The sequence below is a fragment of the Mauremys mutica genome, chromosome 5 (genome assembly GCF_020497125.1).
Source record: "Mauremys mutica isolate MM-2020 ecotype Southern chromosome 5, ASM2049712v1, whole genome shotgun sequence".
NCBI classification, from domain to species: domain Eukaryota; kingdom Metazoa; phylum Chordata; order Testudines; family Geoemydidae; genus Mauremys; species Mauremys mutica.
Window position 1 is genome coordinate 46,494,546 of NC_059076.1, and position 72,089 is coordinate 46,566,634.

General features: G+C 39.9%; 1 long non-coding RNA gene across 2 annotated transcripts; it reads right to left on the reverse strand.

The window, feature by feature from the left end:
- Window positions 1-1,214: 1,214 nt before the first annotated feature.
- On the reverse strand, window positions 1,215-45,173 carry LOC123370709. Of its 2 annotated transcripts, XR_006579514.1 has the most exons (4): window positions 45,074-45,173; window positions 43,322-43,388; window positions 3,400-3,499; window positions 1,215-1,476 (listed from the first exon to the last, which is right to left on the reverse strand). It is a non-coding gene; the product is annotated as an uncharacterized LOC123370709 (long non-coding RNA). The 2 variants fall into 2 exon arrangements; XR_006579513.1 differs by lacking the exons at window positions 1,215-1,476; window positions 3,400-3,499 and adding an exon at window positions 40,272-40,508.
- Window positions 45,174-72,089: the final 26,916 nt, after the last annotated feature.

Here is a 72,089-nt window from a genome sequence, read left to right on the forward strand (position 1 = left end):
CCTTCAAATATGTTAAGGACTGTTACAAAGAGGACAAAGATCAATTATTCTCCATGTCCACTGAAGAACAAACAAAAAGTTATGGGCTTAATCTTCAGCCAGGGAGATTTAGATTAGATATTAGGAAAAGCTTTCTAACTATAAGGGTAGTTAAACTCTGGATTAGGCTTTCTAGGGAGGCCATGGGAGGTTTTTGAGACACGTTGGACAAACACCTGTCAGGGATGGTCTAGGTTTATTTGGTCCTTTTCAGCCCTACATTTCTATGATTCTGTGATAGCTGTTATGTTGTTACTAGAGACATGCCTATTAGAAGTTTTCCTATGTGAAGAAAATTTCCAACCCACAAACATTACTAATGAGTTAGTATGGAATTTATTATATATTTTAACTTCAGAATAGCCTGGTTTGAATCAACGTCAAATTAACATCTTGCACAATATTTTAAAGAGAAAAAATTGTAAGTAACAGGAATGCAAAATAGCACATGCCTCATGTTTATGTAAAAAAATAGTTCAGCAACTAAGAACTTATATGCCAAGTTTCAGCTCATAGTGAATTTCTGAGACCATACTGTAAACCCTGGAAAAAAATGGGTTTCCTAATGGAAATGCTGAGACCCCTAGCTACAGTGGCACACATGGCACCACTATAAACTGTTCCAAACAGACAAGTACAAGCCCAGAGGTAACATAAAATCTAGTCAATTTTTTAAAAGCTGTTTCTTGGCCTCCTATCGCTGGTGATGTCTCCCTACAATACATCCAGTGACTCATCCTCCAATTATTGCTGCTGTCATTCTGGTCCAAATTGCTGGGAGGAAGGGAAGTACTGATAGAAACGCTTTAGAAGATTAAAACAAACAGGTTTGTGATTCCTTATAATAGCTTTGCTATAAGCAACCTGATTTCTCTATGATTACTTTGTTTTGAATTCACTTGTGCAACACATTCTTGGAACAGTACATTTTTGTCTTGCTTTGGAAAGAGTTCAGTGACAGGCGTTTCAGCATAGAAAGGGAATGTTTTCTTTAATAGGACACAACCAGGTCAATTCAGGCTCACCTTTTGGCATTCGTAGAACAAGATGTTTACATACCTGTAGACTTGCTGTATTTTTTTTATGCCAACAGAAGCATTTTTAAAAAAAATTGTTAGAGTTTCCACAAGGGTGCAGAGAAGGCTGGGGCACAGTGACAGCTTTTCCTCCCTCTTTCTGAAATCATGTCTCATGTCCAGTCTCACAGGGTGAAGAGAGCAGGTTGAAAGGGTTGTAAGTAGCAGGCACAAAGAGTTTGCATGCTCAAGAGTTACAGAAGGCTTTCTGCCTGGCTGAGGCCTCTATGCCATCCCCGTTGTAAGGCTGTATCTAAATAGCACAGTCTAGCCTCTTGTTGGATGTATATTTACTATACTGATGGTGGGATTTGTTGCTTTTGTCTCATTGCATCATGATGAGGTTTCATCACCATTCAAACTGTGGGACATAGAATATAGGATTTAGTGGGTTATGAAAGCAAGGAGCAGATCCTCAGCTGGTGTAAATTGTCATAGTTCCCTTGACTTCAATGGAGCTATGATAAATTTACATCAGCTGAGCACCTGCCCCCAAATCACTAAGAGCCCAATGACTGTATCTTTGTTGATGCCCTAATAATTAAGATATTTATATTATAAAAAACATTAAAACATTCACCAGCCTATATACAACAACCTCTGAAGCCAGGAAGCTTGCGGTCAAACATGTGATTTATTTAGATAATTATCCGTGAGGAAAATATTTACTATTTGGCAACCGTGGTCAAGGTATTTATACAATCCAGCCACAGAAAAACCATGGGGGAATGGGAAAAAATGGCATGAAGGGGATGTAACTGAGAATATAAATCCCATTTGATGAATTGTATGTCTTAAAAGCCCGAATGATGAACCTTCCTGTCTACAGTGATGAATAGGGACAGCAGCCCACTAGGCTTAGGAACGTGTTATTTACTGAGTGTTGGGGGAAGTAGACTTCTTAAATAATTAATGTAAAGAAATATACTAAAAATTCACATCAGACTCAAGGTAAACTGAGGGTCAAATGGTCATGCAGAAGTCTTTGCAAGTCTTTCCTTAGCTAGTCTTAGATACTATTGTCTTAAAATGCAAGAATCTGTGATCCAATGTGCAGTATTATTAGGAAATCCTCACCAAAATGAAATTTGCATTGTAATAAACTCAGGTCTTTTTCAAGTGGAACCTACACATTTTTCCAAAACTCATGTGAAGCTATCCTTCTGCCTTTAAATGAACAAAAATCACGATTACACGGGCAACTCACCTTGCAAACTTCCATTCTTGCCCGAGTGTATTGTCAACAATCAAGTTGCATAAATAAAGGCCTATACCTTTGCAGCAAGACCAGTCTATTTTCTGTTGGCCTTGCTTTATCAAGGGTGGAGCAGACCTTACCATGTATTTGCTGCACAGAACTGGAAATGTCTGTCTCCTCCAAGACAAATTTGGAGAAGGGCCAGATTCCACTGGTCTTACTGCTTTAGGGAGGAAGAAGTTGTAAACCAGCAATTAGTAATCCTGCTACTAACAGGAAAGATTGCTGGGAAGTATAAATAGGGTCATTGTTTATATGCAACTTAATGTAGGAAGTGATGTTGATTATATTACTGCCAGAACTGCCTATGAAGGAAAGAACTCAATTTGTGAGACTCTCAGAGCATGGACTGGGAAGACCATTTAAAAAACTGTGCAATCATTATTCACAGAATTTTTTTTAAAGAAGTGTGCCATAGTAATGTTATATTATAGACACACAAAAAATATTAATGAGTCAGTAGAATATAGAAATACTTTATAATGAATTTATTATGCATCCTTATGTGTTCATTTTTTTTCTGGGAGTGAGGCCTAATAGAAATAAGATTAAGGTTTTTTTTTTTTAATAGTATGCTCATCCAAATGTTAGCTACTATATGAGATACAAATGAATTGCCTACAAGTCTGTTTTAAGCCTCTGGGTGGGCTATAGAGGCTCAACTCACTTGTGCAACACACTCTTGGAGCAGTACATTTTTGTCTTGCTTTGGAAAGAGTTCAGTGACAGGAGTTTCAGCATAGAAAGGGAATGTTTTCTTTAAAGGGACATACCAGGTCAATTCAGGCTCACCTTTTGGCATTTGGTATAGAGGTAAACCTACAGACTAGTGGTAGTGAATACAGCGAAGAAATTAGTAATGGATTCATTACAAAACGAATTATTTCTGTGAATGTAAACTTTACTGTGTGGGGTACTGCAATAGTTGCTTTTCCTGGGATGTTAATCTAGAAGAGCTATTTTGTTAACTGCTGTGAATAGTGCAGAGATTTGGGATGAAGGCTAGGTGGCACAGTCCTTACTTACTGTGATTTTATTTCTTCTTTTATCTGAGTGGGGCAGTGCCCCAGAGGTTCCAGTGGCAGAGATGCCAATGCAGAAGAGCTCATGTACTGTGACCCCAAAACTAGAGGGAGAGCAGAAAAAAATTAGGTTTGAGTCAATTGGACTATGTGGCTATTAGAACGCAAACCTGAACTTCTCTACAAATTCGAGATGTTAATGAGTTCAAGACTGCATTAGGGTGGGGGAGAATATTGAAATATGTCCTTTGAAACATTCTCTCTGACATTTCACAGCAAATTAAAATGAAATAAATTCCCTACATGTACCAACTGTTTCTCCACCAAAAATCACAACTAAGTGGAATTTGGCTTGCTCATCTAACCACTGAATTAAGGTTAAAAAGAGACATGGTGTATGGAGCAAGAATGATTAGCAATGACACATATCACATTTACTACGGGGTAGAATGACAACATACGAGGAGGAAATTATCTATGATATGCCTTTCACTTACCTTAATGCTTGTCGCATCTGGCCCAATTTATGTGAGAACCATGAAGTATTATTTGACAGGACAAGAAGGAGTCACCCTTAAAAACTTGCCAATTTTATTTTAGATAAACGGATATAGTTACCTTAGTCTTACCTACATTTCCCTATACTTAATTTAGGGAATACTGAGGTAACATTATTTAGTTCTCAGGCAATTGGCAAGTTTTAAAGAACCATTGTACATTTTTCTTCTAGAGTGATGTATATCTAGTTGCGCGTTCATGGCAGAATCAATCAGCTAGAAAGTGGATGTGTGTTGTGGAAAGATGGACCACAGCTGTAAAACCTGGTAGAAATATTTGGGTGAACCACTTTGGATTAAATCGTAATTAAGCCTTTATTGGGGTTTAAAATTGAGATTTACTATATTTTAACACATTTTTCACTTTCACAAACCACTGGAACATCCTGGTTCTGGCTGAGAGCAGAAGCAAAACACAAAAATACCATGAAGAAAGCTCTGGGAAATGCTTGAAATTCTAGCAGGGCATACCTGTAATCTCATAAGAAAAATCCGTTCTTTGCTTTTTCAGATTAAAGAGATTGAGGATTTGAGAAATTGAGGAAACATCCAGATTATTTTCAGAGTGGTAGCTGTGTTAGTCTGTATCAGCAAAAAGAACGAGGAGTCCTTGTGGCACCTTAAAGACTAACAAATTTATTTGAAGCTTATGCTCAAATAAATTTGTTAGTCTCTAAGGTGCCACAAGGACTCCTCATTCTTTATCCAGATTATTGGGGTTCATTCAGAATGAAAAAGATTTAAACAAATATGCTTGAGATTCAGCCACTGCTTCCTAAGAGTCTTTGTTTCAGGTAGGCCATGCTACAGATTGAGGCAGTCATCTGCAGACAGGATCAGAGAGAAAGACTGTTTGTGTACATGTGCCTGTTAAAACTACAGAGTGTGAATATCAAGCTCAACTCTACAACTATGATGAAGACATTATAAATGAGGTTTATGGTCCATGACTATACATTGTATTAGCAGGAGTAGTGGTACAAGAAGGCTTACACTAATAATTTTACTATCTAATAGTTTTGCTTAAAAAGTTGTTTTAAAAAGTATTTTAAATACTGTTTAAAATGCTTTACTTGTTGTATTAAATATAAATATTTGTATAGTAAGTACGTGTGTGATATCCCTCTGACCATTACTGTGAGCTATTAGCAAGACCTAAATTCAGGGTTTAACTCTATATAATTATTGCTGAAAAATACTGAAAAGACTGAACTGTGCACCAGCAAAGGGTTAAGATGAAGTGCAATAGGGGGCATGTAATTATGAGGGTACACAATTTGTCCCAACACTGTTTTTTTAATCATGCTGCAGTGTCATATCTATGGTGCTGGTGAGACAGTCTGAATTTTATATTTTGGTCCAAATATTGAAAAAAAGGCCTCTGTGTATGGGCACAATCCAAATCCTTTAGAAGTCAATGGAATTACTTCCATAGACTTCCATAGACAAATCTCCCAGTGCATATTTGGATGGTAGGTTTTCTCACACTCCCCCAACTTTCTCACAGGAATCATGAGGTTTGCTCTGTTAAGTTAAGTTAAGCATGAGGCAATATGAAGATGCATTTAGGCATGCACCTGTTTGAAATTTTGGCCAATGTATTCAAAATAATGAAAATATCAAGGGAAGCAAAGTATGGTACAGTGGCAACATCCATTGGCAAGGATTATCTTACATAAACATTATCTAGCATTGGCAAGGATTATCTTACATAAACATTATCTAGCATTGGCAAGGATTATTTTACATAAACATGTATGTAATACAAAAATTATATTAATCTAGATAATAAAGATTTATTTTTCTTAAAACCACATACCCAAAAAACCAGAGCTTTCATGGCTTGTTATTATATACTGTGAAGAAAGTCTTGTGCTGTAGCCAAAGATAAAAGATATGAGGTATATTAAGATATAAGAGTGAAATATAAGTAGTATTCAATGTTGTAAAAGACAACCTACTGCCCTCGGATCTATAAGAAAAAAGTTTAGGTAAACTGAGTCCTAAGACCTAGAGACTTGCCATAAGCAACTAATCAGTAAGTGACCCTATGTCTCAAGATAGACTGCTGTTACACATAAGCGTTGCTAAACTGCTGACAAGTAACCACAAGATGCCAGTTCATACCAGTTCTAAATATTTTAAATTAGGAACATTAGTAGATGTCCAACCGCAAGAATGCCAAGGTAACTAACCAAAGTATGTGCTAATACACTTGATGTAAAAGGCTTAGTAAGCTATGGGAGAAGGGTACCCTAACATTTGGAGCAGTGAGGAAATACAGATAAGGAAGAGGGCTGAAACCCCAGCTGAATATGCATTAGGCGTTAGCATAATCTATGATAAAGAGTGGCACTCAGCCCATGAATACCTGGGCTGAGTGCCTGGGAGATTTTCTGGAATCTGCCTGGCCAAGGACCACTCAAGGGTTATCTTACCCACTACAAGGGTCCCTAGAAAAAGATGGTGTGAATATGCAGGTTCTGATGCTTGTATTATCACTGTCTACTTTGCTACATTGTTTTGTTTGTAATATTGCTGATTCTGTTAACAAAGCTATTTCAAACTCAGGGGGTCTTCCCTAAGCATGAGTATCTTTTCACATACACTGGGATCCTCACTGCTAAACTAACTGTAATACTGTGGAGAGCCTAGGGAAAAATGAACCCTGCCAAACCAAGCAATACTTAATCAGAAGCTCTAATACCTGACCAATATATCAGGCAACAGTTTTACATTCTTGAATAGTGGGGATTATGTGTTTGTTTTAGCATTATAAAAGTTTAGATATATCAGTTTTAAATGCTTCCTGTTCACAATGAATATTTCAGAATTCATACACTGTGCATGTCAATTCAATATGTTATTGAGAGAAATAAAAAACAACACAGGACTATTTCATTTGGAAAGGAGAATAAAAGGAGCCATGGGACAGCTCTAGGCCCTGATTTTGCAAGGTGCTTAAGCATGTGCCTAATTTTAAGAACACGAGTAGTCCCATTCATTTCAATGAGACTATTCGGATGCTTAGAGCTAGGCTACCTTACTGAATAAGGGCTGCATTCTTTATAGTATAGATGATAGGTGTTGAGAAGATAAATCAGGTGTGTCTATTTCTTTCTACCATGCAAGAAAGGGCGGGGGGGACAAATTTAGAACAAGAGAAAAACAGTTAACCTGATGTTACTGCAGTTGAAGCAAATATTTCTGTAACATTAAGAAAGAAATAGGCAATTCAAAAAGCACTAGATACCAGCACTGGAAGTTCCACTAGCCATGATAAAGTTAGAGGGCCCTCAGTCTGTAGTCTGTGGTCAGGAAGGAATTCTCCTATAGTTCAGCAATATAATGAGGTCAGTCATGGGGGTTTACATTTACATTTTCCTTTGACGTATCTGTCATTGACTGGACTACATAATTTGTCAAATTATGATAGGTCTTTGTTCTTATAAGGAGATGATGGTGCATCAGAGGTAGAAATCTACTACATCTATTTTAGGGCTGACCAACATATCAATACAGAGGCCAAATTACTATTTTATAACAGTGTCAAGGGCCACAACCAAATAAAGTAACTTAGATGGGGTGAAGGAGGAGTTTCAGAGCTTGGGGCTATGAAATGTGTAGTGTCGGACCCCATCAGAAAGGTAAACTAGTAAAAAATCTATTAGATTCCACTGGCTGGAGTTCACAGAGATACTATATAATGGGCCTATTGAGCCCGGGCAGCCTCTCTCTCTCTGCCTTCCTCAGATTGGTCTATAAAGTACATCAGTATGGTATCTACTCAATTCTACAAGATAATTCACCATGTGCCAAACTTTTAAGCACAGCAGAAGTCCACTGATTTGAAGAGGACTTTCATATGCTTACAGTTAGGCAGATGCCTAATTACCTTGCTTAAAATGCCAATCTAAACACCAAACACATCCTGACATGAGGGAAAGGTGTAGAATTAGTCACTCAAGCTGAGTGTCTAAACTTAGGTAATATCCAAAACCTCATTCAGGATTGAATTGCTGGAATTAGTCCAGCTTGCCTGATTATCCAGATAGATAGTGTGCTGTGTGTGTTAATCAGGAACTTTTAGTCAGAACATTTACAAATGGCAAGTACACACTCATCTGGTTTCCCAACTAAATAGCAGGAATGAATTGCCTGTCATTTCACAGAGCAGTCATAAAAAGTAACACTTCCCTCTTAATCACTAGGTAAACATGGTGCAGCAGATCACAACATTTATAATTCAGTCTCCAAGCCTGATTTCACTACTTAACTTTAAATCTACAGAGAGAATCATAATACCACATTGCAAAACAGTATACTCATCATGCAGCTGTATATTTCCATGGTTATTCTCACTACTTGACATTTACAAAGTACAGTACTCATGTTGGGCTTGAAAACTAAATCCACAGGGTGATGTATTTGGATTAATATAGTACATTTCTAATACAAAACAAATTTTATCGTAAGAATCCAGGTATATGACCTAATATAGACATCACAGTATTGGCTGCTTTGTCTTTTGAAATGAACTGTTGAAGACAGTGAGAAAAACGTTTCTAAACTAGATTCTGTTTCTTAGCTGGGTACTAGATCACGTCATGATAATAGCCCTTATGAAAGGATAATTAAATACACACTGCAAACATCTGCTGAAACTATACACATTTAATTGTGCTGCCATTATCAAAATCAAGTTTATAAGAATTTTACTTAGTGTATCGGCAATCCGTGTGTGTAACATTAGCAACTGCTGTTAAAGAAACTGATCTGTACAAATCCATTTCCTTTGGAAATGGTAATAGTAAGAAGGTGATAGCTCAGACTGACATCTTTACTGGTGTATGTGGCATCCAGTGATGAAGTAGATTATGCATGTTTTCCAGTGGTGGCCCTAAAAACGATCAAGGTTGGCTCCATGATGTCTTGCCAAGAGTGCTAAATCTGTTCCTTCAAACTCCTTAGGAGGATTCATTGACACAACTGCTTTATTTAAGCTCATACTATCACATCAACAAGTGCATATGTATATGCCTTTACATGGAAGAAGTTACATGTGGCTTTCTGGCAGTGCACAGAACCTGGAAGGCATCATATGCCGGCTGCAGTATGGACTGTCCTACCCAGAGATACACTGATATTCTGCCATTTAGTGTGAGGAACTTACATGGATTCTTTCCATAAGTATTAAAAGAAGTTCCCAGTACAGCCCTGATGAAAGAAAAAGCTTCTTTCCTACAGAATTTATTCTGGGACAATAATAATTAATGGTTTAAGTCTCAACTTTGTTGAAAATTTTAGTGAACCCTCTATTTCTAAGTGTTTACTGGTAATTTTCTCCTCAGGTGAAGCTGACCTTGAAACCCTTTAAAGAGCCCACTGAAATCAGTGGCATAACTCTCACCAATTTCAATGAAAGCAAAAGTCAGGTTCAAGATCTAGAATCTAGTCTAGAAGTCAAAGGGAACATTGGCTGTGTTTCTCTCACAGGACGGCACTCCTTATACTGATGCTAGCAGCAGAGAATAATTACGCCAGCTCCTCTTCCCTTGAGTAGCAACATCTTCATTACTACCACTTCATCTTTGGACGGCTGTGAACATTAAGAAATTTAAAACAATATGCTGATGTATACATCTTGGGCCAATTCAAGTCCATAGGAACAGGAGTGGGGCCTATTTTTCTATTAACATTTAGTATTCATTGTAATAGCCTTAACAGAATAAGCTGAGCATAATAGTTGGTCATTTGTCTCCCAAACTATCAGCTCAACCACTGCAACAGAACAGCAATGATGGGGATTTTTTTTTTTAAACAGAGTCCAAACTATACATATGAGGCGTAGGTTATTTTATAAGGCAAAACCTAAGTATATCTCAGTCCAAAGCCACCAGTGAAGTACCAGTCTATAAGAATCAATCCACACATGTTTTAATCAACTTGTAACTTACACTGGGTATATGGGAACAGTTAAATTTATAGGGCCTGGAGTCTGGCCCATTAAACTCTGTCTATACTGTTTTTACACTTCTGGAAACCTACATTCAAATTTGCCTCAGGTCACAGTTGAAATGAGTATGTTAGTCCCAGTGAAGATCCGTCAATATATACATTAAAAAAAAACCATATACTATTTACCATATGAACACAGCCTCTGCTGAATAGAGAGCAAGCATTAGGTTGGGAGATGCCAGTCAGGAAAGAGATACACAGTTCTGCTACAATGTAAGGAAGCTTGTCCAATGTAAGTAGTGGCTATAGTTTATGCTATTAGTTGTTCGTTTTCATGAAGACTAAATCTCACTAAACTCATACCGGGCCACATGTTTAGTGTGAAATAGCTAAGGTGAAACACCCAACTTTTTATTGAATTGATATGTGCTAAGAACTGTTGATTGGGACATTTTCTCCTGGGCAGAAACTAATTTAAAGACTGTGGTTTATTCTTATTAACTAGTTATTTTATTATTATTATTTCTATGTGTCTCTGAGTATACATACTTGGCTGACAGCAGCAGAATGTGAGGTGTAGGACAACAACCCTGCTCCAGCATATGCAAGTACTGGCGAAACCAGAGAGAGAGTTTTAGCCAGTCATGACAGGACTGTTTATTTAAATGTAAGGAAAGAACCAGACCTGTGGTTGTTATATTGGCAATGAGTCTCAGAGGGGCACTCAAGAGAAATAATGATTAAAAAAAACCAAAAAACAGAAGTACTGTGAAAAAAAAGAGTAAATATATATTGCTCAACCTGAAAAAAAATATATTGGGTTTCCAGAAAAGGAAGGTGTACTTGCTGCAGGCTACCCAATGGTAGATAACTTATGCACTGAAAACTACTGGAGAATTTGCTAAAGTAATTACCCCTACTATTATGTTGCCTCGGCAACCACACCAGCACATGATATAAATTCAGACCTGAATGAAAGAAACAGCACCATTGAGTCAACTTTTGAAACAAACTTTCTTTGCTGTTTTAACAAAAGAATCTTTATAGAAGAGTCTGTGTCTAAATAGTCTAGAGAAGCAGGTACATAGTGACATTCTGAAATGTGCTGAAGATCAGCCCTTGAAAAGGGGGAGTGAGTGTGTAAATGTATTTTCTGCCTCTCACTACCTTTCTTTTCTTATTTTTTTCAAATGGCAGCATTGGGAAATCAGGTAATCCTCATCAGTTAAAGACATGCTGATGACATCCCTCCCCCCATGCTCCCACTACTAAAAACAACATGGAGAGTTGGCTCCAGCATTGTCAACTTGAAGTGGGTAACTGAGCACCAATATAGCGAAAAGTCTTATTCCAGATTCACATAGTCTGGCCCATTGTGGACAGATTGCGGCATTAAAGCATTGATGTAAAGTGCTGCAGCACTTAATAGTAAACAGGATACTAATTTTTATATTTGTTTTACAAAGGGATAGAAAATATGAAATTTATTAAACTATATAAATAGATTACTATAAACTCACACTTTGAATACTATGTCAGTTTTGGTTGTCTTTAATAAAACTGCAAATATAAATATCTAGAAAAGGGTACCAAAAATGGCTCAGAGCTTCTGGGGTGTCTAATATATGACATATTACACATTATTTGGTAGAAGAGTTGGGCACAGATGAATGATAGAGATATATAAAATAAGGAGCATTATAGTGAAAACTCAGAGGTTCTTATTCATCTCTTCCCATACATGAACAAGAGAGTACTTGATAAAACCGAAAGGAAAAACAAAATTATAAGGGAAAAACACAGACATACATTTTTGTGGCATAATTCCTTGCCACATAAAGTCATGGAGCAAATATTTTAAGCAGAATTCTAAGAAGCATTACATAGCTTTAGAAGTACTAATATTTACTAGACTTAGTAAATCAACAACATAATAGGAAATTGAACTTCATGTCTCATAGCAATCAATCAGTTGGGGAGTGGTCAAAAAGGAATCTCTCCCACCACTCACTATGATATAGCATTGCACTGTTACCCAGGTGTACTATGCTCTGAAACATAGGTCATTAGCCACACACTGCTGGAGCCAGGATACTGGGTTAGATGAACAAGTTATCTGACAGGTATAGCTATTCCTTTGTTACAATCTATTGTCTATACATTATAACATATAGGTTTTGAGAACTGGAACTTGTCATAGGTACACAGACTGTTTTAAATGTAAAGTGAACCAGGACTATAAAAAAACAATATACTTATAATAGTCAAGACTTTGATGCTTTTTAGGGTTTAGGATGAAAGGACACTAGGCACACATAACATGATTATCATCACAGGTGGTAGAAAAGATAAACATGCCCAAAGAACTCCAGGAGGTTTGGCTTTTCAAAATTTGTTTGGCAGTTTGTCTTCTTTATTTGTTTGCTTTTGTATTTTTCTGCTCTAAGTTACCGAGTCAGGAAAGTACTTAAGAAAACGTGTACCTTTAACCCATTTTGCTTAAGTTCATTGACTTCATTGGGACTTAAGCACCTGCTTGAAATAAGGCACCAGAGATGGTCAAGATGTTCTGAATTTTGATTTTTCAGGGAAATTTTTCATTGAAATTTCAATTTTTCATGACAACATCAAAAAATCCAAACACAATGTTTACAAAAATATGTGTGCTTCAAACTTTGAAAAAAAGGTTTGATTTTGTTTTTTAAAAATGGTTTTTTTCCCCACCAGCTCCATTAAGTATGTGTCAGTGTTCTCCTGAATCAGCATGTTTTCCTGGAACAGGACCTTAAGTTGTGGGTCTAATGGATGCCATGTCTACGGAGTCTTGGGCATTGTATCTCTTTGGTTTTAACAATGTATCCTAATCATCCCGGATGTAGTCTCTGCCTGCTCACTGAGATTGTCTCCACTGGTTCCTGCTGCTGAGAGAAAAGGGGAAACTACACAAACATCACATAGTTTCTTGTATAAAGTAAAAGAGGGTATTTCTCAGCTACAAGACACTGAAGTGTTTGTGCCTGAAGGTAGACAGTGCCAAGTTCAGCCTGATGTAAAAATGCTCTATCTAATTCATATCTGACTATAACAGAATAACTTTTTCCTCCCCACCCCTGCTTTGCATGCCTCCTCTTTTATCTTTGTTTGTCTGTCTCCTTGTTTTTGTGCTTTGGGAAACCGATTTAATAGCAAATAACATCATCACGGCTTTTTAAGTAAACTGAGAACAGTTTGTTTACAACATTATTACTATTGCTTTCATAAATAAAGCAAAGTGTAATAAACAGAGGATTTTGTTAGTGAAATCTTTCATGAAGCAAGTAGTTAACAAAATAGAGAATTTACATCATATGTACTTTCTGAGAAGTTAGAGGCTGAGACCATGGAAAGCAACTAAACTGTAGCACCAACCATGGGATACAAAAGTAATGACATCTAATTAATCATATAATCAAGGCACAGCTTGTGGCATATGGTCCTAAATGAATATAAGTCTCTTCTATAACCTGCAGGTACCATACTCTAGGATTTGGTTTGCAGTTTGGTTAAAGGAATTCATTTCAAACAGATGCAGCAACTGTTTTAATGAATTTCACATTTAGAATTGTTACTTTCTTGGAATTTATTTTCAAGGTTTTGTTTCGGGTCCTCTACAACTTTTCTTCGTGTTACTCCAGTTTACAGCTTCCTAGTAAAATAGGCAACAAATTGGTTTTTAAATTCCCAAGTTTGCTTGGAAGAAGAAGGCAATTCTTTCAGCAATCCATCCCATTATATCTCACCAGTCATGAGACTCCTTAACTCAATCCTGGCTATTAACTTGCTGCTGAATAGCATGGCTGCTTGCAAAGCTAATATCTGTGACATAACGTGACTTCTAAGGTGTTAAGGATGTGCCCAGAAAGGTATCAGATACTTGCTAGTAACTCAATACCATAGCAATAAAAGTTATTTGCTTTATTATTTTGATTCTTTCCTTTAGCATCTGACTATTTAATTCTCTCTCTTTCTGATCCAAACACAGTGTAGTTCTCCCATCCCCATTCAATTTCATCATCCACACTCAAATCAAGCTTAAGAATACATTAAAAAGTCTAAGGATCATTTTGTAGAAGTGACATGAATGCTGATGTATATGCAGTGTTGTTGTAGCTGTGTTAGTCCCAGGATGTTTGAAAGGCAGGTGAATTCTGATGCACAATCTTAAAGACTGAAGTTTTCAGATTTCTTTGTAAGGATCCAGAACCTCTGCATTGGATATAGACTGTCTCATAGGAAGATGTGAAAGCCCTTTTGTTTGAGTTGTTTAAAACCAGATGGGACAAAACACAAAGAATATACGAAAAGGGACAATCTTGCATTGGGGGATGGACTAACTAATCCAAGCATTTGTTTCATTTCTAAATTCTGTAGCCTAAAACCTGATATCCTCATTCAGGCCAAGCTCCAATTGACTTCAATGGGAATTTTGTTTGAGTTAAGAATGACAGGGTTTGGGTTTGGAATTCCATACTGTATTATGCTTTTAGTTCAATAGTGACTTTTTCAAGTGGATTTTTCATCATAGTAATATTTTTATACAAAATTTCTTGAATGTTAGGAAAACGTCTTCCCACATAGCCATTGAAAAAGTTAACCCAAATGAACCAATCTCTCCCCCACCCCTCCCCTTTGTACAGGGAACAATCAAATCTGTGCTTGCTGAATTATCCAGCAATACTTGATATCAGTGATTCATTTTGCTAGCCTAAATTTGAATTTTCAGGATGCCACAAACCCTGAAATTATACCTTTCCCAAAGGAATGTAAACCAGTGTGACTGAATGAAAGGCTCTAGAATTTGCCTTTCACAGAACTTCCTGCCCTGTGTCCAAGCAGTTTCCTGCCTGCTACGCACGCAGACATATAAATCCAATCTAGCTGAATTCGAGGTATATAAAACACAGGCAGTGCTGCTACATTCAGAATGTGATGGGTGGGATCTTGGTGGATTAAAGCTGTCACAATCAATCAAAGCTAGTGAAAAGGCTTCTTTCCAGGTGGTACAAGCAAAGCTCTGTTTGGAAATCTCTTTTCAGCACAGTATCTTGTGAATGAAGGAATATTTTTATTTGTTTTATTTACTGATCTAAAGGAGAGTATCTCCAACAGTAAGAGCAATTGCCAGTGTTTCACTGGATGTGAAAATAGCAAGTGGTACTTCATATAAGAGAGAAAAAGAGGGAAAATAATGATGGAACAGTGCTGCCAATACAGTATGAACACCAGCAATCTGATGAAAATATTGACATTTATGGCAATCCACAGACAGATTTAGACATAGCTGTGGTTTCCACTAGTGTAACTCTTTTCTTCATGTTTTATTTATGTTTATCATCCAAAGCAAACTACTGTAACTAATGTATTTATAACAACTAGGGATGGGAGAACAAGTCTGGAAAGAATGAAAAACAGGCTTGGACCTTCCCCCATTTCTCAATGGAATGGTTCATCAGTTTGCAAAGTTTTGCCCTCCCCCAGCTAGAGAGAGAGGGTGGAGATAAAGAAGAGTGGGCCCAGTCATTTCCAGTGTAACCTCATGAAGTCAATGGGCATATACCAGGGATGAATTTGGTGTAATGTCTTTTGCTAAACAAACAATCATAATACTAACTCTTTATCATAATATACATGAGACACGGGTCCTTATACTAGGCAACATTTTTCAGAGTACTTTTTTTGGATTAAAACTGCAGATTCAGATCGACCGAAACATTTTATGAATTTGTGACAAATTGTGAAAAATTCTGAGAAAAACAAATGAAACCTTTTGATTTTTTTATTTAAAACTACTTTTTGTTTTAAAAGAGAAAAAACAAAATGTTTTAATTCAACCTGAAACAATTTTTGTGTATACATTTTTTTGGTTTGGCAACCAAAGAAAAATATCTTCTGCACAGCTTTATTGGTTATTTATCTAGTGAAAGATCCTGGTCCTTATCTATGGTGCCCTGAATGGGTTGGATCAAAGGTATCTCTGAGAGCATCTCTGTCCGGAACCGCAGAACAGCAGCTGTAATCAGTCAGAACACTGCATCTGAGAGAGCACAGAACGTGCCTGGTAGGCATGGGGGGAGACAGCTCTCTCAATGAGAGGTCCCTGCCTGTGAACAGAAGTTTTTCAATTGAGTTCAGACTCCCACACGTTGTCTGTGTGTGCTTTACAGAAATTATTTGGTTAGAGAGAAACAACAAATGGGCTATGGCTCTATGGATGTTTTATCCACACGCAGACCACCCAGTGGTAAGTCAGTAGGACATGACCACAGAGCTGAAAGCTGCTGAGAGGCCTAACAGTGACGGGATGACCATTTTACTTCTCTCCATAGTCACAGATAGATCATTTCTTCATGCAACCGGTACTGTCTCCATGCCTGACTGGAAGGGATTCAGGATAATGGGAGAGATCACATATCAGAGATGACCTACCAGCAGTGTAGAATATCAGAGTAGATGGTAACATTATTGACATCTATAGACACTTTCTTGATCAAGAGGCAGGCCACTCCATGTCTAAATGGATTTGACAGCTTACCTTCTTCCAGTGGCATTAACAATCTCTGTCAGTGACGATGGCTCAGTTACTTTCACTGACTTTCTCCAGACAGAAGGGGCAGGGGGTCAATCAATTCACATGTGGTTGGTCAGATTTCTCCCTGAGGCTTTCACACCCGCCAGCTTTGAGACTAGCCCCAAACTCTGTCAGGTCATGTGGAACTTGTTCCTTATAACCTGATCTCATTTCCATTGTTCTGGTGATATTACAGATTAATATGATCTTTTCTGTGAAACAGGATGAAAAAATCCTCAAACTAAAAAGAATAAAGAAAGCTATACCCTAGAAAGCATCCTGTATGGCTGCCCTTTCCCCTATTTCCCCCATAAGCTTTATAAACAGTAGCTAATTACTTTCCACCACCACCACCACCACCACAAATGAGAATGAACATGTGCTTGTATATTAAGATTCTACCACTGAAACAAATTAACATAGTTTGCTCACTTAAGTGGCTGATTCTTATACCCTTCCTCATGCTCAGAAGTAACTTACTCCTTAAGTGTTCTCTTGATTGCTTTGGGACTAATCAAGGAGGAAGGTATTGTAATCTGGCCCTCTGTTTGTCATTATCCCCTATCACCTCATCCTGCAACAACAGAACAATCTTACTCTATTTAGGGTGCTGGAAAGTTCGGCCATAGCCACGTTTGTGAAGGTCTTGAACACTGTCATCAAATTCTATCACTTACCAGCCAAGTTCAACCAACTAAAGACTCGTCTTTTTAATAGACTTGCTAGAGAGGTAATTTCCTAAGAATTGTTCTTACATTAACCCACCAATTATGAGGTAGTGCATCCTGCTACTTCTGAAGATTATATAGTATATCTTCATATGTATACATTCTTCCATTACAGGAAAAGATTTTGTGTGTCCTCAGGATAGTGAGTAATTTACAATTTGGTACTGGAACTTTGCTAATCATCTTCTTCAGTCTGTTCTCCAATTTTCTTTTAACATAATAGTGAGTAAATTAAAAAAAAAAGACACTAAAGATTTCTTTAACTGAGGATTGGAGTGACTAAAATGAACCTGAGGCTGACGGTAACATGCACCTAAAAGAGATGAACTGACATGTAAAACTGGCATGCATCAGAAGCACATTTCTTTCTGTCAACATTTCATTCAATTTTTAAATTACTAGGCATGCACAAAAGATTTCTCTGATTTCAGTACAGGGCCCAAGCGAAAATATTGACATTGGAAATGTAACTCTCTCTTTCACCACAGTATAGACTCTTTTAATCAATCCACGCATTGTTGTCTAAAGTCATTTATTGTTTGAATACCAAATTGCAACACATTGACAAATACTACATTTCCTATTTACTTCAAAACAAACGCATCTGCTATTTGCAGATCCCAAGTACTGTGTGTAGTGGTCACCATTAACAATGTCAGTTACCACACAGATATTGGACTTAGTACTTACATACATTTAAAATAGGGAACTATGTGGTAACTATTGGTAAACGTAATTAAAATGTCAACCACTGTATAATGCTCTTAAGACTAAATCAATTAATGTATTTAATTGAAAGAAAAAGGAATTAAAATTGTGAAAAGTCTTCCTTTTGGAAAAAAGAAATATGAATTATCTATGTAGTGTAGGTGAATAGATTATTTTATAATTAGTATACTAATGAAGAATGAAATCCCTACCCAAGAGAGCTTAAAAGAGATTATATATAATTGCAAAACATACCCACTTTTAAGGTACCAACTTTTTTCATTAAGAATTTTACATTTTAAAAGTGATTTGGATGTTCAGTTTTTTAATTGATAAAAATTGCATTTGAGATAGAATGCTTGTTTTTACAAAAGCATTTTATCTGCACACCTCCCACTAACTTATCTGAGAGTTGAATGCATGGCTAATACCAGGAAAAGGTACATATTAAAGACACCAGAAGTTACTGACATGTTCTGTTCTGTTCTATTACTTTGGACTGGAAACATTTTGGTCTCATAAAAAAAAAAGGGGGTGTGTGGAGGGGACAGCAAGGAGACCAGTTCTGAAATGTGGTTTGTGCTCCCCTTTGCTTTTACTTTTCAACTGTGTACTGTATCCTGATGAGCTTTACGATAGCTTCTTCCAGAAAAGAATGGCACATGCTCTAGTTCCCAATTTGGAATGTAATGGACACAATGTGCTTCCACTGAAGAAACGCTTGTCTCAAGCCCTGCCTGAGGCTGCTTCAAACCAGAATTCCCTACATCACATATCTGGAAAATCACTAACAGAGAAACAGAGAAGCGTTTGGAGAATCTGTTTCTTAAATCGATTTTTGAAACTTCCTGTGTTACTTACTTTCTAGGGGTTTTATTCCAGGACCATTTTAGGATGTTAATGATTTGCATTTTGGAAAGTGATCTCACTGGTTATTTATGTCCTATATCTCAATTCCAGTTATGCATTCAGCACCTGGAGTCCACATGGAAATTTAAGTAATTGTAATTCAGTGTAGATCTTTTCAGATAAGGTCAGGAAATAAGCCTTCTTTATTTTTTTCTCTGGGATCCTAATCATATCTGGCATGATTTAAGGGGACATATAAGCGGAATATTACAAATGTCCTACATTACTGCCTTACTCTATCAGTTTTCAATTAACAACTTCATCCCTGGTCCTGCAAACACTTAGGCAAATGCTTACTTTTAAGCATGTGGGTAGTCTGAGGGAATTCACAGGACTAAGTATTTGCATATGTGCTTGCAGGATCAGTAACAATCTTCCTGCCTTTAGAAACTCTCTTTCCTCTCACTTTCTTGCTTTGGTCAGATACAGGTTTCAGTTCCGCGTCAGAATCTGCTTGTACAGATCCCTGCAGATCTTGATGCAGATCTGGTTTTACCGTATTTTAACTAAAATATTCAATATAACTTATTTAGACTTTATTTAAAGTTCAAGTTGAATGTATAAAAATCATTTTAAAATGACACACAAAAATCACAGCTGATGCCATGGACACATTAATGAACTTCCCCACCCTCCCAATCTACTCACGCTCCCGCAGTTTAGTCACTCCCATTCCATCCTGTCTCTCAGGCAAAAAGCCTGGTCCTAACAATATTTATTGTGACTCTTTGCTCACTAAGATCCCTAAAGTATGCTAGTCAGCAATACAGACAAAACACCACAATCTCTGCCCTAAAGAGCCTACAGTCTATGAAGAAACACAACAAGATAAGATGAAAGAAGATAAAATGAGGGAGAGCGAGAAGAGGATTTAGAAATACAGGTTCATGTAGTAGCTTAGTGGCACGAAACTTGTCTTTGTGGAGTAAGAGCAGAAATTTTCACATTTTTAGCATCAATTAAACAAGGATGAAATTTACCTGTGTAGAAGGCCAGCACAAGCTATATTAGGAGGGCTTAAGTAAGACATAAGTGATACGTAAGGCTTATGCTGGTGCTCTACACTGGGATAAGTTCACCTCACATGAGTAAAGTTAAACGTGGGCTCTATTGGAGATGAACAGGGCCTTTCTTTAAGTAGTGAAGAGGAGCACTGTGACAAGTTATACCAAACACACATAGGAAGAGCTAAATTTTTCCATTCTGGAATCATTTATTCTCATATATCATAAACACTTGTTTAACACAGAACTAGAATTTTTGATTTCAGTTCAACAGACTGACTTCTCCCCCTTACCTCCACATTTTCCCTTCCCTCCAAAGCAAAGATTAGAGAGAACTATCAGAACTATAGCATACCTTGCTTTATTGACCCGACTCACCGTTTGGTCATCTACTTAAAGTAGAAAATGAGGGATGCTAAGAAAGAATAAAACAACGGGACTCTGCTTGATTTGCTTCTTACCTCAGGAATGTAAATGAATTTCAGTTTCCAGCTAAGTATCAAACATCTGTATGTTCCACTTCCTTAAGAAGCTGACAAAATAAATTCAGCACTGAAACCAAGAAGAAAATGACTCTGACAGATTCATTCTCGTCTGGGCATCCTTTCCTGGATCTCTCTTTGCCAAGCCATGATTGCAACAGCAATTCCTTATTCCCTTGAATAAATGCCATAGAGCTGTTCCAACAAGAACTGCCATATAAACCGGCATAGGGGTTAGTCATTTTGAGAGCTATGTGCAAAGGAGCTAAGAGCAACTGCCACTAGTAGAACTCCAGGCTAGCACTGGAGCTGACTGGAAAAATAATTATAAAGACACAGTGAGACACTGGAAAGAGATTGATGGAGAACTAGAAAATTAAAATAAAACACACTATCATTTCAATTTAACAACCATTTTTCAGACTCTTAAGATCTTGCCTGGTTGAGAGTGGTTGCAGCAGGTCTCAGGGGAAAGGCAGAGAAGAAGAAGAGCATTTTGCAAAACTTCACTGGTGAAAAGCTTGTTTTATGAAGGCAGAGGGGATTGTTCACATATGAAAATAATAGTCTCATGTTACAAATCTTTTGAAGGCATGTAGGGGGTATATGCCAATATGAGGAACATAGCCAAGTTTTTGGTATTTTGATGTAAAGATATGGGGACCATATGCCATCTTTGTGGAAAAATTGTACAACTGGCACAGACTTCAGCCCTCTGGTTTACCTTAAGCTGTTGCCACAATAAAACCTCTGACCAATTTCCAGAGAAAGCCATTATATTTTCTGACCCAAGCTCAAGGTTCAGGATGCTGAATTTTACTAAAATAGTAATTAGTCATCAAAAAAAGTCTTCATCTTCCAAATACATTCTCTGGCTGTAGAAACACAACAAACTCCTGAATGCCATATTTACATTGCCCAGCAGACACAAAGTGACAGATAGTTCTGACCAAGAGCGATGCTTTTTAGTGACACTCTGAGGCCTTGTCTTCGCTGCAGACTTAACTTGGTCTCAACAACAGGTTTTCTCCCTTACCACACTTTCCATCACACAGCCACATCTGTGCCACATATAGGAAGACATCCTCATCTGTCCCTGGAAAGACTCCTCAGTCCCTGGCTCCTTACACAATCACAGTAGGGCCCACCAGTATCTTTCATCCACAACCCCCAGTCAGATCTCAGCTCCCCAGTCCTGGTGGACGTGGGCACCAATGCCCTAACTCCTCCACCATCTGCTACTCAGGATAAGAGGTCACCTAAAGGGGGAAAAGAGGATTGATGCCCTTCTACTTCTCCCTTCCTTCTTGATATTTTCAAAGAAAGGCCAGTCCGCCTGTTCTTCTCCCCCTTCCCACTCCCTCATCCTGTGCTTTGGAAGTAGTTGGACTCCCGATCTTCCCAATTCCATCCAGGCAGGAACCACCAAGATATACCCTCATCTTGTCCAATCTGCAAGGTAAGAAATTTGAGCAAATGAACCACTTGTCTGCTTTCTCATCCAGCGGCAGCAGCAGGACTTCTACTCTAACAGAACCTGCTGCTCCACTTGGGCTGCCTTTTATAAGCCTCTGTTTTAAGGAAAATGCCATCCATTGCTATCCCCATACTGTATCCATTTCACTGCAGTCCATAGGAAACTACAAAATCTGGAAGGCCGAGGTGCAGCTGCTTTTAGAATTTACACATGGGGACCAGGATTATCAGGTCCTGCACAGTGATGGGGAGGAGATTTAAGAGTGGGAAGTAATTTGCTCAGAGGGAAGGGGATTATGAATCCACTATACAGCCCATTTCTACCATGTAAGTGTGAACACAAACCAGGAGCATCCTGGTTGGGGATATGAGTGTTTTTATAGTACAGTGTAGGAGTGTTAGCCATTTATGTAGTTATCCAGCATGAACAGCAAGCCAGCTGCTCAAGAAGGCCACAATGAATCTTCCCTTCTCACTTTCTGTAGTGTTTGACATTCTTCAGCACACCTGAAGTTGCCAACAGCATTGAGTGCCTTATCCAGTACTCACTGGAGACAATGGGAGTCTTTTATCAGCTTCAATGGGCATTGAATCAGGTCCTTAGGCATTAAAGATAAAAAAATGCATTGGATGTCTTTTATAACATGAATGGTAAAATGCAGGCACAAGAAATATCCTTTACAAATAAGCATTTTTAAGACTAAGACTTTTAAAAATGGTTATACTTATTAGCTTCACTAACACAAGTTTACTGGCTAACTAAGGAAATAAATCTGGTAGATTAAAAAATCTGACCTATTGAAAGATTACAAAATGGATATTATATCATCATTATAACAACCAGGTCACATGCCAGTCCTGATAATTGATACCTCCTTAGTAATCTGTTTAATATTATAAGTTGCAAAATCATGCTGCATTGTGGCAACAAGAAGCATATTTGTTAATCACAATTGTAATTGCACTGTTAAACAATAATAGAATACAATGTAAATGTATTATAAATATTTTGGATGTTTTTCTACATTTTCTAATATATTGATTTCTATTACAACACAGAATACAAACTGTAAGTGCTCACTTTATATTTTTATTTTTTATTACAAATATTTGCACTATAAAAAAGATAAAAGAAATTAGCTATTAGTTTGCGATGTGATGTGCTATATATGTACATTTTTGTCTGTTCAAATGTCCTGTTTCAGTCTTCAGTCTAAACCCCCAACATATAAGTACCTAGAGAGAAAATGAGGTCTCAATTCTGTGAGGGTCTTAGGCACAGCTACTTTGGCCATCATTTTCTCTAGGTGAAAGTATTCCCATCAATTATCCAATCTAAACAAGTCACATGTGATTAAAAATAGCCCCCGCAATTCTTATTTTTCAAATGTTATCCAAACCTTTATAACCATGTTAAGAGATTCCAATGGTTTCGTCTATGAGTTTCATCATTTGAATACACTACATCGGCCAGGTTACAAGATCACATCATTTAAATCCTGTATTATTTATACTTAATCCATTGATCACACAATGAAATATGGCTGTAATGCTACCCACTGTCCAGAAAAGATTATTATAGTGTAAAAGCCCTTATGGGTGTTTAAAGTAAGGTATTCTTAAGATTTGTGTTTGAGTTTTACCTACCAGCTAAGATTAAAGGCGATGTGGAGAATAAAAAACAATGGATTTGTTGAGTTTTTATTTTGGATTTCTATGATGTATAAATGGTGGCAAATGGCGCCTTTTTTTTTTTAAACATAGAAATTCAGGTCTACCTTGGAAGACATCCTAAAATAATAGTAATAATAATAATAATGATGAAAAAAACAGAACAAAATTTTCCCACAAAACCTTTCAGGCCTACTGTATATTGCATAAGAAACAAGAAAATGGCAGAAACCCAATTAAAAAATCCTTCACAAATCATCTTTAAAAGAAACCTAGTATGACAAACTCAGTCCACCAACTAACTTTACAAATGGCCCTGGCTTTTGGGGTTTGAATGCTGGGTTCATATCAGTTACCTCAGAGTTTGCAAATATGCACAGATTTATTCTGTTTCAGAATACTGAGCTAAGAAAATAATTCACATCACAACAAACAATTTAATTACTTTTTCCAGTTTTTCTGTTTACAAAATATTTAGAAATTTCAGATTTCCTCATTATTTGAAATTTTTTCAGTGATCAGAATGGGAATAAAAAAGGGGAAATGTAAGATCAAATAGACATTAGTTAAAAGCTAACTTTGAATTGTCTAAGTTTAAAATCACTTTTTATGAATACTTTCACTAATAAAGATGGACTGCTGAAACATGCATGGCAAATGCAAACAGAAGGGCTGCAAAGACCATTAAATCAAAAGTCACTTTTGAGTTCAAATTACCTCAATATGGGATATTTCTCCACTATTCTTTCAGCTCTACCGAGTACATACAATGGAGATTGCCCGTGCAAAAAAAGTCTATAAGTGATGACCCCTTTGCCAGACACACCTGAGAAGACCAGCTCTAATTTCCTTCCTTTCACTCTCTTCATCCTGGACTGGCCCCTATTCCTGTCCTTAAATCAGCCCATGTCCGCTACTGCAGTCCCACCAGGACTGCTATATTGGCCAGCAATCAGCACTGTGTGATCTGTCCCAGGCACATCCCCTCCCTACTTCGCCACAACCTGGACACACCTTTATGTGGTGAAGGGGGATCAGGTGGTGTAGAATCAGCTGTGCCAGCTCTATATCACCTAATGATTTCCTTCCGTTAGGTTAATCCCCTTTAGGGCAACTTTCCCCTATTTTGCGTTGCTGACACAGCACAAAGCAGGGGAAGTTGTGGCTAAGAATCTAGCCCATAGGCTGAATTATGCTTGCTGTTTTCCAAGTCTATTTTATGGCATATAGTACAGATGTGGTCTAGTTAAATATTGGCATGATGTTTACAGCCACATGTAGTTCAGCCTCCATGTCTTTCACAAAAGCAAACACTAGGGCAAACGCAGCCACTTAATTTTTCACATAATACATACAGTATAAAGACCTTTGTATTATGGTCCAGTTTAAGTTGGAATGATGTAACCAGCTATAACCCAGCAAAGATGAACCTGAGCTTCATCTTACACTGTTTACCTTTCAGTTCTACTTTTCTTTTAGGTTTTGGTACACTGAAACCTTAATGAATCATTTACTATGAAAAGTAAAGGATTAGGACTTCTCCAAAGTCAAAGAAACTGCGGCCCCAGTACAAATTTCCATTTTAATGATGCAATCTTTTAGTACGCTTATCAACTAAAGAGCTGAAGCATTTACCCTATGCTGAGCAGTATACAGTATATCCAGACCTGGCGGCTCTTGCTGGTTTACCACGCCTTTAGTTTCTGCAGCAATGTATTTAGCTCCACCTAATGGTTTCCTTTGTGATTTCTGAGGAGACATCTAGTACAGAGGTCATGTTCCTAGTCAAGTGCTTGTTGCATGTTCTACAAGTCCCCAAACTAACCTAGTCTTTTAGAAGTACCCAGTTCACTCTGATGCTTTTAAAGCTTTCTAGCTCCAACAATTGATATACTCTTCTATCACTGAATAGGTTGAACGATTGCCAGGGGAGTGGCAGAAACCCAGTTTCCAAAGTGCTACTCTTTAACTGGTTACTAAATACAATGCAACAAATAGAGAAAGCACAGAATTGTGGCTAAGTCATGGAACAGTTCCTAGTTGTTCAACAGACTGTCTCTGCCAGTCACTAAACTGGTGTGCGCCTTGTTTTCCCCATCTGTAAAATTGGGATTAATAAAACTAACCCACTTCACATATATTAATTAAGTTGTGGGACTTAATTAATATATGGAAAGAACTTTGATGTCCTCAGATGCAAGACAATGTATAAGTACAGGAGACTAATGCATGTGGCCATTTCTACAGCAATTTTTGTTTATGTACCATGAAATAAATAGATATATGCTCAAATAAGATTAGTTAGAAAATTTACAGTCTAGCTATAGTCTAATAACTGACCTCCACTGTACAGTTGTCATAACAGTTGTGCCATACCAGGAGGATAACAGGTATTGGGCCATGAGATCAGGGACAAACATGGTAATTGCTTTAAATTCTAGACACTACAGAATCTAGTACCTAGCAAGTTCCCAATAAGCAACCAGACACACATCTAATAACAAAATGGTCTTTAGCATGGTGGCAAAAAGGGAAAGGGTACAAATATCTTAAATATAAAATCTTTGTTATAGTAAAAATTTAAACCTAATTAACCTCCTTTAATCAGTACAAAGATAATCTTGCCCTTTGTGGTTCCTCAGTTCTAGTCTTCCTTTCAGACAACAACAAAATCTTTGAACCTAGGCCTTGATGCTCATGGTTTTGAGCCCCACTTCTTGTGTCCTGGGGATTGTTTGATGGCCTTGTTTGGGTCCCTTTCTTTTAATCTCCTTTACCAGCTAGATAATGAGGTAGTCCCATGTCCTTCATTCGACTGGCTCTATCTGTGGGTGGCAGACGAGAAGCTACTCTTTATTCATTCACTCAGGGCTTCTTCATCTCTCAGGAGAATATGCAGCCCTGAGGAGTCCTCCCTGGCCTGCTCTTTGACATTATAAAGCTCCGCTCTGTCTGAGCAGCGAGTGGTCTTGCTCTTTCCCCACTCTCATGGTAACTCATGTGGTCATGCAGCAGTTTTTTTGTTCTTCAGGAGACTGATAAGGCTGCTTGTCTCCCCTGGATTCTCCTTCCACCAGTTCTCAAAAGCACTGTCCACAGCTGCTTCCACTTACTCTGCTACAGTAGACAATAAATAATAATAGCAGCAGTTGATATAGAAATGTTGCTACTTACTGGGCTTGACGCTCTCCCTAGCCCTGGCGCCCTGGGGAAAATCAGGAAAAAAGAAAGAAGGTAGACTGAGGCCTCAAGTAGGAATGTCTCAAAATAGGGCTGCAAAAGCATGCACTGGTGTGATGCAAAGAATGAGAATATGCAAAAGTAAATATTTGAGAAGGACTTGTTGTCAATAACCTCCTTAGCGTATGGTTACACAGCACTGTATAATGTTTACCATGCTACAATATGCAATCACCACCTACTGTACCATAACACTGCTTCCTAGAAGGGGAAATCAGCATGGGCAACCTAGACATATAAAACAGAAGTGAAGTGTCTCATTTTATAATCTCTTTATTGGCTCTAGGGAGAAGGGGAATTATTCAGTGAGGAATTGTGTAAGTGGTGTTTTTGTCAAACATGTGCAAAACGAGAAACAAACATTTAAAATAGCTGAAGGGCAAAGGAGATGCTGCCAAAAATGCATGATGGAGAGAAGAAAATTAAATTTAAACCAAGTGCTACTAGTATTGCAAAAGAACAAGAAGCAGAACCCTCTACTGTAAACAGCACAGGAGCTGAAGTGAAAAGTCTGTGAGAGATGGGAGAACTGAACTAAAGCAGTAGCACTGGCAAAGACATCTCAAGGGTCATGAACATGCACAAAACCAGGATGGTGACAGCAGCCATAGACCCAAATAATCTTGATAGTAGCTTCTCTCCCTACAGTGTGCAACTAAACCTTCAATACAGCCCATGATCGGCCTTGGCTTGTCTCAGGCCCAGATATTTAGGATTATAATTCTCTTCATTTACCTCACTCGGAATTGTTCTTATTCCTTTAACAGAACAGTGTACAAAGTGGACAGCTATTTGCTAAACAGAATTTTAGTAGAACAAGATTGCTCTCCTATCCACTGTAGCAAAGACAATGGCTGATATTTAGCCTAATGCCCTAGCCACGCTGATGTGCCCATGAAATGGGTCACATTAACTTTTAACTGCAAGTGAGGGAAACACAAGAATGAAAGAATTTACTTTATAACTTTTAAAAAGTTATGGTGCCAGAAGTTGAAAAAGTACAGCAAAGCCTGGAACAAACAGAGGAATTTTGTAACTCAACATAATTTCTTTCACCATTTCCTGTCTAATGTATGAATAGTAAGGGCCATATTTTTTTAAAAAATGGCCCCTAGAAATATTGTCGCTTTGTATGCTCCAAAGTTGTTTTTCCACAAACCAAGCAGCTAGACATCTCAATGCTCAGATTTGCACATTTTGTATGCTCAGAATTGCAGATATATATTTGGAAATCAGGCTGAAGCATGTTTGAAAATGTGCTTCTGCTAGTTCAAGGCTAAGGCCCCAATTCAGCAAGGTATTTATGCACATTTCTAATGTTAAGAATATGAACAGTCCCCCTGAAGCCAGTGGAACTGCTCAGAAGTTTAAAAATCAGGCACCTTCATAAGTTCCTTGCTGAATCAAGGTCTGAGTGGAAAACAATATTTTGTGTTAGTTTGGGTGCATGACTTGTCCTTCATAAAGCTTATGAAGTTTGACAAGGCTGATATTGGTAGAATAGTAGGAGACAATGGTTCTTCTATGTTTAACCACACTGCAGGTAGCTAGCAATCCATCCAGTGAGCTATTTTAAGTGGCCTGCCTGACAGTATGCAGTGATGTTTCAGAGGGCCAGTCTTATAGTTTCCTTGCTATCATACAGGAGTTGTGTTTAATTCTCTTCTTTCCCTCTCCAAATAAATCTGGAAAGATGTATGTTCAGGGATCAAAGAAAGCTTACTGAGAATATTAGGGTAGATATTGGAACAGAAGCAGGAATGGCTGGAAGATGTTCATTTGTACAATGCCAGCTCAAACTGCTAAAGTCTGAGGTCATACCGACCTTTTAAGTCGCTTCCAATTTTCTCATGTAGTGTAATTGGAGATAATTTTGTGCCTGAATGTATTATTGCCTCAAGGGATGAGAAGACAGTCCCACACATTTTATAGGACTCAAGATCTTGAATTTTCTGGCTGTGGATGTCATCTTATCATAACCTTGATTTTGGATTTGATTATAACCAGCAATTAAGCTGAATTTCTATATTCACTTACAGGCTCCTGAAATGGAAGTGTCTGGAATCATAGAAAGCTAAGAGAGTATCGCCTTCCTATTGAGAAATATTGTTCTAAGCCACCCCTATAGTTACATCTTTGTATAATATTCCATATTAGGCTAAGGGCTTGATTACAAGAATTAAGAATAGAGGTAATACAGGGTATCCTTGTCTATGTCATATTAGGACCCTAAAGGGTTTTCAGCTCAGGCCATTTACTTGGATTGTGCAGGAAGGAACTCAGCATGGGATTCCGACTTCCATGAAGTGGCTCTAGCATAATTCTTTTGTGAAAATAGTGTGTGGAGACAGGATTTGGGGACCCATGCATGTAGGGGAGGACTGCACCTGTTGCATGGCTCAGAACTCTGCTAACCACATTGTACTTTCCTATAGTATGTACTCAGTTAAAGCATAGTCAAGCCTCATTTTGGCCATTACAGTCACTCCATTATGATTACAAAATATCATAATAGCTTTGGCAGTTTAGAGAACACACTGTTTAGTTTCTGTCTTTTATTCTTTATAGCGATGCGCCTGACCCATGAAGTTTGGATCTAGGCCCAGTATTGAACTTTTTGAAAGTTGAGTGTTGTTTGGATCTGGGTTTCCGGTCCGGGCCTATTTCTAATACTTTATAATACGCAGTGCCAGATGCATTTCATATTTTGCATAAGGGTCAGTGATGTAAGACTATACTTAATATTAGAGATAAGATACAAATGTAAGAATTTTTCAAAACAACCTTCATTCAAGTTTGAAAGCAAATTTCAGATCAGGTGTATGTTTTGTGTATGCTTTCTGCAGGTATTTGACGACTCAAGCTTTGCTAGTATAGATGCAAAAAGAGACAGAATTATAAGTTCAAAAGATTAAATAACTGCCAACAGCAATTTTTGTATCCAGAGGTATCATTGGAGATAGCATCCTCCTCAACTTTTAGGAAGACTGAATGACACAGTGCCTCTCTTCCCAAATTTCCTGCTTAGATAATGGGATGAAGAGACAGGCCAGCAGAGGAGGGAGAAGGACAAGTGCTGAGTCTACACAACAACTGCTCACTGAGGTGCCAATCTTTTGCTGAGTTGAAGTTGGAGCGTACCTCCTCAGCAGCAAAGAGGAAGAGGCAGCTGTGTTGCAGAGAAGTTGCTGTTTCCTTCTTGCTGGTTAGAGTTTAGGACAAAAAGAAGAGAGGTTTTGGCCACCTGCACCAGGTTGGGGGAGTGAATGATATTCAGATTCTTTCCTTAACTGCCCAACACAAACCCTGGATAAAGAGAGAGATGCTGGAAACTTCCCAGATTAAGGATGGGGCGCGGGGGAGGGGGGTGGAGTATTGCTGCTCAAAGAGGGAGAAGGAACAATAAGCTGAGGAATATGAATGTGTGACATATGGAGATTTAGTGGGTGGAGAAATGTGGGTGGAAGGAGGAGGGGGAAAGGAAAGGCCAGACTAGAGAAAGAGAAAACGCCAAAGGGAAAACACTGTAGATAGAGGCAGAGCGGGGAAAGAAAAATGTCTTGGATAACGAGGAGAGATAAATATGAAAAATGGTCTGAGGGAAAAAGTAAACTGAACATGGAAAAAGTATGAAACATTAGGGTGATTCATCCACTTGGAGGGAATTCATTAGGAACCAGAAACAGTGTTAGGCATTAACAACATCAGATACCCAGGATCTGGGAATCAAACTGGGTGAATTAGTAGGAGACAGGCTGAAGAGGGATGGAATTAGTTGGGAATTGTGACAAGATGCAGCTTGCAGTGGAAGGGAGAAGATGGAGAAGCAGGTTAGCTGGAGGGATAGCAACAAGCACAAGGAGAAGCCTCCTTAAGGCCAGGACAAGTGATTCTAGCCTGCTCAAAGTAAGTGGGGAAGGGACATGTCCTTATGCTGCCTTTTGCATCAGCTAGCTTAGTTGCCCTGGGCAAGGTGGAGTAAACATTGCATCATTTAAAAGGGTGCTGCAATGGCTGCATCCTCCCAAACTACCAGAGGCATAGTGCCTACCCCTGGGAGCTCCCACAGTAAAGAACACAGAATAGCCCAAACCTGGTAGAAATGCAAGATTAATGTACAAATCAAGTCTGAGTGAAATATTTATCACTCCTATTAAAATTATTAAAGATAAAGCTTGAGGAAAACACACTGGAAAGTTGTGTGTGTGTGTCTGTTTTAATAAAACATGCATACACTTTAATTGTATTATAAATGCAACTCTGAAATATAAACGAGGGGCATGATGCTACTGGGGAACCTCATGGCAGGATGAGATGAAGTTGGTTTATGCTGCCAGCAACTTGCCCCCTCCACTCCTCAAATTTTGGAACCAAGATTACTGCACTGTTCAAACTGGATATTCAGTTGTAACATTTGTAATTCATGTTGTGTCATTCCGTTACACACATAATCTAATCAGGAAACAGGAACTCTCCCGCATACCTTTGGCTTCTGGAGCTAACCAACATGCTGTGAATTGTGTATATTTGCAGCAGCAGTCTGCAGACCAAGAAAATAATGACTGAAGAATTCCTGAATCAAGAATAAATATGAGAGCTTTGCAATATAATCACCGACAATTTGCTTGAGAAAAGTGACATTTGAATAAATGATTCTGAATTTTTCACTCAGCCCTACTTAGCAGCTCCAGTATCCACATCAGATACTTCCAACTGAAGTGTAAACCCAAAGAAATAAACTGGGATTTTTTTTAATGAATGGGTATATCATCATCTAGAGCATGTAAATCTAAACACATTTATGACTATGTTCTAATTCAGTTTATTTGATGTTATCCATTCCGCTTGTTTAAAAGAAAATAAAGCTAAAAGCTTTTTAAAAGCTATGTTTATGCTGGGGGAACATGGCAATAGACTCACATTAGATACTCAGTACCTGGCTTCTCCAGACATCTGACACAAAAGTCACCCTCTTGTTTTCGAGTTTGCAGTAAGTCAGCTCTATCAGATTCCAGTAGCAAATGCTACTGTATTTCTTCACACAACGCACAGTCAACCTGTGGAACTCTTTGCCAGAGCATGTTGTGAAGGCCAAGACTATAGCAGGATTCAAAAAAGAACTAGATACATTCACGGAGGATAGGTCCATCAATGACTATTGGCCAGGATGGGCAGGGATGGTGTCCCTAGCCTGTTTGCCAGAAGCTGGGAATGGGTGACAGGGGATGGATCACTTGATGATTACCTGTTCTCTTCATTCCCTTTGGGGCACCTGGCATTGGCCACTGTCAGAAGACAAAATACTGGGCTAGATGGACCTTTGGTCTGGCCCAGTATGGCCGTTCTTATGTCTAATCTGTGCATGCTAAGCATAGACAGCCCAGTGCACTCTACACTATCGCACTACAGATTAATTGGTTAGGCTAGGTTATATATTATGAAAGGGTGAGGGCAAAGCAGGGTATGGGCTTGACTCAGAGACTTTAAGGCCAGAAGGGACCATCATGATCATCTAGTACTGGGGTTCTCAAACTTCAATTGCACCGTGACACCTTTCTGACAACAAAAATTACTATACAACCCCAGGAGGAGGGGCCAAAGCCTGCCTGAGCCCCACCAGCCCGGGCCAGAGGGCCAAAGCCTAAGGGCTTCATCCCCAGGCAGGGAGCCTGTAACCTGATCCCTGCCATCTAGGTCTGAATCCCTTGGGCTTTGGCTTCGGTCCCAGGCAGTGGGGCTTGGGCTTTGGCCCCCAGCAAGTCCAACGGGATCACAACACACTTTGGGATCCCGACCCACAGTTTGAGAACTGCTGATCTACCCTGACCTCCTGTACATCACAGGCCACAGAAACTCACCCACACATTCCTGCAATAAGCCTCTGGGCAAGTTACTGAAGTCCTCAAATCTTGATTTAAAGACTTCAAGTTACAGGGAATCCACCATTTTCCCATGAGGTGCTGAGTCCTCCTGAGAAGTGTTTAGCTCCCACTGAAATCTGTGGGAGTTAGGAGAACTTTGCATCTCATGGGATCAAGTCCGCAATCAATATTTTTATATTAAAACAGAGCTGTGCGCATTCTTGAGTGATATGAGCAAATTGTGCTGGCTTTCCTCATAGATGGAGGTGATGCCTGTTATTTTAATTATTCACAACCATGACAAGTTTAAATAAAACTTAAATCCCAAAAGAACAGAAGAAGATGAGAGAAATTATGAACATATTTTCTGACAGGGTGTGTTATTTATGTGAGACAGAGCATTTGATTCCTGAAGCAAGCTGGAAGGAAGGGAAGTGACCCAATTTTCATTAATTTCACAATGTTTGAACATGATATCCAATACTATGGTCCTAAAACAGTTAATTAGGCTTTGGTATGTTGTTGCTTTTGAAAGAAAGAGTATATTCTAATTGGCAGGTATTATGGCTATACTTAGTAATTCATACTATGTAAGAACTAAAAAATGAGAGAACAGTGGGTTTTAAGAGGTTTCTAAGATTTACAGCTGTGTGAAGGTCACATATATTGTGAGCCCATTTCAAGACAGCACTTCATTATTAGAGTACTGGTGCCCTCTGCTGACACATGAATGATGAAGGTCTCTTTATTGCAGAGTAAGGTGATGGGAAACAAAGTGAAAGGGTCTTCACAAATATAACATTACCCACCCTGTCACCTACTGATGATCCGATTTTTCACTCCTTATTCAAGCAAAACTTCTGTTGACTTCTATGCCTGCTCAAGGATTGTAGATTGTGCTAAAAATCTTTGGGAGAGAAGATCATACTTCCTTCCCTTTTTCTTTAATGTTCCTCACTTGGAACTATTCAATTCTTTCTCCAACTAATGTAAATCAAATGTACTCTGTAGAATTTATTTGCCTATCTTTGATCATCCTACTGTACATCACAATTTGTTTGCTGTCACTCTGTCTCTATTGACCACACAATCTGCTAAACTTTGCAGCATTATATGTACTATGAAAGTGGATATATATATGTATCATTCTCGACAGCAATATGGAAATGACAAAATTTACTATGTAAAACACATCACCTTGTTTCTTGATTGCATTTTAAAAAGCCCATCAAAGGAATAGATCTGCCCGAATTCTCACCTGAATCATACCAGTGATTTCAGTGTAGTTGTCATGGTTGAATTCAAAGGAGAATTTGGCCAGTAGGCTGCATTAGTGCAACAATTTTTTTTTGAGTCTCAAAATTCCCATTAACACCACACGGTCCTTCAACATGAGAAGGAAGTTGTGTGAAACTATCATAATAATGTTGAACTCCTCTAGGATTTATAGACTGAGCTTTGAACTACGCTTGATGTACAGACAGATACTGTTGGACTGATCCTCAACAGGTGTAAGTGTAAGTCTGTGTGGATTCATGGAGTGCACTGAAGCTACATTGATTGAAGTAGCTGAGAATCCGGTTCATTATTATTTTTGACACCAGGGGCCAAACTGTGGCATTTATCTATTGGCCTGAGCAGACGGTGATTCAGAGGTGCCAACCACAAGGACATTTCCAGAAGGAATTGTGCATCCCAAAAACAAATCCTTCTCAAACAGCCTGCAACACTAGGGGCCCAATCATTTTATAAAGTGAACTGAACAGTAAATGTCTGTGAATGATGGTGATAGTATAGACATAATAATACATACTTTCCTATCCACATTCTGTAGCACAACACCCATATAGTCATTCTATGGTTTAAAAATATCCATTAATGTATTAATTATTTTGGTATCATGATAATATCTACATTTTAATAAAAATATATTTCTGTCATCTTTGATAGCCTAGTCTTGATACCCTGGCTAGTCCCCAGAGAGAGCTATAATTGCTTTTAAAATGAGATCTGGCTTATAGTTGAGTCTAAGGCTGTGTGTGCATTGGGAGTTTGCCTCCATTCCAGCAGTTGATGGCTAGCGACCAGTGTAGCTGCACCTCATTCCCGGGTCTGCTCCTGAGTTGGTGCAGCTAAGTGTTCTTACTCAGAGCAGACTGTAGCGTTGCAGTCTAGCCCGTTAGAGTCAAGTCACTGCATTGTTATGATTCCTCATCACAAATATGAAATAGAAACAAAGAGGGATAGGTCAAAATAGGTGTTTTTTCTACAACATACATTTCAAAGTTTAATACAATGCATATTGTACATACAAATACACATATAGTGTACTCATTCATGGGAGCCTTAAATTGTCCCCTATTCAAGAATCCAAAGACACTGCTATATGTGGAGTATATTCAGATTTGTGAGGTAGCTCTACGGATTGGTAACTCATCAAAATTTACCAGCTTGTTCCATTGAGCTGGAATCTCTAAGCAGTTTTTACTACAAACACTTTCTGTTGAATGGGATGACTAGGCAGCCTCACTATTCAAGTGTTATAGACAGATTTTACATCAAAGATGCCCTGGGTTTTATACTGTCAGAAGCAACTTTGTCCCTGAAAAATGAAGTTTGCAATTATCCCAAGAGGAAACCTGTCACCTCAGCTCTGTGCGGAAAAACTGCTGGCTAAAAAGCTTATAATGGATGACTATTTGGCAGATTGCCCTACCAAAGAGAAAAGTATTTGCTGTCATCCAAACCAAATCAACTTTTTTTTTCTAAGTGCCTTTGTTTGTTGACTGAGTTGCTTTTATGGCAAATTCAATTTAGAGGAGGATTTTGTTAAATGAGCACTCTCATTTTTCAGAAGAAAACATTAAAGAACTGACAAAGGCAATTTTTAAGGAAGAAAGAACAGATGGGGCTTTTGGTAGGGGGATATGAAGATGCATCAGTTCAGAATTGGATCCAAAATGCCCTATGAACACACACTTTCAAAAGTGACAGGTGATTTGGGGAGACTCAATTAAGGTCTCTTTAAAGTGTCTAGCAGGTCTCCCAAATCTGAGAAACTCCCCATCACTAGTCACTTTGGAAATTCTTGGCAATGGTAGTTTATCATTACAATTGGGCTGGGAAGATTGAAGGCACATTTCTATTCAGCTGAAGCACTTCTCTGACAGAAAAGGTGACCTTCAGTTTGGTTACTCCAGTTACAAAATCATAGTAGTTTTCTTTCATTTATATAAAAAGAATACACACAACCACACAACATTCTCTAAGTTGTATTTGCTCCTGTGGACTCAATACAACAGCTTTTAGTCCCCTTCAGGCTCAGGCAGCCTGAGCCAACCAGAGTGATATTCATAATCCAACCAGAGTTTTGCTATTCACTGCAGGGGAGGGATAGCTCAGTGGTTTAAGCATTGGCCTGCTAAATCCAGAGTTATAAATTCAATCCTTGAGGGGGCCATTTAGGGATCTGGGGCAAAAATCTATCAGGAGATTAGTCCTGCTTTGAGCAGCCAGTTAGACTAGACAACCTCCTGAGGTCCCTTCCAACCCTAATATTCTGTGAGCTGGTTGAAATTTTAGAGAGAGGGATATCTCAGTGGTTTGAACATTGGCCTAAACCCAGGGTTCTGAATTCAGTCCTTGAGGGGTCTACGTAGGAATCTAGGGCAAAATCAGTACCTGGTCATAGAATCATAGAATCTCAGGGTTGGAAGGGACCTCAGGAGGTCATCTAGTCCAACCCCCTTTCAGGGTCCCTTGCAGCTCTATGAGATAAGTATATCTCCATATATTAGGTAATAAGGTAATAATTGGAGATATACCAATCTCCTAGAACTGGAAGGGACCTCAAAAGGTCATTGAGTCCAGCCCCCTGCCTTCACTAGCAGGACCAATTTTTGACCCACATCCCCAAGTGGCCCCCTCAAGGATTGAACTCACAACCCTTGGTTTAGCAGGTCAATGCTCAAACCACTGAGCTATCCCTCCCCAATTATAATCAGTGAAGTATTTTGAAGAGGATAAATCCCTGAACATATAGGTAAGAATCTAGCTCAGCACATGTACAAAATCTCTTTTCTTCTGTGGCTCATTTTCTTTTAAAGTATATTTCAGAAAAATATTGGCAATCAGGATAGATGAGCTATTATTTATTGTTGAGCTCCAAAGACAACCTTCTTTAGAGCTTTGAACTGATCTAAATTGTTTCCTGAATTGCTTCCTATCCCAAAATAAGACTGAAGGATACAGATTTAAGCCGATTTAGCAAAGTACTTAAGGCCATGCTTAATTTCCATTGGTTTTAATGGGATTTAAGTATATGCTTAAAGTTAAGTATGTGCATTAGTGTTTTACTGAACTGGAGCCCAAGCAACAAAAATGCAGAAGCAGATCAGAAGTAAAAAAACCTGATGGAGACAAAAGAGAAAATCCAAGAGCTGAAGTAAAAAACTAAAAGCTGTTTAAAATATTTTAAAATGTATAAAATAAGCAATTGTGTCTGTTTAGAAAGACAGATTTCTCCACTCAGATTCATGCCTCCTGGCTTAATCTAATATCATGCTATTCCATACAACTTCGTGAAGTTTGCCAATAGGAACTGACACAAGGGGGTAACCCTGTTTATTACTGGGAAAGGTGTCTTAGCCACACAGCACCCATTGTCAATTTAGCTCAGAATTGATGTGATGGCAATTAATAGTAAAATATTTTCAGAAGTTGGGAAGAGTGGGTAGATCATGATGAGTGTCAATCAACATGATAGCTGTTTAGTGAAGCACAGAATCTAAAATCTTCTAGACCAATAGATGCTTAAGCAGAGCGGGGACTGTTTGAACAGGTACTTACTATATGTAAGTTCTCTACTCCCACATTTAACCACTGATGACCTGACTTCTGTTCTCTGATCCCAAAAGGAGCATACTGTAGGCTTTTGGGGCCAAAGTGTGGAGACAGGTATATACCTGTAGGATTTGCTGCCATGCCAGCTCCGCCCTGCAAATCATGCAGCTCTGTTTATGTTGAATTTTTTCGATGGCTCCAGACAGCCACAGTTTTAATTGAATTGGCAGGGTTTTTTAAACCCATTTTTAATTATTGTTTATTTTACTTTATAACCATAAACTTGGCTCTGAACACTTAACTGATTTGTATTTTGATAATGTAATTTGAACTATAAACTGCCCATTCACCTTAAAAATTAGGCGCTAACCAGTAAATAAACCGAATAAAACACACTCCTCCCCTAGTGTTTTTGGCCTGAACCCACCCCTGAAAAGTTAAGTAAGAGGCATTATGTCCAGAAGTCTGACAGATCCAGACTATGGAAGACCAAATTCTGCCGTGCACCATTAAAATCTGGTATGTTTCTATTTATGAGTAAGCTATTGTCTCTGAGCTAAAGAACCCAGCCCTTAGCTCAAAAACAGAAGAGGTTCATGCATTTAGATCCAGAGGTCCCAGAATCAGTTCCTGAAAGTGATCCAGAGAGGGCCATCATTGTAGTTAATCAAGGGGCCTTCACTTTAATTGCAATATAAAGAGTGCTACTGCATAGTTGGGAATTTCCCCTGTCCTGTGGTGCACTTTCAGGTATAAATGCTACAGTGCAATTTACATTTAAAGGGGACAAAGCAACAGGATGCAAAGAAGAGCTACTGGGTCTGTTGATTTAGAAAAGCAGGCAGGCCAGCTCAGTGCCCTTAGAAGTTGCCAATGGAAACCAGAGTTTGGCGGGGGTGGGTATAGAAGCACAACTCTTGGTCAGCCTCTGAAAGGGAAACCCCTTTGTTGGAGGGGGCTAGCAGGATACCAGACTTCCTCTCCGAAGACCTGTCAGCACTAGGAAGTGGGATGGAGGAGGGAGAAAGGGACTGGGTACAGGGTTCATTTCAAAATGCAAAAACAAAAAGCTAAAACACCACCAAAATTAAGGTATGCATACATTAAACCCAAGCAATAATATACTCTTTGCATTTTATCCTTTTCCACCTATTCTCACTCATTATCATGTACCTAAAGTAAAATTCTGAGCCTCTAACACAGTTACACCCATTGGTATAGTTACAGACGGGAGTGCCTATAAGCATATGTGTAAATCTAAAAGGCTTAGATTGTGAGGCTTTAGATAGTAAGCCTGTCAGGACAGAGGATGCCCCGGGAGTTTTTTGTTTGTTTGTCTGGTTTTTTTAATTTGTTCTGTCAAGCACCCAGGGGCGGCTCTAGGCACCAGCAAGCCAAGTGCGTGCCTGAGGCGGCAAGCCGCAGGGGGCGCTCTGCCGGTCGCCGTGAAGGCGGCAGGCAGGTTGCCTTCGGTGGCATGCCTGCGGAGGGTCCGCTGGTCCCACGGCTTCGGCGGACCTCCCGCAGGCATGCCGCCGAATCTGCGAGACCGGAGACCTCCCGCAGGCAAGCCACTGAAGGCAGCCTGACTGCCATGCTTGGGGCGGCAAAATATCTAGAGCCGCCCCTGCAAGCACCATGAAAAGTTTTCATGCTATATAAATAATAAACTGACTTTAAAGTAGTTCCAAACTGGGTTACAGTCTAAATCTGAGCTTTGTGGCTTGGGTCCATCATTTTAAGTGTGCAAATAGCTAGAAAAGTTGTGTCCAGGATAAGGCTATGCACTCCACTCGGGATTTCATTTGTCAGTGATGTTCATTCCTGACCCAATGGTAGGTTGATATATAGTGCAATTATATCTCTAACATCTTTCTTCCAGGGTTAGGCATAGTTTTCTCTCATTGCTTTTTTTATTAGAAAAGTTTTGTCTCAGTAAACTATTTATATGGCACATAGCACCTCCCATATACTATTAGTCTTGCCTTCTTATATACTATTAGTCAATTTATGAAATAGCGTCTATTTCAATAAAAGCTCTCCAGATAGTTTGAACAAAAGGCATAATTAAAAGAGACCTGAAGCTAGGCCTGGAGTGTTTTCCTGATTCTTATAGCTTTGATCATTACCTCAATGGTAAAATAGTGCTGCACAGTATAAAAAAATAGAGTATTACATTTCTGACTGAGGTTACCACTTTGTAAACCACATGGACAATCTAAAGGAAGAGAGAAAAATAATGTTGTGCTGAAGACTAAACATAAAAAGCATTTATCTCCATTTATACCTATTAAATTGCAAAGATTAATATTTAAGAACACACAAATTGCCAGAAGGCAACACCTGAATTAACAGTGTATGTTTAACACAATGCCATTTCTTAAGTAAGTGCTCACTCATCTCCTTAAAGCTACTTAGATAATTGCAACTTTTTTATCTAGAGTTCATTTGAAATAGAAGAAAGCAGGGATTTCCTACCCTGCAGTCTGGGAGCTTTGATGGACTTTGATCCGTTGTTTACATATCACTTCCTTTGATAATGTGTTACATTATCATGTGATTTTTGTTTACCTACGCATGGTAGGATATTTGTTATAGTTGTGCCAGTATTTCCATCCTAACCCTCCCCATACACCCTGATAAGAGGTTTAATAATTTGTTTTCGCCTAAACATTTTTACATGTTTATATATATTACACACACACACACACACACGTAACATATGTTTATTACCAGTATATATAAACTTGTAAGTATGTGCGCATGCAGTGTAACAGTAACATGTAACAGTAGTAACCAGTTTAGTTAAGACTGAAATGCTTCTGCCATCATAACTTCCCTTTTTAAATTGCCCATAACTTCAGTAAACAAATTCCAATACGGCTGACATTTTCCATGCTTGATCTCAGCCCAGAGGTGAGTTTGTGTGTTATTTCCATAAATTCTATAGCTGTTTTTTAGTACTGTCTCTTGAAAAACAAAAACACATATTCCAACATCTATTTTGAGTGTGAATTACTTGACAGCAGCTGAACCAACAGTGTTCAATCTTGGCTGTTTGTAGATCATACTGAGATTTAAGGGAAAAGATGGATGGAAAGTAGATCAGTAGTTATGAATTTGTGAAAATTGACAATTTTTGTATTATAGAATGTTCCTGCTTCCATAAAAATACAATTAGTATAGAACAATATAATGCTATATTATTAATGCCAGAGAAATACATGATAAACATCCATATAATATTCCTTTCTTTACATTGGCCCATGTTCTCAGAAAAATTAAGTCCCAAAAATCCTAATCTAGGGTCAGTTAAAACTTAAAGTGACCCTCACAATCACATTGATTTGCAGAGCCTATTAACTAGGTCAGCAGAAATTTCTTTATACAGGATACTCTTTGGGCCTGATTCTCCACTGCCTTGCACTTGTGAAGAATCGGTGCAAAGTGCTACCATTGTGATTTGTTCGCATTAGATTTGGTCAAAAAGAATGCTGATTCACAAAATGGACATGTTTTGTGGTGATGGTTCAATTCTGATGTAGTTCTGACATAACCTGGGCTCCTAGGCAGGTTTTGACACTTGCCTGGACTGGTTTCACCTTGACCCACCCACTGCCTTGCCAGGGAGCGCAAGCTTCCAGGCTCCTAGCTTTTTGGCAGTCTGCCTGGTGGGCTGATGGACAGCCAGGAGCTTGGAAACCCCAGGACCGCAAGCTCCTAGGCAGCCTATCATGCGGACTGCCTCAGATTCAGAAGCCCACAGCTTCCAAGCTGCATGACTCCAGGCAGTCGGTAAAGCTCCCTTCCCTTTCAGCAAATTTCAGATTTTTTTTCCATTTTCATGCCAAATCAAAACACAGCCAAATTTTGCCTGGCATTCTGGGTCTTGCAGACCATAGATGACTAGTATACTTTAGAGCACCCCTAAAGCTGCTCCAAACTACACTGGAGCTGAGCCCAGTGTAGAACCAACCTGAAGGCAGGCTCTGTCCCTGGGGGTGGAGGGTGACAATTACATTGATGAGATTTTAATTCACACAAAGTTTAGCACCTGGATCTGTGCTGCAAAATATGTTATTGCAGGGTTTCTCAAACAGGGGTCGCCGCTTGTGTAGTGAAAACCCATGGTGGGCTGGGCCGGTGTGTTTACCTGCTCCATCCACAGGTCTGGCTGATCGCGGATCCCACTGGCCACAGATTGCTGCTCCAGGCCAATGGGAGCTGCAGGAAGCAGCGCAGGCCAAGGGACATACTGGCCACTGATTCCAGCAGCTCCCATTGGCCCGGAGCAGCAATCCGTGGCCAGTGGGAGCCGCTATCGGCTGGACCTGCGGACGAGGCAGGTAAACATACCGGCCCGGCTCGCCTGAGGCTTTCCCTACACAAGCGGCAACCCCTGTTTGAGAAACCCTGTGTTATTGCTTCAAAATGTTCTCCTTCCTTACATTTGTCCAGTCCACTGGTGATGTGCTTCCATCACTCAACAATTTTCATTCAGAAAGCACGTCAACAGCCCGTTTGGTCTGTAAGGCAGATTACTGCAGAATGGTGTTCTGACATGCTCCAAACTCCTGAGCATTGATACCGTTGAAAACTAATCATTTGGACTGATTCACAGGCTCTGTCAATGGAGTGTAAACTTTTGAGTACAAATAATTGATTTTTGAAGTGTTGTTAACAGCTGCTTCAAGCCAGAGTAAAAGCCTGGTATCCTCGCCTTTCCCCCCAAGCTGGAAACCACAACTATGAAAACAGGATGGATAATAAATAGCGCTTTCCAACTCTCAAGTAGACTAATGTGATTTAAAAGATTACCATATCATTCAGCACATTTCTCTATTTCTTAGCTAATGGAGAGTAGCTTTGTATTCATTTTGGTTGGTACAGTGCATTGTTAATGCCAGAATCTTTAATCGATAGGTGCAATCAGAATTTAAGATGCCTACAGATGAAATACATCTTAATCACAGTTCACATCACAAGTGTAGGAAGAAATGCTGGATACCGCAAAAGTACCTTCAGGTGATAAGATAACACCTGGTATTTGCTATAAAAGTGTGGACTGAATGTTTGGGTCCAAAATGTAGTAGCTGGCAGTGTCTCCTTTAAAGTGAATGAGCAGAGTACAAACATTCTAGGGTTAACTCAAACTGCCAAATTCAGATCTAGAGTTTCAAATTTCAGGAGTGTTTGATTCGAGTGTTTTGACTTGTTCTATTAGAAAGTGTAAAAAAAATAGAATTATGTGAGTGCTGATGTGAAGAAAAGAGAATTAACGGCATGAGGGGTGTGTGTGTGTGTGTGTGTGTGTGTGTGTGTGTGTGTGTGTGTGTGTGTGTGTGTGTGTTGGAGGGGAATGTCAGAGAAACCTTAGGGAGGGAGTGAACAGACTTGCAGGGGAGTTAGGTGTTGGTTGGTGTTTGGGAAGCTGAGGGATTCAGATTGGGATGGGAAAATAGGAGGAGGCTGTTTTAAGAAAGATTTCAAGGTCTTCCCTCGCTGCCTTCCCCACAATCAGTATGACCTCTGAGACCCCATAGTTCACTTTTCCACTGATCTCTTGGGATCAGGCCCTTTAGTACACAGTGCAAGTCATAGGTGGGGATGGAAGAAAGGAGAGTCTTTCTGGCTAGGGAGACTAGGATTGGTGGTCACAGCAGCAGTGGTAGATTGGAACCCAGTGGGGATGGGGAGGACTGAGAATAGACAAAATACAAATAAGTTGCCAGTTTCTTTCTGAGTTTATGTTGCATGTTGTTTTTATTGTCAGCAAGTCTCTTTCCCCTGACATTTCAAACAATACTATGCCAAAAATGCTATTCCACGTGTCAGAGGCAACCAAGCCTCTTGCTTATTCCCCACTTTTCCTATTATTTTTACCTGCAGATAAAGAAGCCTTCTCAAATGTTTCTGTTTCAGGGCTGTCATCAGCTAGCAGTTTTTCTTCCTACCAAATGATCAGGCAAGGTAAAAATTACAGAGCTGCTTTGAAAGATTACATGTTTTGTCTTTTAGAGTACGGAGATGCATAACCTTTCTTTCAAGCATCCTTCTTTCACCATCCTACCCCTTCCTTTAGGCTCATTCCAACTTGTTCACAAATCAGAGATACCTGACAGCAGCAAATCAGGCCACATAAATCACCTGCTAGCAGGTTATATACTGCAGCAGATAATGCAGGGGTGCACAGTAGGTGTGTGAATTGAAGCTCATAGGAGAGTTTCCCGCTGCTCGTAAATAAAGCATTTTTTCACATATGCTGCAACTACTCTAGTTTATGGTTAGTGATTTGTAGGAAGATATTTTTCATAGTGACCATAAAGAATCATGTATATTATATTGCTTTTTGTTACCTATTTAGAAAGTTACTAAAAGTGGTAAAGTATGGCCATACTGGGGCAGGCCAAGGGTCATCTAGCCCTTTAGTCAACTCTAGGACCAGATCCTATGCGCCACTTAGGACTAAATCAAGAATTGCCTCATCCCTTGTGGATTCCAGTATTAGCTGCTCCAAGAAGCAGTCATTAATGAGGTCTAGAAATTTTATTTCTGCATCCCATCCTGAAGTGACATGTTCTCAGTCAATACCGGGAATAGTTGAAATTCCCCACTGCTATTTGATTTTCTGTTTTTATAGCCTCTATAATCAGCTCAAGCATTTCACGGTCACCCTCCTCATCCTGGTCAGGTGGTTGGCAGTTTATTCCTACTACTATACCCTTATTATTCAAGCATGACATTTGTATTCATAGATTCTGTAGCACTGTTTGTTTCATTTTTACTATTAGATTATGCTTTCTCTCACATATAGTGCCAATCCTTTTACTCTATCATTCCTATACATTTTATACTCTGGTATTACCATGTCCCGTTGATTATCATAATTCCATCAAGTTTCTGTGATGCTTATTATATCAATATCCTCATTTAATACCAGGCACTCAAATTCTCCCTTCTTAATATTTAGACTTTTTGCATTTGTATACAAGCACTTAGTTGTCTGCCTTCATTTGACTGTTTCTCTTCTATTCCTACTTGTACATTAATCAACTTCTATCCTCTGCACTAAAGTATCCTTTTAAATAAATCCTACCCCAATGGATGTGTCTGTCTGACCTGTATGCGCCTCTGCAGCTGACATCATTTCCCCAACCCTTGGTTTAAGAATTCCTCTATGACCTTTTTGATTTTATATGCCAGCGATCTGGTTCTGTTTTGGTTTAGTTAGAACCCATCCTTCCTGTATAGACTCCTCCTTTCCCAGAAGTTCCCCAGTTCTTAATAAGCATAAATCTCTCCTTTGACTACAGTTGTCTCATCTACACATTGAGACCCTGCATAGTAGTGTACTCAAGATACATAAAAGATAAAACAAAAACACCCAACACCTAAGTTGAATAGCACATTATCATCAAATTCTGACTTGGTGTAAAATGGGTGCAACGCCACTGAAATCAAATTGCATCTGCTTACATCTGGTCTGAATTTGGGCCTCAGTGTTATATCTCTTTTTTGGAATTATAGCCACATTTTCAAAGTTGAAACCTAAAGTTAGATTCTTAAATGTATATTTAGGCTCCTGAGTAAAAGCTTGGCCTGATTTTCAGAGGCACCAAGGACTTACAAACTCACCCTTCTCCAGGGTACCTGTGAGAGACTTTGATTCTGCTATGGAGCACTGGACTCCTTGTTTGGTTCCCCTGGAGTACCCAGCCTCCTCCAGACCCTAGTCCAGGGTCCTCCATAGGAGCCTACTCACTCCCTGTCTTTTATAAGGCTAAGGGGCCCATTAAGCTGTCACCTGGCCCTCTTAGCTCCACCCCTTTCTGCTGGGAAGCATCAAATAATTATGGCACAGGTGTGGCTGGCTACATCTCCCTTAAAGAGGGACATCACCCTTATAGGTTTTTATTCTTGATTGTATGCATGTTTCTATTTGACTCCTTAATCGGACATGCTGCTGATTTTATCACTGTATTTTTTGTCCCAGTTAGTTGCAATTTGAATCCTCCCCATTATGGGATACACAGATACTATTGTATTATAAATGTTTATAATAATCACATAAGGGTTGGGGGAAGGAGGGGGTCTGTCCCTTCATAGTGCAAAGGCTCCAGCCCAGGGACCTACAAGGGTTGCCAAAGGTCTGGTACTCAGGAGCAACTTAAGGCTGCCCTCCCTGGGCCACTTCCTACCACCTACTCTTTTATGCATGATTTGCATTCTGTAGCAGAAAGGTAATAGAAAAAGGTACTAGCTGCACCTTCAGTCTGTCTGGGTCCACCAGGTAAGCTCCTCTTCACTAAGAGAGGCTTCTGCAGGATCCCATCTCAGGCAAGTCCTTTCCCCTGCTTTATCAGCCCCCTTCTGAGCTGTCTGGCTTCCCTTTTATGCTCCACCTCCATCTGAAGCATGCTCTGCAGGTGTGACAGAGCAGCGTCATCTGGGCCCAGCATTGCTTTATAACCCCTTCATTTCTAGTGCAGATGTATACACCCCATCACAATGTATTTAACAGATATCTGTCTGACTTATGTATCCCTCAGCTCCTCCAAGCTTTCCCCTCAGCTCTTAGTTTAAACACTTCTCCAAACTTTTATTTAAGATGCCAACAAACTGGTTGTATTTTATTTAAGGAGGAGTTTCCCCCCCCCAACACTTTTCCAAGAAGTGCCTCTGCATGTAACAAATTTAAATCATGCTTCTTTGTTTCATTTTCTTAATCATGCATTCAGACCCTGAAATCCCTACTGCATAGCTAGACCTTCATGTAAGACTAGAAGAATTTCAGAGAAAAGCTTCGGCTGAAGCCTTGGACCTTCTACCTAGTAGCCTAATTTACCTTCCAGAACCTGTCTCCTGCATGTCTCTACATCATTGCTACCAGCATGCTCCTACTAGCACACATCAGAAGTCAGTATGTCTTGTGACATCCACCATCCTTGTACCCAGCAGGCAGGCCACCAAGTGATTCTCATTCACCACATACCAACTGTCAACATTCCTGCTGATCAAATCCCCACTCACCATAGCTTGTCTTTGTCTCATCATTGTATTTCCATCCACTGGAGTGACCTCTTTGGTGCATGAGGACTTGTCAGCCTCCACTAACTCAGTCAGAAGGATGTCCCATCTCAAGGGGGTAGGTGAGGGAGGGGAGGGAAGGGGATGGGGTCCTCCTTGTACCTAGGTGCTCTTCTATCCTGAGACTGGCTTCTCAACTGGAGGATCAGTTCTGAGGCAGACCCACTACATGATGTACCTACCTACGATCAATATTCTCTCTCTCTGTTCCTCCAATTCAGCAACTTTGGCCTCAGCATGCTGTACCTGGACTCTGAGGGCCATAAACTACTTGCACTGGGTACATGCATATGCCACTTGTATGCAAGGCAAATTGCCATTGTCCTTTCTTCACTTTGTGAAGTAAACTGGGTTGCACCCATACTGGCTAGGCTGAAATTGGTTGTTTACCTCCCTAGTTAGATTGTAACCATGAGTAGAGAAAGATTTAACTTTTTTATGGTCTGTTAATTATTTACAGGAAAAGGTTTTCATTATTACTGAGGTTTCTCAATCTACCAGACTGCCGCCATTAAATTAAGAGCCTACTTCCCCTCACTGCAAATTCCCCTGTGCTCTCTCTGTCTGTTGTTTCTTCTTGCTGAAGAAGGCCCCTGGGCTTTATTCTGATTAGCTGTATCTATAGAGTTAGAGAGCCAAAGGCCTAAACTCTTCATGCCTGCTTAATTACCCATTATTTTATTAGTCTCCTGAAATCTGACTTCAAAAAGCCTAACTCTAACTGTCCTTCAAAGTCTCCTACTTTTGCTCTGTGTAGTGAGCTGTTAGGATCAGCCATAACATATAAAATACTTTTCCTTTGTTTTGATCTGTGGTATCGTGTGTGTGTTTTGTTTTTTTCCTACCCACAACAATGCACAACTTCCTACTAAAATTTTAATTAAGAAATGGGCAGAGCAAAGTAAGTATAGGAAAACGAATGTGCTGTCTATGAGCCTCAAAAGACAGCCACAGAATTTCCACAGATCTTACTAAAGCAGTTAAAGTGCCTTACCCTTGTGTTGGTCTGCATGATTTTCCATCATATCTTGGAGGAATTTTGACAGATTTATGTGTGACACTAGGTTACCCTGTAAAGTGGAAAGCCTGTAATCAGACACTGTGCAATCAGTTGCCTCCCATTGGCAACCAGTCTGCCTTAAATCTGCCATCACAATTAATCAAGCTATTCCCCCCCAGGGAAATCCAGTGCCTCCACAAACCACTAACCTGTCATCTGTGGGATTCACATTAACTCATAGTACCAGCTCCATTTAAAAAAAGCAAAGCAAAACTAAATGAAAAAAAACTTCCCCTGAAATACCAGGGAAAGGTCTAGACCTCATGCCAGTACATATCCTCCCCAAATGCTTGCATGGCCTTGGTGCTTGGGGATTTTTTTTTACTTTAATTCAAGTCCCTGGCAAACTTGCCATTGACCTGAGTGGGAGCAGGACCAGGCCTCTTGTTTGCAAATATGCAGATTTAGCAGTAGGTTTTTTCAACTGCTTTGCAAAGTATAATAATTCAAATGAAGCAGTTAATATAGCGGCATCCATAGGTTCATCTACTTGAACATGCCACCACACAATTTTTATTAAGTTTAATTCTGGTGAATAAAGAAAATGTATTGCAGAAATTGAAATATCTGGAAATATTACAGGAAAAGAACTAGAATATAATAACCAGAAATATTTGATGGGAAAGATATTTTTGTGTAGAAAGGGTTCGGACTATATAAGGATTCTCTCATATAAAGGCATTTCCACATTTATAAACTATTATTTTACTATTTATTATATAACTAAATACAAGTAGTGCATTATATAATGCAAATGTACTGTATTGATAACTGGGCACTCAAAAATTGCACAAGCCACATGACTCCTAAAACTTCAAAGAAAGCTGCATAATTAAAATATTGAAACTTTTTGAATATTTATTTCTTGGAACTAGCTTTAAATATAATCATTATATTTAGGGTCAGATGTTTATTTCTGTGGTAAAAATGTGCAAAAGGAGACAAGAACTATAGAAATCTGCTACATGAATGGGATGCACAAGTTGGTCACAGCACCAGTGGCACCTCTGGATCTAATTTAAGGATCTCAGACATTCATAACTAAAGAGCCCTTTTGAAAAGACCTCTTGTTTCTGTGCTGTAATTGCTGGATCTATAACAACATGCAGGTGCCCTGGTCCTGCTGCTCGGTAGCTTCTTCCTGAAGTGTGTACCACACAGATTGCAGTCTAGAAGATGGAAGTGATAAATTGTTAAATTAAGAGAGAAAATGGTCACACACAAATGGGATGAAGACAGCAATTATTCTACTTTAGTTTTATTTTCTCCTTTTATTCCAGGGCAGCAGCAGAGATGAATCAAACGGTGTTAGGCATTGCCCTTACTTCTCCAACATTATTTGACACCACACATACACCTTTTCGGGACTTTGTGGAATCTTCCAGCACCTTAAGAAATACCATAAAATAGGTACTGCTTTGCACTTGGGCTTTTCAAGCATGATTTGTAATATATCACTACACTGTCATAAAGAGACTGGTGATCAATTTTTCCCCAAGTTGACTGAGGATTGGAGAAAAAGTAATCAGCTTGGTTTGCAGGAAGGGACAGTTAGGTTGGCTATTAGGAAAAACCTAAGAATAGATAAGCCTTGGAACAGGTTACCTAGGGAGAGTATGGAATCCCCATCACTGGAGGGTTTTTAAGAACAGGTTAGGTAAACAACTGTCAGGGTTAGTCTAAGTATACTTAACATGCCTCAGCACAGGGGTATGGACAAGATGACCTCTTGTGATACCTTCCAGCCCTACATTTCTATGATTCTCTTTACTTCATGATATGCAAATCACTAAAGCATACAGCTCAATGTCTTTCTAACATGTTTTTCCATAACTGATACCATGTACCATTGCAAGGTCTACTCTCTTCTACTGTTCAACTTTGTAAAGTATTTTGGAATTTAGTTTGTACATAAGATGCTAGCAAAAATAAATCAGTATATAATTTTACTTACATGGAGTCACCAATGAAACACCACAGTGGGTTAAAATAGTGGTATATTTGTGGAAGACCATGTGTTGACAAACAAGTTCTGTATCTAAAACTCAATTTACACCCTTTACATATTTGGTCACATATCTTGTTGCACTTTAAAGTATAAATAACAGTAGGGTAAAGCTACTGATTTTATGGTAACCTCTAATCCTTCTTATTGCTGGGATCTAAGAACTCTTCTCATTCATAGCTGCAACAGGAGACAATGCAGGTAACTATCAAACTCTTATTCTGTTCCAGTGGTAAAATTCAATGACTGACATCAGCAACAGCTCTGTATCAGTGGATTTGATTCAAGACTATTTTTCCTAGCTCTTTACTCTCTAAGCATGAGAACCAGTGCAAATGACTGTTAATTAACAATGATTTTAAGTTTTTAGTAGAAAACTGACCTCTGCTCAACAAAGATGTCAGTTCAAACAAAAGTAGATGAAATCAAGAGACCATGAAAATTTGGGTAGAAGCAGATGGTCAAATTTAAGATTGGTAAGAATTCAAGAGCAGCAGAAAATCTAAGATGTAAACAAATTTATTTGTGAAGTGTTTATTCACTTGTTAGCATATAAAACACTAAACCAGCCTATAGGAAGAGTATTTTAGACATTAAAGCCGATGTGCTAGGAAGAGTGGTTGGAATTCCCCCTCATCCCCCACAGAAAATTTGACTTTTCAACAAAAACCCCAAAACGTTTCCATTTTCAGCCAACATGTCAAAATTTCAGTTTCTGAATTTTCAACAAATCAATATTTTTTGAGGAAATCAGCCATTTTCTGAGACAAATTTCATTTAGTTGAAAACCAAATTTTACATGGGGAAAAAGTTAACAGAATTTTTTTTTACCAGCCCTAATATTGGATACATGGCAAAAACAACTCCTGGTGTATTTCTGCATCCCTTAGGAAATACTAATATTAAGTGGCATTTAGAGGAAGATTCCTAAAGTTTGTTGCAACACACAGGTTGGAGCGAAACACAATTTAGGATGATTTGAAGCCAATTCTCAGTCTTCAGATAACTGGGGTGGGTGTGTTGTGTGGGTGTTAGCCCCATTGGCCTAGTACTTAGAGACTTTTACATAATAATCCACCATTGGAAACTTGATTAGAAACTCTCTGAAAAAAACAGATATATGATATCACACACAATTTTTGTATCTTACTCCCTCACTTGGCTGTCCTCATGCTTGCTCTCCTGAGAAGCCTGCATTTCCCACACTACTTCTGTGTGCCCCAAAGACTCTGCTTACACAGGTTGCTCTGCCAGGTTGCATATATCTTTCACCCACTCTTTTCCCACCAGAGTTACGCATCGTCAATACAATTTGGTCATTAGAAATCTCTATTTGCCAGGCAGACGTCAATTTAAAGGAATCCCAGCCTTCATCACTAGCATGTTTTGGTTTTATTTGTAATAAAAGCAAAGTTAACTAAAGCAATAAGTAGCACAAACTCATGATTTTAACTCAGGCTTCAAAAGATGACCGGGACCTACATTAACTCACCTAACTACTTGTAAAGGTAATGCTGCCCAATGTGTTTAATGCTGGTGATCACTTCCCCTGCTTCTTCACATCTCAAAGACTTTGATCAATTCCCATTCCTTATTAATAGAGCTTTGCTGACTGGTGGTTTCCTATGAACAATAGAATTATATAATTCCAAGTATTACTCTCTCCCCTAATTTTCATTGTGACCATGTCTCTCAAGCCACTAGGAGTAGTGGGTATTTGATGACTTTTCTGAATTCTCTCTCCTTTCCCCATTTTTCATGTCTTGACCCATTTGCTTTCTTGCACACTTTTTTATTTGGTACATTACCTGAAATTTGGCCTCATTCTTCTAAGAAGCTAGTTCTGGAAGTATTTAATTGTCAGGGGCAAGATGAAACTTTCACACAGCTCTGTTTATATTCTATACAAGTGCTATATTCACATTTTGCAATAATGCACGCATTAAAAAATAAAGATCATGTAGTGTTTTCATGATGGCCGTATTTCTGCTTTTTGTTACAGGGTGGATATTGGAAATATCCAAGTAGGAGTACTTCTATGCCATCTAGTGGAGTCAATCTAGAGACAAAGAAAAATATTCATTGCTTTATTACTGTAAACAAAACTGAAACGAACTGCAGCTTGGTATGTCATGAAGTGTTCTCTGACAATGTATTTAGCGCTTTTGCCTTGGCATATCACAGTCAGAAGGACACAACCTTAGAAACATTGGTATTTGTTAGAGCAGAGCCTGAGTGGCAAACATCACATCTAGAAGTGGATTAGAATCCAGACATCCCCACAGCTTAGGTCTGGATGGATTTGGCAGGGTGATTCAGTTCATAATGCACAGAGCTGAGTCGTAAAGTTCAATTTCCAAGCCAAGAGCCCACAAACGATGGATGGCAGGTGGAGAAGCAATGTTAAATTACCATGTAGCCTATTCTGAATCAAAATTCTAGCAGCTGTCTGCATCCCTACACAAGTCACATAGACTCAGGTTTTTCCCCCTTCTCAATCCAAAATAGGAATGAAAAGCTCCTGAAGCTCCTCAGTGTGCACAAGGACTTGAGCTCCTGACTCCCCCATTATGCTGCAGAGGGGCCTTGCATCCCTTGCTAGCCTGGCCTTTCCTCCTTCTGAGCTGCTGCTACTCTTGCTGCCTTCAGAGGGCAGAGTGTTGCTGCAGCAGATGTACAGTATGTGCTCCTCCGCCACTGCCACAGCATCAACAGCAATAGCTACTCAGACATGCTCCTCTTGACTCCATATTGTGAGGCTTCTCCTGCTGTATTGTCAGGGTTGGGACTTTGGTGGCGGTGGCTGCAACTTCAGCTGCTGTGGTTCTGGCAATGCTCTCTCTGCTTGCAGCTGACTGAGCTAGGCAGCCATACATTTGAAGTTGTGCACCAATGGCCCTGATTGGCCGGAGTGCCAACAGGGGTGGGGGCAGTGGGGGCAGCTCAATGAGGTTCCATTACAGCAAATACCAGCCTCCCCCTGCATGGGCTACCCCAGATTAGAGAGAGGAACTCCTTGCACTCTCTCCCTTCATCCCCATGTACCCATTGAAGGGCCTTTAGGCAGTTGGCCAAGCTGCCTTCCCATTCATCAGCAGAGCCTAGTAATTCTTCTGCTGGGTCCCCTTATGTTTTCTGGAGCTTGCAACACACATGGCACTGTATGATAGGGAACCCTCCTAGTCTCAAGATCCTTCCCAAAAGAACAGTTATCACAGCCCTGGTAAAGCTCCCTCTTCTGTACACTCACTGGGCTGCTTGTTTGGATCCCACCATGCTCAACTAGTGTGCTCTGAAGCTTCCCTTGGTCTGAGTACACTGCAGCACTGTCTCTTTGCTTGGTCTGTCTGCTACCCCTTCATGGAAGTGGGACCTTGCAGTTCAGCTGCCCTAGACCTCAGGACCAGTGTTGACCAGATCTGCCCTGCCCCGCCCCCATCCTTAAGTACAAGATCTCCCAGAGCTTCAACCTTGTGGGCACTCTGGTTTACCTCTCCCAGGATGCATGGTAGTGGAGACACATATCACAGACTTCGCAAAGATTCCCAAAACAATCACTCTTTAGACAGCACAAGAGATATACAGATCCAGACTAAAATTGACACATCTTTCCTTGCTTCAGTTTTCCCATCACTCTGGAGCATTCTGTGGGATTTAAGTCAGAGTCCTTAGAGTGTGTAGAATCCTCCCCCTTCTCATGCACAGCTTTTTCTTTTACTTCTGGCCTTTTCTCTCTCTCCCCAAAATGGCTGGCAAGATAGGCAACTGCAACTTCATAGAAGGAGGACTTGGTCAGATGATTCATGATCAGCCTAACCAGGTGATCTGTTGATTAGTTATCAGCCTACCTGGTAGATTGGTTTCTTTGGTGTGGTCATTTTTTGTCCAAATGGGGCTTCCATTTGAGTAGAAGATTACCAAGGTTTAATGAGCCTTCATTGCTAGCCCTGTGTTACCATTACCTCTTGGAATTTTATCCCAAAACAGATGTAAAAAACAGCAAAAAGGCAGACTAGCCTCATAATCAAAATGGATTTTGTAGTTTGATAAAGGTACATTCAGAAAGGTCAGTTTCCAAGTAGAATTCATGAAAGTGGAACAAAGTGCTCCACTTAGGAAGGAACAATCAGTTTCACACATACAGAATGGGAAGAGACTGTCTAGGAAGGAGTACGGCAGAAAGGGATCTAGAGGTTATAGTGGACTACAAGCTAAATACGAGTCAACAGTGTGATGCTGTTGCAAAAAAAGCAAACGTGATTCTGGGATGTATTAACAGGTGTGTTGTGAGCAAGACACAAGAAATTATTCTTCCATTCTACTCTGCGTTGGTTAGGCCTCAACTGGAAAATTGTGTCCAGTTCTGGGCACCACATTTCAAGAAAGATGTGGAGAAATTGGAGAACGTACAGAGAAGAGCAACAAGAATGATTAAAGGTGTAGAGAATATGACCTATGAAGGAAGGCTGAAAGAATTGGGCTTGTTTAGTTTGGAAAAGAGAAGACTGAGAGGGGACATGATAGCAGTTTTCAGGTATCTAAAAGGGTGTCATAAAGAGGAAGGAGAAAACTTGTTCATCTTAGCCTCTAAGGATAGAACAAGAAACAATGGACTTAAACTGCAGCAAAGGAGGTTTAGGTTGGACATTAGGAAAAAGTTCCTAACTGTCAGGGTGGTTAAACACTGGAATAAACTGCCTAGGGAGGTTGTGGAATCTCCATCTCTGGAGATATTTAAGAGTAGGTTAGATAAATGTCTATCCAGGATGGTCTAGACAGTATTTGGTCCTGCCATGAGGGCAGGGGACTGGACTTGATGACCTCTCGAGGTCCCTTCCAGCCATAGAATCTCTGAATCTCTGAACTGTACTTAGATTCCCCAAGTCACCACAAGAGCATTCTAGCAATGGCATTCTGCTTTTGCTGTCTATTGCATCAGTAATGTCATTCTAGTAACAGCACGGGGATGTTGGCACTTAATATAGCATGAAAAATGAGCCAAAACCAAACAAGCCCTATACTTAGAGTTTATTTTAAAATAAACTCCACAGACCCCATCCCATAGTCCTTACAGAAACAAAACCTATTGCTTTCTGTTAGAGATTTGCCTCAATTAAGGACTTCATAGTGGCTTTAAGATTGCCCTTATCAAATAAATACTGCAGTATTCTACAATTATGGTCCAAGACAGTATTATACAATAGGGAAACTGTAGCATTTTGGACCATTATTGTAGAATGTTTTTTTTAAAGTACAGATAAGCCCAATGTCTTAAACTCAAGAATGTAGTCGATTTTATATCATTGAACTATAATTCTGCTAATTAATGCTTGAAAAATGCTTTGAACATATAAAGGACTAAGACATTAAGTATTATTACATGTAAAATTATATATTGCTTTCTGCTTTTAAATTCTCATTTATTTAGGGACAACACACCACTAGATGGTGTCTGTCTGCCTAAATATTTCCAAAAAGTCATTCAACTTAGGCAGTACGTAGGTGTCTTTTATCCAGTCCACATGTCCACTAGCTGTTTTAGAAGTTAAGCAGCCCAATAGATTTTTGGGATCTTTACATACTGTGCCTGGTTTAATACAAATATTATCTTCACATTATTTTGTACTTCATTTTGCAAAGTAACTTTATTAAATATCTGTTACATAAGTAGGGCCTGATTTTTGAAAGAGCTCAAAGCCAGATTTTCAAGATTGCTCAGTTCCCAGCAGCTTTCACTGTGACACTTACGGCCAGATTTGACTCTAGTACTCAGTTTTTAGTTGAATAAAAGATATTTTGGGTTGCACTTGACTGTTAAGTATTTTATCCATGAGTCAAAGTCAACACCAAGTAAAGTTAACTTGTAGTTATCCTAAGATCATTCTTGTATAACTTTTTCTATTAATGGACCATATCACAATTATCTTAAAAGTTTACATTGATTAATATGTCTTCTTAAGGTAAGAAATTCAGTGTAGCATATTGACATTTCTACAACTATTGTGTTTCAAGATGTGGGGAGCAGAAATGAGGGGCTAATTGTGACACCAGGGTGGGAAGATGTGAAGATTCTTCCTGCTAATCTTGGCCCTTGGGATAGAAGGCTTGAGAGGTAGATTATTCTGTATGAATCCCTTCTCTGCTTCCCCCTTCCCCCTCTCCCCCCGCCCCCCAGCTATTACAGCTCTGAGAGAAACCATGTCATTGTTTCTCATGGTTTCCACCAAAAATCATAGCTTGACCCAAGATCACTCAAAATTCTTTTCCAAGTTTCAGACAGAAGTTAACATTTTAGTGGTTAAGTTGTAATTCTGGGAAAATAGGATTTATAAATTCGAGTGCCAAAGAGGGACACTTAATTTATCCTCAGCACAAAACATGAGTGACGTGGGGGAAGCTGAGTAATGTAGCCCGATCTGCATTGCAAAGATGAACAGGCACACAGTCTATAGCATTCTCAATCGGTCTCTGAGCCTTTGGGACCACATTTGGAAACAGCCTATCATGCCCTTGCCATTTTACAGGCATAAATAACTGTGGCTGAATTTTTCACCCACAGTTACTTGCAGGATTAACTGATGTCACTTGCATTAGTATACAGTTTGCAGCTGTACTCAGATAATTCGACAGGCTGAAATTTTCAGAAGCACTTAGAATTGACTTCCATGCAACAAGTCTGGCCAATGTAAAACCCTCCACCGTATTTAGTAGGAACAGTTAGGCCAACAATGAACACTTGAATATCCCGTTACCACTATTAATTCACATCAATTATATCTACAGATCGTCACAGCCAAAATGCTCTTGGAATAATTGTGAGCAGAAACATAGAGACGGCCTCCCAAAAATCAAGCCGTTAGGTCAATTCTTTTAAACTTGGAAACCTGAAGTTGGACACTAGAATCTATAGTTAGGCAACTAAATAATTAATTTGATTTTAAGAGATGCTGTGCACCTGCAATTCCTGTTGAATGAAAAATATTGGCATAACTGATTACTGGCTGTAGCACTATTCACAGCTATTAGATTTTGGCAGACCACGTAATGTTAGAAATAAAGAGCCTTTAGGGATAGAAGTCCAACAGATGACAACCAAAATGATACAGAGTAAAGGATCTTAGTCATGCAGTGGAGTTGGAAAAACAAGTCTATATTTGAAAAAAAAAGAAAAGAGGCCAAGCCAGAGGTTTTCTGGAGATAACAGAGAATATTGATACAAAAGAATGTACACAAAATTAAGAATAAGTAACTTAACCTGAAGTCCTTTCATTGGTATAGCTTTTACTGAAGTCAGAGAGAATTCTGTATCTGAAGCCTGGTCTACACTAGGCGTTTAAACCGGTTTTAGGAGCGTAAAACCGATTTAACGCCACAACCGTCCACACTAGGAGGCACCATATATCGATTTTAATGGCTCTTTAAACCGGTTTCTGTACTCCTCCCTAACGAGAGGAGTAACGCTAGTATCGGTATTAAAATATCGGATTAGGGTTAGTGTGGACGCTGATCGACGGCATTGGCCTCCGGGAGCTATCCCACAGTGCACCACTGACTGCTCTGGACAGCATTCTGAACTCGGATGCACTGGCCAGGTAGACAGGAAAAGCCCCGCGAACTTTTGAAATTCATTTCCTGCTTCCCCAGCGTGTAGATCTCATCAGCACAGGTGACCACGCACAGCTCATCAGCACAGTTAACGATGCAGTCTCCTGAGAATCGTAAAAGAGCCCCAGCATGGACTGCATGGGAGGTACTGGATCTGATCGCTATCTGGGGAGAGGATTCAGTGCTAACAGAACTGCGTTCCAAAAGACGAAATGAAAAAGTATTTGAAAGAATTTCTAAGGCTATGACGGATAAAGGCCACAGCAGGGACTCAGTGCAGTGCAGAGTGAAAGTTAAGGAGCTCAGACAAGCCTACCAGAAAACCAAAGAAGCAAACGGAAGGTCCGGGGCAGGTCGAAAAACATGCCGCTTCTATGCTGAGCTGCATGCAATTTTAGGGGGCTGCGCCACAAGTACCCCACCCCTGATGGTGGATTCCGAGGTGGGGGTTGTAATCTCTGCCATGGCTGAGGATTATGCAGACGGGGAAGATGAAGATGAAGAAGAGGAGGAAGACCTAGCAGAGAGCACACAGCACTCCGTGAGCCCCAGCAGCCAGGAGCTTTTTATCACCCTGACGGAATTACCATCCTCCCAGCCCTCACAAGCCACTATCCCAGACAATGACGCCATGGAAGGGAGCTCTGGTGAGTGTACCTTTGCAAATAGCAAACAGTGTTTTTTAAGCAAGCCTTTTTTAATGATTGATTTGCCCTGAGGACTTGGGATGCATTCGCAGACAGTATAGTTACTTAGAAAAGTTTGTTAACATGTCCGGGGTTTGAGAGGAAATCCTCCAGGGACATCTCGATGAAGCGCTCCTGTAGGTACTCCAGAAGCCTTTGCAGAAGGTTTCTGGGCAAGGCAGCCTTGTTCCGCCCACCGTGGTAGGACACTTTACCACGCCATGCATGTAGCAAGTAATCAGGTATCATTGCGTGGCAAAGCATAGCAGCGTATGGTCCCGGTGACTGCTGGCATTCAAGAAGCATCCGTTCTTTATCTTGTTCTGTTATCTTCAGCAAAGTGATATCGTTCAGGATAACCTGGTTAAAAATCAGGAATTTAAGTAAGGGGGGTGGCCATTTTTCTACTGGGTTCGTGGACTGCATCAGCTTAAAAAAAAAACTTTCCTGCACGTAGCGAAGCCGGGGGAGGGGAGGAGTGAAATGCCGATGATCTTTTCTGTGTTTGGTCACCGGCGATCTTCCCCAAGGTACCAGACACGCAGTGGGTGGGGTGGGGTGGGGTGGGAAGGTTGTTGATTAGCAGGGAGCTAGCATGGTATTAGCCATGCGTTGGGGGGGAGGGGTAAATCACTACAGAAGCCGAAAGACAGTGGCTTACCATGGCCGCATGCAAGCTGAATTCTGATGCCTGGACCTGTGTCTGTGAGATCTGTAACTCCAGAGCTGCAGGCACTCACTATTAAGATGAAAAATGCGACCTTGTAGGGAAATCACATGTGCTAGGTGAATACTGCTTTTCACTGTGAAAGAGTATAACCATTGTTCTGTAAAATGTATCTTTCTAAATATTTATCTCCCTCATGCAGCTGCAAATTTTTCAACCATCCCTCCTCCATCCCAAAGGCTAGCACAGATAAGGCGGAGGAAAAAGAAGACGCGAGATGAGATGTTCTCGGATATTATGGAAGTTACACGCAATGAAAGAGCTCATCTGAATGAGTGGAAGGACGTGGTTTCAAATTACAGGAAAGAGGCCAGTGAACGTGAGGACAGGAGGGATGAACGTGAGGACAGGAGGGACAACCGAGATGAGAGGTGGCGGCAGGAAGACCGGCAGGAAAATCAGCGGTGGCGGCAGGAAGATCAGCGGTGGCGGGATGCAACTCTGGGGCTGCTGCGTGATCAAACTGACATGCTCCGGCGTCTTGTGGAGCTTCAGGAACGGCAGCAGGATCACAGAGTGCCGCTGCAGCCCCTGTATAACCACCCTCAACCCTCACCATGTTCCACATCCTCCTCACCCAGACGTGTAAGAACGCGTGGGGGGAGGCTCCGTGCACCCGCCCACTCCACCCCCGTGGACAGCCCAACCAGAAGGATGTCGTTACTGTGAATTTTTTTTATAATGGCCTTCTCCATCCCTCCTATCCTCCTCCAAAACCACACCCTTACTTCTCTCCCTCTTTTTATAATGAATCAATAAAGAATTCATGCTTTTTAAATGAGAGTGACTTTATTTGCATAAGTAAGCTGTACTCGAAGGGGGAGGGGGAGTTGCTTACAGGGACTGAGTCAATCAAGGGGGTTGGGTGTTCATCAACAAACACAGCAGTCACACTGTACCCTGGCCATTGATGAAGCTCGTTTTCAAAGCTTCTCTGATGCGCACCGCTTCCTGGTGTGCTCTTCTAATCTCCCTGGTGTCTGGCTGCGCGTAATCAGCGGCCAGGTGATTTGCCTCAGCCTCCCACCCCGCCATAAAGGTCTCCCCCTTACTCTCACAGAGATTGTGGAGAATACAGCAAGCAGTAATAACATAGGGGACATTGGTTTGGCTGAGGTCTGAGCGAGTCAGTAATGTCCGCCAGCACGCCTTTAAACGGCCAAATGCACATTCCACCACCATTCTGCACTTGCTCAGCCTGTAACTGAACAGATCCTGACCACTGTCCAGGCTGCCTGTGTATGGCTTCATGAGCCATGGCATCAAGGGGTAGGCTGGGTCCCCCAGGATAACGACAGGCATTTCAACATCCCCAACTGTTATTTTCTGGTCTGGGAAGTAATTCCCTTGCTGCAGCCGTTTAAACAGAGTAGTGCTTCTGAAGACGCGAGCGTCATGAACCCTCCCTGGCCATCCCACGTGGATGTTTGTGAAACGTCCCTTGTGATCTACCAGTGCTTGCAGCACCATTGAAAAGTACCCCTTGCGGTTTACGTACTGGGTGCCCTGGCGCTGCGGTGCCAAGATAGGGATATGGGTTCCATCTATCGCCCCCCCACAGTTAGGGAATCCCATTGCAGCAAAGCCATCCACTATGGCCTGCACGTTTCCCAGAGTCACAACCTTTCGTAGCAGCAGCTTAGTGATTGCTTTGGCTACTTGCATCACAGCAGCCCCCACAGTAGATTTTCCAACTCCAAATTGATTCCCGACTGACCGGTAGCTGTCTGGCGTTGCAAGCTTCCACAGGGCTATCGCCACTCGCTTCTCTACTGTGAGGGCTGCTCTCATCTTGGTATTATGGCGTGTCAGGGCAGGGGCAAGCAAGTCACAAAGTTCCATGAAAGTGCCCTTACGCATGCGAAAGTTTCGCAGCCACTGGGAATCGTCCCACACCTGCAACACAATGCGGTCCCACCAGTCAGTGCTTGTTTCCCGGGCCCAAAATCGGCGTTCAATGGATAGAATCTGCCCCATTACCATCAGGATCTCCAAAGCGCAGGGGCCCGCAGTTTGAGAGAATTCTGTGTCTACGTCCTCATCACTGTCATCGCCGCGCTGCCGTATCCGCCTCCTCCTTGCCTCGGATTGAAGGTCCTGGTTCACCATAGACTGCACGAGAGTGCGCGAGGTGTTTAAAACATTCACGATTGCGGTATGGAGCTGAGCAGGGTCCATGCTTGCTGTGCTATGGCGTCTGCACAGTTCACCAAGCAAAAAAAGGCGCGAAACGGTTGTCTGCTGCTCAGGGAGGGAGGGGTGAGGCTGTACCCAGAACCACCCGCGACAATGATTTTTGCCCCATCAGGCACTGGGATCTCAACCCGGAAATGCCAAGGGGCGGGGGAGGCTGCGGGAACTATGGGATAGCTATGGGATAGCTACCCACAGTGCAACGCTCCAGAAATCGACGCTAGCCTCGGACCATGGACGCACACCACCGATTTAATGTGTTTAGTGTGGCCGCGCGCACTCGATTTTATAAAATCTGTTTTACAAAACCGGTTTATGCAAATTCGGAATAGTCCCGTAGTGTAGACGTACCCTGAAAGAACAATGTTGTGTTTAAAACAGTAAAAATTCCTTTCTTCCTAAAATTTTCAGAATAATCTCAGAATGCTGAGAAGAATCAGACTGGGTCAGTCCAAGTCTTGCTTGATCTCAGTGAATCTCCACCCACTTCCAGTCATTGTCACTGCTGCTTAGGGAGTCAAAATATTTAAGTCAGAAGGGGCCACTATTACCATCTCACAGAATTTCACCCAGTGATTCCTGCATCAAGCTCTTTTTTAAAAGGCATACTTATTGACTGCAGCTGTGCTTTGCTATCAGTTCCATCAACGTTTATATACAATATTTGAGAATTAAACTTGTGCCTCCTGTCATGGGCTTAGTCTCCCACAGGGTTTGTGACAAGGTCCTATACTCACCCAGTTATCAGTCCTCCACATCCCAGCACAGATCCAGAAATCTGTGACTCATCCCTCCAGCTGAACCCTGCAGGACTCAACCCCTTCCAGGGCTAGCAAAATTCCCAACAGAAAGAGAAGAAAGCAGTATGCACAATAATCATTAGCAGTCAGAGGCAGAGCTGCCTTCCAGGGACCTTTGGGAGATTCCAGCTGGTGCTTGTAGGGAATCTAACACTTCCAGGACTATTAAGAGTCCCCACAAGGAAATGGGTGGAGGGGAAAGAAGACCAGCAGACTCTCTTCCTTCATCACTGACATTCTGTAGTTTAATACAACACCCTCCAGCATATCATTTATAAGTGACTGAAGTAACCACTTGGGGTCTGGCCCACCTACCAGTGCCTCTGAAATGCCTCACATGAGCACCCCAGAGAGCGAGGACTTCAGGCATACTCCTCTCCCAGGGCTACCAGTTAATAGAACTGCCTCCTCCCTTTTAAGGCCCTTATCCATACCTGACACACCCTGCAGGTGTGGCAGGGTGGAACTACTGAAACTCATAGCAGTTCTTTAACCCTTCCTGCCCAATGCAGGGATCTGTGCACCTCATCACACCTCCTAGTGGAAATAATTTTATTTTTAGATGAAAAAAGGATACAGATAAATCGTATAATATGTTCACAGAGCAGCACCCACACACTCATTTTCCAAGACCTGAGTGCTTACGAAAAGAAAACAGACACAGAACCCCATTCTGTTATTTGTACTGACTTTTCCAGATGAGCTATTCTAGCATTCATTTGAGCATTTTCTATGTTTTTAGTCTTATCTCCTTCCTTGAATACTTTGAGGAACAGTGACTAGCACTACCAGACCCCCCTCCCCATACCACTGCCAGAAAGCAAACACACAAAAAGGCAACCTCCAGACTCCAGCTAACAATTTCATTTGTTTTCTTCAATATACAATCTCATTCAGATGTATATGATTTCTTATATATGTATTTTGCTTCTTTTCCTGATCACCTCTCCCCCACACTATACTCCAAAAAGAAATGTACAAAGCACTGTCATCCTACACAAATAAAGCCTGCAAAGGTTAGCATATATTTGTTAGGTTTTCTCTATCTTTTTTACTTTATATACTGCTTTTTCTTTATTTGCCAACTATTAATACACTTTACCATTTGCCCTACCCCATACCGCTTAAATATCTCTCATTCCAAGAGTTGCCGCTCATTTTTGTCCCAAAGTTACCAATGCACCATATCTATTTGTTGTCCCCTCATTTTCAAACCATAAATAAAGAAGCTGAGGTTATGGAAAGATTGATATACTCTGAAGGAATTAATCCCACAGCATTTTAAGTTTCCTACATAAATTACTTTTGGGTCCCTCATTTTGGGTTTGTCTCAGTTTGACTCCCATATGTGGGCCTTGGCAGGTGGACATCACCCAAGTGTACCACATCCTACTAGCCAAAGGGATAGAGTGCATCCTTTCTTTTTTGTGCCTCCTCTGACCTGTTGCAAAATGGCATGATGTTGCGCTTTATGGGTCAGGGCAATGGATATGCATGTATAATATTCTACTTAATGATATAGGATTCTTCTTGTGCTTCCGTAAGAACTGGAAGAGACTAATAAATTGATAATAGAGCTGCACAATAATATCAAGTGTTCACAGTTCTCAGAATTGATACCTGAACAGCATGAATTCTGGATTGATTAAGTCCTTGCTACATGTTTAATATACACACCCAGCTCCAATTTCAACCTCATTTATCAAATTGGCTCATTTCCTAGAACTTGATAAAGAACAGCCTTAATAATATTATGCTTATTAAATTTTAAATTGTCTGCTGTGTTGTGCAGTGAAAGAGAATGAAGATATTTTTTGTTATTTAAGCCTTTTATGGCCAGAGGTAAAATCTACTGAAAAGAGAAATAATATGAAAGATAAAACATTATTGTCTGTATTGATTCAAAAAACAAATAAAGAGAGTTTTCAGATTGCTTTATGAGAGTACTGTTGTTTTCCACATGTGCCGATATAATTAATGGCTTGCAGTGGTTCTCAAGGTATAAATGACAGAATTGAAGCTTGTACATTTGTTAGTTAATTTTATGGTGTTTAATGTAACTAAGTCTTTGAACAAGAGGGGAAAAATCCTATTGGTTATTACCTTCAAATAACATGACTAGCATAAGAAAATTTATCCAGCAGAAAAAAATATCTTAGGAAAAAAATGTTGCCTCACAGCCTTTCTCCTATTACTACATGAGATTAAATATTTTGCTTTTTGTAACAGTCTGACATCATTCCATGATAAAGTAAGGGGGGAGTGGAATGGTTTGGATAAAATAAGAATTGATCCTATACTCTCTAGAAACCTGAGCCAAAACTTTCTGAAGTCCAGAAGTTTGGTGGGTGTTTTCTTCTTCCTTCAGTCTCAAAAATTGTTCTGCACATCTCATTTAGGGTCAAATTCTGGCCCCACTGAAGTCAATGGCAAACTCCCATTAAGGACAGCTGAGCCAGGATCTCAGTCCTTGAAGTGTTTGTGGGTTCTGGATAAGCAAAGTCAATCAGGACTCTAGGAAGATCAGAATATATCTTTTATTATAGATTCAGCTCAGCAACTCAGAGTCTGGTGTAATTGCTTAGGTGGCTATATCCAAACTGTTTAAAGCTCCCCCTAATTTATCTATTCAGCTAAGCTGGCTACAGACCTTAAAGGGACATATCTTCACTGCAGATACCACAAGAAGTTTGTACTTGGGAGATATGCAGACCAAGTTTTGAGACTGATAGATCAAGATTTTCAAAACTGTGTGCCTAGACTTAGGCTCTTAACTAAATGGTCTGATTTTCAAAACTATTGAACACTTAACAGCTTTCATTGACTTAAATGGGAACGACTGAATGCCAAGTAGAGGCAATATCCACTAGAAAATTAACCTAAATGCTTCTATCATTCATATGTTCCTATGGTACTGTGAGCTACTGGGAAGACTTTATTTTGTACTTAAACTTAATAATATAATAAATAAACATAATAGCTTGTTACAGAGACTTGAGTTCCAGTGAGAAAAATTCTAATTGCTCTGAGATTATGCGAATCTAAAATGCCACTTCTATATCTCTGTTGTTATTGGATCTGTGCTGATGGATTAAGAACACCTGCTTCCAAAATAAAGAAAGAAATATCTGTTACTCACTAGAATATTCTAAAGACAAGGTGGGTGAGGTAATACCTTTTATTGGACCAACTTGTGTTGGTGGATGGTACAAACTTTCGAGTTTACACAGAACTCTTAGCTTGAAAATATGTTTAATCTATGAACAGAAGTTAGAAGCATAGAATCAAAGAACTGTAAGATTAGAAGGGACCACAAGTGCCATCTAGTTTACCCCCTGCCAAGATGCAGGATATGTTGGGTGTCAAACATCGGGCTGTGTAGATGGCATTCTATGAGGCAAGAGAATTCCTGAAGGTTCCTAGAAAGGGAGGTCTCAAAGAATTTGGGTATGCACCAAAAATTTTGGATGCTTACTCATGTGCTTTTCATTAGTCCCACACTGACTCTTAAGAACTGATTTCTGACCATCAATGCATTTTAGTGCCAAACCCTTTATTTGTATTTCCCGAAGCTGGAAGTTTTTCTAACACCTTCCTGACAAATCATATAAAAGAGCCATAAATGTATCCATTTTAATTGCACTTCAGATGAAGAGAAAATCTAAAATCCTTATAGCTTAACTGCAGCTGTTATCTCAGAAATGTAATTAGCTTTCCTGGAGGATACAATCATTCAGAGTCCCATTGGCAAGGGGACTATTTGCAAGCTGTTATGAGAATGGCAAACAGCACATACATACCAATCACCTCTGTCCTGAACAGCTTGGGGAGTACTAGCCAGCAAAAAAAACAACCAAAAAGCAAAAACCACTTTTTTAAAATGATGCTTTATGTCATGTCACTTGTCATAGTCCATGCAGTTATGTAGCCTCCTTTTACAGAATAGAACCCCATACACTGTGTCTGTATTTCTGATGCAGTGAGTGTGGCTTATCTGCCCTAGCCGAGGAAATGACCACAAATAAAGGGTTATGAAAAAAGACTTGTTAATGGATGAAATTCACTCCCACGCAGAGTGTTAGCTCAAGGCCTATACACCACTTAAGTCCCAATTAAGCTCTCAAAGCAGGACTTAAGTGCTATATAGATTTGTGCTGGCGCTCTGTACTGGAGTGAATTTCACTCAATATCAATAGGACAGGAGGCAGATAAGATAAGACTGAAGAGAAGAGAGACCTGAGTGAGTATGGATCGATCACAGGATAATTATGAGCCACCAATGGGATGTGGCTATAAAAGAGCCAAATGTAGTCCTAGGATGTAGTAGGTGAGGCATTTCCAGTAAAGATAGAGAAGTATTAATGTCATTGAACAAGGCACTGGTAAGACCTCATACTGTATCACCCATGTGCAAGAAAGATGCATTTAAACTGGAACAGGTGCAGAGAAGAGCTAGTAGGATAATCAGGGGAATAAAGGGCTTATTTTATGAGCTGGAGTCTTGCAAAAGGAAGGTTGAGAGAGAATACGATTGCTCTCTATAAATACATTGGCAGGGGTGGGGGGAGGGGGGACATAAACACCAGGTAAGGTAAAGAGCTATTTTAGCTAAAGGATAATGTTGGCACAAATAGATGAATTAGCCATGAACAAATTTAGCTTGAAAGTTAGAAGAAGGTTTCTAACCACCAGAGGGGTGAAGTTCTGGAATAGCCTCCCATTTGGAGTTGTGGGGGGGAAGGAAGGGCAAACAACTTAATTAGTTTTAAGGGAAAGATGGACAAATTTATGAGTGCAGTTGCATGATGGGGCTGCTCATTATGGTAGGCAATGGTGCTCAGCAGCCCTGGGGCTCACTTCCCGTTTATGTCTTATGTTCCTAAAGCTCATGCTTTAGGGTTTCAGCTAGCCACTGGCAAGAGTCAGGGATTCCCCCTCCCTCCCATGTGTTCTTAGAAGGTGTTTTTTTAAAAATCTCCTTCTGAAGCATCAGGAATTGCCACAGCTGGAGATGGGGTGGGGTTAGCCAGGGCTCTGAGGCTGATTCTTGCTCACACGTTCAGAGTCTGACTAATCATCATATGTGAGGTCAGGAAGGAATTATCCCCCAGGTCAGATTGGCAGTGACCTTGAGTTTTTTTCATCTTCATCTGCAGTGTGTGGGTGTGGATCACTTACCAGGATTATCTGGGTAATTTCATTTAATCATTTCCCTGCCATTGCAGGGGCCCCACTCACTGGTGCAACTTGTCCCATCCTATTCTCTGCCTGTGGCACTTAATAGTCTAGTCTCCTGTGGGTTTCATTTACTGTGGTGTCTTTTCCATTGTTGAGTTTAGTGTGTGGGTGCTGGCTGGTGCTGGTGACCTGTGGTCTCTTCTAGCTTTAAACTCTATGACATATGAATTTTGCTTCAATAAACAGCAGTTTAGGGCCAGAATGAATTTTGATGATCAAATACAATATAAATTGCACATAAAAACAACTAACTAATTGAGAGAGGGGGAGAATCCAATGTAAAACTCAGTTATAGTTACCTGCCACTTAGGTCCTTAATATTGCCTACAATAAAATTCGTAGACTCTATTCACTGATCCAGTGGTACAAAGGGCCCACACAGCTGTTTTAAATGGCCAGCTGGGGATTCCCCTTGTCTAGAGGAATCTTTGAGTGGCATAGAATTGGCATAGTGGGCCCTACAGCACCACTTCACAGCCCCCCTACAGCATAGTGGGCATGGTGGGGGCTTGTCAGAGTGTGTTGGGGGCACTGATGGAGGAGCTACTTCCCAATGATCCCTGATCAGCAGAACAGTCTTTTGGGGGTTGTTACTGCTGACAGAAATTAGAGTAGCCTTCAGACTGCTTAAACTTGTGCCAGAGACGGAATCAGCCCCTGGCAGCCCCAGAACTTGGGTGAAGGTGGCATACAGTCACTTTTCCTCACTGGTCTACGTGAAGCTCAGCTTGACCAAAAGATCAGGGCCCAAATCATTAATGGTATAATTAAAGCAGATAATGATTAAATTAAGTGATTAAGTAGGAAAAATATGAATGATTACAAATCAGGAAGATAAGAGAAGGAAACTGGTCCAGCTCTTTTAGAGATTATCAAAACTTGTTGATCAATTTACTGCTTAGATTGTAATCAACATAATTCAGAGCAGCTACAGGCTGGCAGAGAAAACAGTCATAGATGCGCAGTATCTATACAATGAATATAACTAAAATGAATAAATGAATGTAAAATGTAAAGGTAAAATTAATGTAACTAGTTGTATTTTTTCTCCTTTAAATTGCTTCCTTGCTACGGAAGATTGTTCCTGTTTTACAGGACATAGTTCTAGTCCTCCCACAGTCATGTCCCTCACCTTTCCTGTAGTTTATTCAAGTTACAGTCATTCGTACAGTCAGTAATTTGTGAACCTGTTGCAGCCATTTTTCCTAGTTCCCTTCTGATGATTAACGCACACTTTTATTAAAGAGAGCTAATAAACAAAGCTTATGCACAGAATTCTTATCATAATTCCTCAATTTTCTAACTAACAGCCCACAGACATCTGCACATACACAATAATTCCTTTTATATCCCCCAGGTAGCAAATTAAATGGTATGAATGGACTAAAAATTCCTTAAACCCATAAAATTAACAGAGATTGTGTTAATGAGATTTAAATATTTGAATTCTCCCCCCATGTAATCACACTTCTTCATGTGCAGGTAAATCCTAATGAAATCCTAGGGAGCTGCGTGTGTGGCAGGACTATACTCTACATTTGACTGGTTTTAATCTCTCTTTATGAGAAATCTGAGTTTCAGAGTAGTTCCCCCCAAATGACAGAAGGTGGCAGCTTTCTCTGCAGCTTTTGGCATCTGAAACTTTTTTCCCATGGAAGCACTTACAGTACTTTTTCTTCAACCTAAAGGCTTAGTTGGCTCAAAATCCTAAATGGAACCATTTATTGTTTTTGCGGATAGTTGTCATGGTTGCAGATAACTAGTGTGCAATTAAATCCAACTGACTTCATAATATATTCCAGCTGCCAGACAGAAGTTCTAAATTTTCAGTTTTACTTGGATCTGAAATTTGATTTTGTGACCATTTTATACTGGTCCCAGGACAATACTAGGCCAAGTATCCACATTGTGCACAGAACCCTCAGATATTTTATACCATTCATTTTATGGCTGCATACTTTTCACAAACACCTATTAATTAGAATTATATTAACAGGCTCCTAACTAACTTATTTTCCCCTCATCTGAGTGTAAGTATAAATAGCTATTTTCTCAGTAACAGACAATTTTAAAACAAAGACTAATTCCCCTTGAAGATAAAAATATTGCATTTCAGAAGTGTTTGCTGTAGTAGGGTATTTACTGAATTACACATGGCAGAAAAAAGTCAGAATTAATATTTAATCTCCATTTTCTCTTCTCTTCCTAGAGCCTAAGCACCTCTCATACCATATTTTGTTTCTCTTAAAGCTGCAGAGGGCCTTCCTCTGGGTAAGAAAGGGGTAGATTTCCTACTGTAAAATAATGAAGAACAAAGTTAATAGAGCTTAATTTAAGCCTAAATTACCAACTTCTTTAACTGGCTCTTGCATTATGTTTTGGAAAGCAAATCTTCTTCTGAAGAAAGATTGCCTCATGAAAGAAGTTACTTCCTGAAAGAAGTTCATCTTTTAAACTTTCGTGCTCTCTTTCTCTGTAGGACCTATTTCAGATCTTAGAGAGAATACAATCTTTGCTGGTGGCTGGCATGCAGGGGAGAGGCAGAGAAGGAGCCCAGCAGCTGCAAACATGTGGCCACAATAGTCCAAGAACCGTACAATTAATAGAATTTTCTTTCTTGTAACAATTTGCTTGCTACCCTAACTGTAGAAGCCAAGCATATTAATGAGGTATGTCACGAAACTCCCTTTTTGGTTTATTTGGAGATCTGACAACAAACTAAAATCACTAGAGAACAAAAATTGGTCTAATTACCCAGATTCACAACACATCACTAGGGGTCAGTCTCAGTCTGCTAAATCCCAACAAGGGAAATAAAAGATTCACATTGTGCTGGTCCAAATATTTGCATTGGACTTCCTGACCTGCCAGGCTAATCTACTATAAACTTAAAACTAGGCTAGAAAGCTGAACATGTGTCTCAAAAAAATTATCCAATTTGATAAGTAGGGTCGCTGCTTTTCAAAGGAGAAGTCCTGAAAAATACCAGACAATAGCAATAAAATATGTGGGCTACAAAGTATTCCCTCTTGTATTGTAGGGGAATCTCTGTACTAGATTTGCAGTACAAATACTGACTGCTGATTAAATACTGGCTGAGGGGCAACCCTAAACAGGCGAAGGCTTCCCTGGTGGATTGAAAGGCACTAGAAATAATGCATTGTTACATACACTCCTAGAATCCTGGCCTCACTGAAGTAAATAGCTGCTTTGCCATTGACTTCAGTGGGGTTTAGGATATTGTCCAGTCACCATGAAAATGCTAAAGGCATAGTAGTTCAGCAAACTTTCATTGTACTTCATATTCTGATTTCCTCTTAACTTGGTGAAAATCCATAGTAATTGAACTGATTTCAGAGGATTTACATCAGTATAATTCAGATCAGAATTTAGCCCAGCATGTCTGTGATTATAAAATTGGGCATTATTCAGTAAGTGTGCTGCATATGAAATCCATGAAAGGGTTAATTGAAAGATGCCACTTTTAGAAGCTTGCCCTCAGGATGTTAGCCAATGAGCATTTTTCCTGTTGATGTAATGCTTCCAACTTGGTGTTGCAAAGGTGGGGTGTGTTATCACTGGACAAAACACTTTTTGAGCTTCCACTAAATTCCACCTCCAAAACGCTGTAGTCGAGTCTACAGTGACAACACACTCAACCGTAATGCAATAAATACCCTTCCTGCATGTCAAATACCTTCTAGGTGAATGAACAGTGCTAGTCAGTCACTCAGTCTAAAAGAAGCCAGTTGATTCTCTTGTCTTGTCCAATTCAACTAAAACAAAAAGATTTGGTGGGGCAAACCTCTTCCTCTGCCTTCTGCAATGCGAAGGTCTTTATTATATTTCATTAAGACCTGTAATAGGTCTACAAGCTTGTATACACTAGGCATTTGATGAATAACAATTTTTTGGCAGTTAACCAATCATCTGAATGTTTTGAGTCTTGGCAAGATTTCAGCTGTCTCTCTGCAGTAAAGGAGGTCATTTTCTCTTTATTCCCTGAAGTGGTGGCTTAAGGGTTAGCCAAAATTCTTCAACTAACCTTTGCTTTTATTTATTTAAAATGTTTATCTTTTAAATAAATGATCACTCTTTTCACAAAACTGCTGTAGCAGAAATTGGAAGAGAACCTGGAGCAAGATTATAATCATAGCTCATGTCCTTATTAAGTTCCTTCTGAAAAACACTGGTTGGAATGGCCATTGGGTCTGTAATGCTCATCCTCCACTTACCCCAATGCCAGAGAAGGACTAATTAGCCTGACCTAGGAGAGAGTAAAAAAATGGCATTACCCTATTGCATAAAAGAACATGACTATACTAGGATAGGCGGGTTTGAAGTAGCAGGAGATTCAAGAGAGCCCTTGAAAGAATGAGGATTACTTACGGGGCAGTGTGGAAGCACTAGAGTGGTGTGAAAAAAATCTGCCAGATGAGGTAAGACCCTCTCCCCTGTGGGGACATCTGGAATGGTGCACAAGGTAGTCTTCTGAAGTGTCAGTCAGCATACAAGCTATAATACTTGGGAACTGGTCAAAACATGTGATACTTCCACAATTGATATTGCCTACCTGGATTTCAAAGAAGAATTCAGCCCACTTGCTCATTTGAAAATGTTTGTGATGTAGGCAACACAGGAAAGCTTCACTGTTTTTGCACAAGTTGTGATACAATTTTGCAAAAGGAATCTCTCACCAACAATGGCCAAGTTGAGAAGTTGTGTGAGGACCAGGCCACTCCGGAAATAGAGAAATAAAACAGGCCTTGCAGTAGTCTTATGCCACCTTCCTGGGCCCTATCTTGTTCTCTCAAAAGCTGAAAATCCCTTGTGGATTCGTGGCCACAGCAATATTTTGGCAAGTGACCTATCTAGAAATTAACTGTACTATAATGGTATGTTCACAGCATACACACAGAGAAGATAGATTAAAAACGTAAAATACTCTGTTGAAAGGTTGAAATGTATCACTACTTCATTTCTTAGATTCAGAACAATAACACACAAGAACCCAAAAACAGAGTGAGTCAAAGTAGGCTGTTCCCTAAAACAGAGAGGCTTAACACACTTCACTTTACTACAGAGCCCCCTAGCCTACAAGCAGAACCAAGAAATCCTTCACAAATTAAAATGATACTTTCTCATTTTAACACAGTTTTCAATACACCACACTAAAGTTCCTGGAAGCCACTTAATTAATAATTGGTGGTATTGCAGTGGGAACATAAGGTCCCAATCAGGACTGAGATT